This window comes from Chiloscyllium plagiosum, unplaced genomic scaffold, assembly GCF_037043375.1.
Source record: "Chiloscyllium plagiosum isolate Xiang-an unplaced genomic scaffold, Cpla_swu_hap1 HiC_scaffold_36, whole genome shotgun sequence".
In the NCBI taxonomy this organism is placed as follows: Eukaryota; Metazoa; Chordata; class Chondrichthyes; order Orectolobiformes; family Hemiscylliidae; genus Chiloscyllium; species Chiloscyllium plagiosum.
In genome coordinates this window covers 53,195,151-53,267,239 of record NW_028270174.1, presented here as the reverse complement: position 1 = coordinate 53,267,239, position 72,089 = coordinate 53,195,151, and the positions used below count along the sequence as shown (strand labels likewise).

Below are 72,089 nucleotides of genomic sequence, written 5' to 3'. Positions count from 1 at the left end.
CACTCTCAGGAGTTTAGTGGAGAGCGAGGGCTGCACTGTCAGGAGTTTGGTACTGAAGGACGAAGGGGGCCGAAGGATTGTCAGGAGTTTTGTACAGAGGGAGGTCCGCAGTATCAGGAGTTTAGATCTGAGGGAGGGCCGCACTGTCAGGAGTTTAGTACTGAGGGAGGGCCGCACTGTCAGGAGTTTAGTACTGAGCGAGGGCCAAACTGTCAAGAATTTAGTCCTGAGGTAGGGCTGGACTGTCAGGCGTTTAGTTCAGAGGGAGGGCCGCACTCTCAGGAGTTTAGTACAGAGCGAGGGCTGCACTGTCAGGAGTTTAGTACTGAGGGAGGGGCGCACTGTCAGGAGTTTAGTACTGAGAGAAGGCCGCAGTATCAGGAGTTTAGTTCTGAGGGAGGGCCGCACTGTCAGGAGATTAGTACTGAGGGAGGGCCGCACTGTCAGGAGTTTAGTACAGAGGGAGGGCCGCACTGTCAGGAGATTAGTACTGAGGGAGGTTCGCACTGTCTGGAGTTTAGTATAGAGGGAGGGCCGCACTGTCAGGAGCTTAGTACTGAGGGAGGGCCGCACTGTCAGGTGTTTAGTTCTGAGGGAGGGCCGCACTGTCAGGTTTTTAGTACTGAGGGAGGGCCGCACTGTCAGGAGTTTAGTTCTGAGGGAGGGCCGCACTGTCAGGAGATTAGTACAGAGGGAGAACCGCACTGTCTGGAGATTAGTTCTGAGCGAGGGCCACAGTGTCTTGAGATTAGTACTGAGGCAGGGCCGATCTGTCACGAGTTTAGTACTGAGGCAGGGCCGATCTGTCACGAGTTTAGTACTGAGGGAGGGCAGCACTGTCAGGAGTTTATTTCTGAGGGAGGGCAGCACTGTCAGGTTTTTAGTCCTGAGGGAGGGCCGCACTGTCAGGAGTTTAGTTCATTGGGAGGGCCGCACTGTCACGACTTTTGTACTGAGCGAGGGCCGCAGTGTGGTGAGTTTAGTTCTGAGGGAGTGCCGCACTGTCAGGAGTTTAGTACTGAGCGAGGGCCAAACTGTCATGAATTTAGTCGTGAAGTAGGGCCGTACTGTCGGGTGTTTAGTTCTGAGGGAGGTCCGCACTCTCAGGAGTTTAGTACAGAGCGAGGGCTGCACTGTCAGGTGTTTAGTACTGAGGGCGGGCCGCATTGTCAGGAGTTTAGTACTGAGGTATTGCTGCACTGTCACAAGATTATTTCTGAGCGAGGGCCACAATGTCAGGAGATTAGTACTGAGGCAGGGCCGAACTGTCAGGAGTTTAGTTCTGAGGGAGGGCCGCAGTGTCAGGAGTTTAGTCCTGAGGGAGGACCGCACTGTCAGGAGTTTAGTTCGGTGGGAGGGCCGGACTGTCACGACTTTAGTACTGAGCGAGGGCCTCAGTGTCAGGATTTTAGTTCTGAGGGAGGGCCTCATTGTCAGGAGATTAGTACAGAGGGAGAACTGCACTGTCACGAGTTTAGTTCTGAGCGAGGGCTGCAGTTTCACAAGTTTAGTGCTGAGGGAGGTCCGCACTCTCAGGAGTTTAGTACTGAGGGAGGGCCGCACTGTCAGGAGTTTAGTTCTGAGGGAGGGCTGCACTATCAGGTGTTTAGTACTGTGGGAATGCCGCACTGTCTGGAGATTAGTACTGACGGATTGCTGCACTGTCAGTTTGTTTAGTACTGAGGGAGTGCCGCACTGTCACGTGTTTATTACTGAGGGAGGTCGGTGCTGTCAGAAGTTTAGTACTGAGAGAAGACGGCACTGTCAGGTTTTTAGTTCTGAGGAAGGGCCGCATTGTCAGGAGTTTATTTCTGAGGGAGGGTCACAATATCAGGTGTTTTGTACTGAGGGAGGTCGGTGCTGTCAGAAGTTTAGTACTGAGAGAAGACCGCACTGTCAGGTTTTTAGTTCTGAGGAAGGGCCGCATTGTCAGGAGTTTATTTCTGATGGAGGGCCACACTATCAGGTGTTTTGTACTGAGGGAGGGCCGCGCTGTCAGGTGTTTAGTACTGAGCGAGGGCCAAACTGTCAAGAATTTAGTCCTGAGGTGGGGCCGTACTGTCAGGTATTTAGTTCTGAGGGAGGGCCGCACTCTCAGTAGTTTAGTACAGAGGGAGGGCCGCACTGTCAGGAGCTTAGTACTGAGGGAGGCCGCACTGTCAGGAGCTTAGTTCTGAGGGAGGGCCACACTTTCAGGAGTTTAGTTCTGAGGGAGTGCTGCACTGTCAGGAGTTTAGTACAGAGGGAGGGCTGCACTGTCACCTGTTTAGTACTGAGGGAGGGCAAACCTGTCAAGAATTTACTCCTGAGGGAGGGCCGCACTGTAAGGAGATTAGTACTGAGCGAGGGCCAAACTGTCAAGAATTTAGTCCTGAGGTAGGTCCGTACTGGCAGGTGTTTAGTTCTGAGGGAGAGCCGCACTGTCAGGAGTTTAGTTCTGAGGGAGGGCCGCACTGTCAGGAGTTTAGTACTGAGCGAGGGCCAAACTGTCAAGAATTTAGTCCTGAGGTAGGTCCGTACTGGCAGGTGTTTAGTTCTGAGGGAGAGCCGCACTGTCAGGAGTTTAGTTCTGAGGGAGGGCCGCACTGTCAGGAGTTTAGTACTGAGCGAGGGTCAAACTGTCAAGAATTTAGTCCTGAGGTCGGGCCGTACTGTAAGGTGTTTAGTTCTGAGGGAGGGCCGCACTCTCAGGGGTTTAGTACAGAGGGAGGGCCGCACTGTCAGGAGCTTAGTACTGAGGGAGGGCCGCACTGTCAGGAGTTTAGTACAGAGGGAGGGCCGCACTGTCAGGAGCTTAGTACTGAGGGAGGGCCGCACTCTCAGGAGTTTAGTACAGAGGGAGGGCTGCACTGTCAGGAGCTTAGTACTGAGGGAGGCCGCACTGTCAGGAGTTTAGTTCTGAGGGCGGGCCGCACTGTCTGGTGTTTAGTTCTGAGGGAGAGCCACACTTTCAGGAGTTTAGTACTGATGGAGGTCCGCACTGTCAGAAGTTTAGTACTGAGGGAGTGCTGCACTGTCAGGAGTTTAGTACAGAGGGAGGGCTGCACTGTCAGCTGTTTAGTACTGAGGGAGGGCCACTCTGTCAGCTGTTTAGTTCTGAGGGAGGGCAAACCTGTCAAGAATTTAGTACTGAGCGAGGGCCAAACTGTCAAGAATTTAGTCCTGAGGGAGGTCCGCACTGTCAGGAGATTAGTACTGAGGGAGGGCCGCGCTGTCAGGAGTTTAGTACTGAGGGAGGGCCGCACTGTCAGGAGTTTAGTTATGAGGGAGGGCCGCACTCTCAGGAGTTTAGTTCTGAGGGAGGGCTGCACTTTCAGGAGTTTCGTCCTGAGGGAGGGCTGCACTGTCAGGTGTTTAGTTCTGAGGGAGGGCCACACATTCCGAAGATTTCTAATTGGGAGAGCAGCACTGTCAGAAGTGTAGTTCTGAGGGTGGGCCACACTGTCAAGAGTTTAGCACTGAGTTTGGGCCATACTGTCAGGTGTTTAGTTCTGAGGGAGGGCAAATCTATCAAGAATTTAGTACTGAGGGAGGGCTAAACTGTGAAGAATTTAGTCCTGAGGGAGGGCCGCACTGTCAGGAGCTTAGTACTGAGGGAGGGCCGCACTGTCAGGAGTTTAGTACTGAGCGAGGGCCAAACTGTCAAGAATTTAGTCCTGAGTTAGGGCCGTACTGTCAGGTGTTTAGTTCTGAGGGAGGTCCGCACTCTCAGGAGTTTAGTACAGAGCGAGGGCTGCACTGTCAGGAGTTTAGTACTGAGGGAGGGCCGCACTGTCAGGAGTTTAGTTCAGAGGGATGCCCGCACTGTCAGGAGCTTAGTATTGAGGGAGGGCCGCACTGTCTTGAGTTTACTTCTGATGGAGGGCGGGACTGTCAGGTGTTTAGTTCTGAGGGAGCGGCGCAATGTCAGGAGTTTAGTTCTGAGGGAGGGCCTCATTGTCAGGAGTTCAGTACAGAGGGAGAACCGCAGTTTCACGTGTTTAGATCTGAGCGAGGGCCACAGTGTCAGGAGTTTAGTTCTGAGGGATGGCCGCACTGTCAGGAGTTTAGTACAGAGGGAGGGCTGCACTGTCAGGTCTTTTGTAATGAGAGAGGGCCGCACTGTCAGTTGTTAAGTACGGAGGATGTGCCGCACTGTCAGGAGTTTAGTACAGAGGAAGGGCCGAACTGTCACATGTTTAGTTCTGAGGGAGGGCCACACTGTCAGGAGTTTAGTACTGAGGGAAGGCCGCTCTCTCAGGAGTTTAGTACAGAGGGAGGACAACACTGTCAGGACTTAAGTACTGAGGGAAGGCCGGACAGTCAGGAGTTTAGTTCTGAGGAAGGTTCGCAGTGTCAGGAGTTTAGTTCTGAGGGAGATTCAGACTGTCAGCAGTTCAGTACTGAGAGAGGAACACACTGTCAGGAGTTTAGGACTGAGGTAGGGCCGCACTGTCAGGAGTTTTGTACTGAGGGAGGGAGACACTCTCAGGAGTTTAGTACTGAGGAAGGGCCGCACTGTCAGGTGTTTAGTACTGAGGGAGGGCCGCACTGTCAGGTCTTTTGTACTGAGGGAGGGCCGCACTGTCAGGTGATTAGTTCTGAAGGAGGGCCACGCTGTCAGAAGATTCATACTGAGGGAGGGCCGCACTGTCAGAAGTATAGTTCTGAGGGAGGGCCACACCGTCAAGAGTTTAGTACTGAGGGTTGGCTGCACTGTCAGGTGTTTAGTACTGAGAGATTGCCACACTGTCAGCTGTTTAGTTGTGAGCGAGGACCAATCTGTCAATAATTTAGTACTGAGGGAGGTCCACACTGTCAAGAGTTTAGTACTGAGGGATGGCTGCACTGTCAGGAGTTTAGTACTGAGGGAGGGCCACTCTGTCAGCTGTTTAGTTCTGAGGGAGGGCAAATCTGTCAAGAATTTAGTACTGAAGGAGGGCCAAACTGTCAAGAATTTAGTCCTGAGGTCAGGCCGTACTGTCAGGTGTTTAGTTCTGAGGAAGGGCCGCACTGTCAGGTGTTTTGTACAGAGCGAGGGCTGCACTGTCAGGAGTTTAGTACAGAGGGTGGGCCGCACTGTCAGGAGTTTAGTACTGAGGGATGGGCGCACTGTCAGGTGTTTAGTACAGAGGGAGGGCTGCACTGTCAGGTGTTTAGTACTGATGGAGGGCCGCACTGTCAGGAGTTTTGTTCTGAGGGAAGGCCGCACTGTCAGGAGCTTAGTACTGAGGGAGGGAGACACTCTCAGGAGTTTAGTACTGAGGGAAGTCCGCACTGTCAGGTGTTTAGTACTGAGGGAGGGACACACTGTCAGGTGTTTAGTTCTGAGGGAGTGCTGCACTGTCAGAAGTTTAGTACTGAGGGAAGGCCACACTGTCAGGTGTTTAGTTCTGAGGGAGGGCCACACTGTCAGAAGTTTAGTACTGAGGGATGGTCGCTCTGCCAGGAGTTTAGTTCTGAGGGAGTGCCGCACTGTCAGGAGTTTAGTACTGAGGGATGGGCGCACTGTCAGGAGTTTAGTACTGAGGGAGGACTGCACTGTCAGGTCTTTTCTGCTGAGGGAGTGCCGCACTGTCAGGTGTTTATTTCTGAGGGAGGGCCACACTGTCGGAAGATTACAAATGAGAGAGTGCCGCACTGTCAGAAGTGTAGTTCTGAGGGAGGGCCACACTGTCAAGAGTTTAGTACTGAGGGAGGGCCACACTGTCAGCTGTTTAGTTCTGAGCGAGGGCCACACTGTCAAGAATTTATTACTGAGTGAGGGCCACACTGTCAAGAGTTTAGTACTGAGGGATGGCTGCACTTTCAGGTGTTTAGTACTGAGGGAGGGCCGCACTTTCAGGAGTTTAGTACAGACATGGGCTGCACTGTCAGGTCTTTTGTACTAAGGGAGGGCCGTACTGTCAGGTGTTTAGTTCTGAGGGAGGGCCACACAGTCCGAAGATTGCTAATGAGGGACGGCCGCGCTGTCAGAAGTGTAGTTCTGAGGGAGGGCCACACTGTCAAGAATCTATTACTGAGGGAGGGCCACACTGTCAAGAGATTAGTACTGAGGGATGGCTGCACTTTCAGGAGTTTAGTACTGAGGGAGGGCCACACTGTCTTGTGTTTAGTACTGAGGGAGGGCCGCCCTTTCAGGAGTTTAGTACAGACATGGGCTGCACTGTCAGGTCTTTTGTACTAAGGGAGGGCCGTACTGCCAGGTGTTTAGTTCTGAGGGAGGGCCACACAGTCCGAAGATTACTAATGAGGGACGGCCGCACAGTCAGAAGTGTAGTTCTGAGGGAGAGCCACACTGTCAAGAGTTTAGTACTGAGGGATGGCTGCACTGTCAGATGTTTAGTAATGAGGGAGGGCCACACTGTCAGCTCTTTAGTTCTGAGCGAGGGCCAATCTGTCAAGAATTTAGTACTGAGGGAGGGCCACACTGTCAAGAGTTTAGTAATGAGGAATGGCTGCACTGCCAGGAGTTTAGTATTGAGGGAGGGCCACACTGTCAGCTGTTTAGTACTGAGGGAGGGCCAAACTGTCAAGAATTTAGTCCTGAGGTAGGGCCGTGCTGTCAGGTGTTTAGTTCTGATGGTGGGCCGCACTCTCAGGAGTTTAGTGGAGAGCGAGGGCTGCACTGTCAGGAGTTTGGTACTGAAGGACGAAGGGGGCCGAAGGATTGTCAGGAGTTTTGTACAGAGGGAGGTCCGCAGTATCAGGAGTTTAGATCTGAGGGAGGGCCGCACTGTCAGGAGTTTAGTACTGAGCGAGGGCCAAACTGTCAAGAATTTAGTCCTGAGGTAGGTCCGTACTGGCAGGTGTTTAGTTCTGAGGGAGAGCCGCACTGTCAGGAGTTTAGTTCTGAGGGAGGGCCGCACTGTCAGGAGTTTAGTACTGAGCGAGGGTCAAACTGTCCAGAATTTAGTCCTGAGGTCGGGCCGTACTGTAAGGTGTTTAGTTCTGAGGGAGGGCCGCACTCTCAGGAGTTTAGTACAGAGGGAGGGCCGCACTGTCAGGAGCTTAGTACTGAGGGAGGGCCGCACTGTCAGGAGTTTAGTACAGAGGGAGGGCCGCACTGTCAGGAGCTTAGTACTGAGGGAGGGCCGCACTCTCAGGAGTTTAGTACAGAGGGAGGGCCGCACTGTCAGGAGCTTAGTACTGAGGGAGGCCGCACTGTCAGGAGTTTAGTTCTGAGGGCGGGCCGCACTGTCTGGTGTTTAGTTCTGAGGGAGAGCCACACTTTCAGGAGTTTAGTACTGATGGAGGTCCGCACTGTCAGAAGTTTAGTACTGAGGGAGTGCTGCACTGTCAGGAGTTTAGTACAGAGGGAGGGCTGCACTGTCAGCTGTTTAGTACTGAGGGAGGGCCACTCTGTCAGCTGTTTAGTTCTGAGGGAGGGCAAACCTGTCAAGAATTTAGTACTGAGCGAGGGCCAAACTGTCAAGAATTTAGTCCTGAGGGAGGTCCGCACTGTCAGGAGATTAGTACTGAGGGAGGGCCGCACTGTCAGGAGTTTAGTACTGAGGGAGGGCCGCACTGTCAGGAGTTTAGTTATGAGGGAGGGCCGCAATCTCAGGAGTTTAGTTCTGAGGGAGGGCTGCACTTTCAGGAGTTTCGTCCTGAGGGAGGGCTGCACTGTCAGGTGTTTAGTTCTGAGGGAGGGCCACACATTCCGAAGATTTCTAATTGGGAGAGCAGCACTGTCAGAAGTGTAGTTCTGAGGGTGGGCCACACTGTCAAGAGTTTAGCACTGAGTTTGGGCCATACTGTCAGGTGTTTAGTTCTGAGGGAGGGCAAATCTATCAAGAATTTAGTACTGAGGGAGGGCTAAACTGTGAAGAATTTAGTCCTGAGGGAGGGCCGCACTGTCAGGAGCTTAGTACTGAGGGAGGGCCGCACTGTCAGGAGTTTAGTACTGAGCGAGGGCCAAACTGTCAAGACTTTAGTCCTGAGTTAGGGCCGTACTGTCAGGTGTTTAGTTCTGAGGGAGGTCCGCACTCTCAGGAGTTTAGTACAGAGCGAGGGCTGCACTGTCAGGAGTTTAGTACTGAGGGAGGGCCGCACTGTCAGGAGTTTAGTTCAGAGGGAATGCCCGCACTGTCAGGAGCTTAGTATTGAGGGAGGGCCGCACTGTCTTGAGTTTACTTCTGATGGAGGGCGGGACTGTCAGGTGTTTAGTTCTGAGGGAGCGGCGCAATGTCAGGAGTTTAGTTCTGAGGGAGGGCCTCATTGTCAGGAGTTCAGTACAGAGGGAGAACCGCAGTTTCACGTGTCTAGATCTGAGCGAGGGCCACAGTGTCAGGAGTTTAGTTCTGAGGGATGGCCGCACTGTCAGGAGTTTAGTACAGAGGGAGGGCTGCACTGTCAGGTCTTTTGTAATGAGAGAGGGCCGCACTGTCAGTTGTTAAGTACGGAGGATGTGCCGCACTGTCAGGAGTTTAGTACAGAGGAAGGGCCGAACTGTCACATGTTTAGTTCTGAGAGAGGGCCACACTGTCAGGAGTTTAGTACTGAGGGAAGGCCGCTCTCTCAGGAGTTTAGTACAGAGGGAGGACAACACTGTCAGGACTTAAGTACTGAGGGAAGGCCGGACAGTCAGGAGTTTAGTTCTGAGGAAGGTTCGCAGTGTCAGGAGTTTAGTTCTGAGGGAGATTCAGACTGTCAGCAGTTCAGTACTGAGAGAGGAACACACTGTCAGGAGTTTAGGACTGAGGTAGGGCCGCACTGTCAGGAGTTTTGTACTGAGGGAGGGAGACACTCTCAGGAGTTTAGTACTGAGGAAGGGCCGCACTGTCAGGTGTTTAGTACTGAGGGAGGGCCGCACTGTCAGGTCTTTTGTACTGAGGGAGGGCCGCACTGTCAGGTGATTAGTTCTGAAGGAGGGCCACGCTGTCAGAAGATTCATACTGAGGGAGGGCCGCACTGTCAGAAGTATAGTTCTGAGGGAGGGCCACACCGTCAAGAGTTTAGTACTGAGGGTTGGCTGCACTGTCAGGTGTTTAGTACTGAGAGATTGCCACACTGTCAGCTGTTTAGTTGTGAGCGAGGACCAATCTGTCAATAATTTAGTACTGAGGGAGGTCCACACTGTCAAGAGTTTAGTACTGAGGGATGGCTGCACTGTCAGGAGTTTAGTACTGAGGGAGGGCCACTCTGTCAGCTGTTTAGTTCTGAGGGAGGGCAAATCTGTCAAGAATTTAGTACTGAAGGAGGGCCAAACTGTCAAGAATTTAGTCCTGAGGTCAGGCCGTACTGTCAGGTGTTTAGTTCTGAGGAAGGGCCGCACTGTCAGGTGTTTTGTACAGAGCGAGGGCTGCACTGTCAGGAGTTTAGTACAGAGGGTGGGCCGCACTGTCAGGAGTTTAGTACTGAGGGATGGGCGCACTGTCAGGTGTTTAGTACAGAGGGAGGGCTGCACTGTCAGGTGTTTAGTACTGATGGAGGGCCGCACTGTCAGGAGTTTTGTTCTGAGGGAAGGCCGCACTGTCAGGAGCTTAGTACTGAGGGAGGGAGACACTCTCAGGAGTTTAGTACTGAGGGAAGTCCGCACTGTCAGGTGTTTAGTACTGAGGGAGGGACACACTGTCAGGTGTTTAGTTCTGAGGGAGTGCTGCACTGTCAGAAGTTTAGTACTGAGGGAAGGCCACACTGTCAGGTGTTTAGTTCTGAGGGAGGGCCACACTGTCAGAAGTTTAGTACTGAGGGATGGTCGCTCTGCCAGGAGTTTAGTTCTGAGGGAGTGCCGCACTGTCAGGAGTTTAGTACTGAGGGATGGGCGCACTGTCAGGAGTTTAGTACTGAGGGAGGGCTGCACTGTCAGGTCTTTTCTGCTGAGGGAGTGCCGCACTGTCAGGTGTTTATTTCTGAGGGAGGGCCACACTGTCGGAAGATTACAAATGAGAGAGTGCCGCACTGTCAGAAGTGTAGTTCTGAGGGAGGGCCACACTGTCAAGAGTTTAGTACTGAGGGAGGGCCACACTGTCAGCTGTTTAGTTCTGAGCGAGGGCCACACTGTCAAGAATTTATTACTGAGTGAGGGCCACACTGTCAAGAGTTTAGTACTGAGGGATGGCTGCACTTTCAGGTGTTTAGTACTGAGGGAGGGCCGCACTTTCAGGAGTTTAGTACAGACATGGGCTGCACTGTCAGGTCTTTTGTACTAAGGGAGGGCCGTACTGTCAGGTGTTTAGTTCTGAGGGAGGGCCACACAGTCCGAAGATTGCTAATGAGGGACGGCCGCGCTCTCAGAAGTGTAGTTCTGAGGGAGGGCCACACTGTCAAGAATCTATTACTGAGGGAGGGCCACACTGTCAAGAGATTAGTACTGAGGGATGGCTGCACTTTCAGGAGTTTAGTACTGAGGGAGGGCCACACTGTCTTGTGTTTAGTACTGAGGGAGGGCCGCCCTTTCAGGAGTTTAGTACAGACATGGGCTGCACTGTCAGGTCTTTTGTACTAAGGGAGGGCCGTACTGCCAGGTGTTTAGTTCTGAGGGAGGGCCACACAGTCCGAAGATTACTAATGAGGGACGGCCGCACAGTCAGAAGTGTAGTTCTGAGGGAGGGCCACACTGTCAAGAGTTTAGTACTGAGGGATGGCTGCACTGTCAGATGTTTAGTAATGAGGGAGGGCCACACTGTCAGCTCTTTAGTTCTGAGCGAGGGCCAATCTGTCAAGAATTTAGTACTGAGGGAGGGCCACACTGTCAAGAGTTTAGTAATGAGGAATGGCTGCACTGCCAGGAGTTTAGTATTGAGGGAGGGCCACACTGTCAGCTGTTTAGTACTGAGGGAGGGCCAAACTGTCAAGAATTTAGTCCTGAGGTAGGGCCGTGCTGTCAGGTGTTTAGTTCTGAGGGTGGGCCGCACTCTCAGGAGTTTAGTGGAGAGCGAGGGCTGCACTGTCAGGAGTTTGGTACTGAAGGACGAAGGGGGCCGAAGGATTGTCAGGAGTTTTGTACAGAGGGAGGTCCGCAGTATCAGGAGTTTAGATCTGAGGGAGGGCCGCACTGTCAGGAGTTTAGTACTGAGGGAGGGCCGCACTGTCAGGAGTTTAGTACTGAGCGAGGGCCAAACTGTCAAGAATTTAGTCCTGAGGTAGGGCTGGACTGTCAGGCGTTTAGTTCAGAGGGAGGGCCGCACTCTCAGGAGTTTAGTACAGAGCGAGGGCTGCACTGTCAGGAGTTTAGTACTGAGGGAGGGGCGCACTGTCAGGAGTTTAGTACTGAGAGAAGGCCGCAGTATCAGGAGTTTAGTTCTGAGGGAGGGCCGCACTGTCAGGAGCTTAGTACTGAGCGAGGGTCAAACTGTCAAGAATTTAGTCCTGAGGTCGGGCCGTACTGTAAGGTGTTTAGTTCTGAGGGAGGGCCGCACTCTCAGGAGTTTAGTACAGAGGGAGGGCCGCACTGTCAGGAGCTTAGTACTGAGGGAGGGCCGCACTGTCAGGAGTTTAGTACAGAGGGAGGGCCGCACTGTCAGGAGCTTAGTACTGAGGGAGGTTCGCACTGTCTGGAGTTTAGTACAGAGGGAGGGCCGCACTGTCAGGAGCTTAGTACTGAGGGAGGGCCGCACTGTCAGGTGTTTAGTTCTGAGGGAGGGCCGCACTGTCAGGTTTTTAGTACTGAGGGAGGGCCGCACTGTCAGGAGTTTAGTTCTGAGGGAGGGCCGCACTGTCAAGAGATTAGTACAGAGGGAGAACCGCACTGTCTGGAGATTAGTTCTGAGCGAGGGCCACAGTGTCTTGAGATTAGTACTGAGGCAGGGCCGATCTGTCACGAGTTTAGTACTGAGGCAGGGCCGATCTGTCACGAGTTTAGTACTGAGGGAGGGCAGCACTGTCAGGAGTTTATTTCTGAGGGAGGGCAGCACTGTCAGGTTTTTAGTCCTGAGGGAGGGCCGCACTGTCAGGAGTTTAGTTCATTGGGAGGGCCGCACTGTCACGACTTTTGTACTGAGCGAGGGCCGCAGTGTGGTGAGTTTAGTTCTGAGGGAGTGCCGCACTGTCAGGAGTTTAGTACTGAGCGTGGGCCAAACTGTCATGAATTTAGTCGTGAAGTAGGGCCGTACTGTCGGGTGTTTAGTTCTGAGGGAGGTCCGCAGTGTCAGGAGTTTAGTTCTGAGGGAGATTCAGACTGTCAGCAGTTCAGTACTGAGAGAGGAACACACTGTCAGGAGTTTAGGACTGAGGTAGGGCCGCACTGTCAGGAGTTTTGTACTGAGGGAGGGAGACACTCTCAGGAGTTTAGTACTGAGGAAGGGCCGCACTGTCAGGTGTTTAGTACTGAGGGAGGGCCGCACTGTCTTGAGTTTACTTCTGATGGAGGGCGGGACTGTCAGGTGTTTAGTTCTGAGGGAGCGGCGCAATGTCAGGAGTTTAGTTCTGAGGGAGGGCCTCATTGTCAGGAGTTCAGTACAGAGGGAGAACCGCAGTTTCACGTGTTTAGATCTGAGCGAGGGCCACAGTGTCAGGAGTTTAGTTCTGAGGGATGGCCGCACTGTCAGGAGTTTAGTACAGAGGGAGGGCTGCACTGTCAGGTCTTTTGTAATGAGAGAGGGCCGCACTGTCAGTTGTTAAGTACGGAGGATGTGCCGCACTGTCAGGAGTTTAGTACAGAGGAAGGGCCGAACTGTCACATGTTTAGTTCTGAGGGAGGGCCACACTGTCAGGAGTTTAGTACTGAGGGAAGGCCGCTCTCTCAGGAGTTTAGTACAGAGGGAGGACAACACTGTCAGGACTTAAGTACTGAGGGAAGGCCGGACAGTCAGGAGTTTAGTTCTGAGGAAGGTTCGCAGTGTCAGGAGTTTAGTTCTGAGGGAGATTCAGACTGTCAGCAGTTCAGTACTGAGAGAGGAACACACTGTCAGGAGTTTAGGACTGAGGTAGGGCCGCACTGTCAGGAGTTTTGTACTGAGGGAGGGAGACACTCTCAGGAGTTTAGTACTGAGGAAGGGCCGCACTGTCAGGTGTTTAGTACTGAGGGAGGGCCGCACTGTCAGGTCTTTTGTACTGAGGGAGGGCCGCACTGTCAGGTGATTAGTTCTGAAGGAGGGCCACGCTGTCAGAAGATTCATACTGAGGGAGGGCCGCACTGTCAGAAGTATAGTTCTGAGGGAGGGCCACACCGTCAAGAGTTTAGTACTGAGGGTTGGCTGCACTGTCAGGTGTTTAGTACTGAGAGATTGCCACACTGTCAGCTGTTTAGTTGTGAGCGAGGACCAATCTGTCAATAATTTAGTACTGAGGGAGGTCCACACTGTCAAGAGTTTAGTACTGAGGGATGGCTGCACTGTCAGGAGTTTAGTACTGAGGGAGGGCCACTCTGTCAGCTGTTTAGTTCTGAGGGAGGGCAAATCTGTCAAGAATTTAGTACTGAAGGAGGGCCAAACTGTCAAGAATTTAGTCCTGAGGTCAGGCCGTACTGTCAGGTGTTTAGTTCTGAGGAAGGGCCGCACTGTCAGGTGTTTTGTACAGAGCGAGGGCTGCACTGTCAGGAGTTTAGTACAGAGGGTGGGCCGCACTGTCAGGAGTTTAGTACTGAGGGAGGGCCGCACTGTCAGGAGTTTAGTACTGAGCGAGGGCCAAACTGTCAAGAATTTAGTCCTGAGGTAGGGCTGGACTGTCAGGCGTTTAGTTCAGAGGGAGGGCCGCACTCTCAGGAGTTTAGTACAGAGCGAGGGCTGCACTGTCAGGAGTTTAGTACTGAGGGAGGGGCGCACTGTCAGGAGTTTAGTACTGAGAGAAGGCCGCAGTATCAGGAGTTTAGTTCTGAGGGAGGGCCGCACTGTCAGGAGCTTAGTACTGAGCGAGGGTCAAACTGTCAAGAATTTAGTCCTGAGGTCGGGCCGTACTGTAAGGTGTTTAGTTCTGAGGGAGGGCCGCACTCTCAGGAGTTTAGTACAGAGGGAGGGCCGCACTGTCAGGAGCTTAGTACTGAGGGAGGGCCGCACTGTCAGGAGTTTAGTACAGAGGGAGGGCCGCACTGTCAGGAGCTTAGTACAGAGGGAGGGCCGCACTGTCAGGAGCTTAGTACTGAGGGAGGGCCGCACTGTCAGGTGTTTAGTTCTGAGGGAGGGCCGCACTGTCAGGTTTTTAGTACTGAGGGAGGGCCGCACTGTCAGGAGTTTAGTTCTGAGGGAGGGCCGCACTGTCAAGAGATTAGTACAGAGGGAGAACCGCACTGTCTGGAGATTAGTTCTGAGCGAGGGCCACAGTGTCTTGAGATTAGTACTGAGGCAGGGCCGATCTGTCACGAGTTTAGTACTGAGGCAGGGCCGATCTGTCACGAGTTTAGTACTGAGGGAGGGCAGCACTGTCAGGAGTTTATTTCTGAGGGAGGGCAGCACTGTCAGGTTTTTAGTCCTGAGGGAGGGCCGCACTGTCAGGAGTTTAGTTCATTGGGAGGGCCGCACTGTCACGACTTTTGTACTGAGCGAGGGCCGCAGTGTGGTGAGTTTAGTTCTGAGGGAGTGCCGCACTGTCAGGAGTTTAGTACTGAGCGTGGGCCAAACTGTCATGAATTTAGTCGTGAAGTAGGGCCGTACTGTCGGGTGTTTAGTTCTGAGGGAGGTCCGCACTCTCAGGAGTTTAGTACAGAGCGAGGGCTGCACTGTCAGGTGTTTAGTACTGAGGGCGGGCCGCATTGTCAGGAGTTTAGTACTGAGGTATTGCTGCACTGTCACAAGATTATTTCTGAGTGAGGGCCACAATGTCAGGAGATTAGGACTGAGGCAGGGCCGAACTGTCAGGAGTTTAGTTCTGAGGGAGGGCCGCAGTGTCAGGAGTTTAGTCCTGAGGGAGGACCGCACTGTCAGGAGTTTAGTTCGGTGGGAGGGCCGGACTGTCACGACTTTAGTACTGAGCGAGGGCCTCAGTGTCAGGATTTTAGTTCTGAGGGAGGGCCTCATTGTCAGGAGATTAGTACAGAGGGAGAACCGCACTGTCACGAGTTTAGTTCTGAGCGAGGGCTGCAGTTTCACAAGTTTAGTGCTGAGGGAGGTCCGCACTCTCAGGAGTTTAGTACTGAGGGAGGGCCGCACTGTCAGGAGTTTAGTTCTGAGGGAGGGCTGCACTATCAGGTGTTTAGTACTGTGGGAATGCCGCACTGTCTGGAGATTAGTACTGACGGATTGCTGCACTGTCAGTTTGTTTAGTACTGAGGGAGTGCCGCACTGTCACGTGTTTATTACTGAGGGAGGTCGGTGCTGTCAGAAGTTTAGTACTGAGAGAAGACGGCACTGTCAGGTTTTTAGTTCTGAGGAAGGGCCGCATTGTCAGGAGTTTATTTCTGAGGGAGGGTCACAATATCAGGTGTTTTGTACTGAGGGAGGTCGGTGCTGTCAGAAGTTTAGTACTGAGAGAAGACCGCACTGTCAGGTTTTTAGTTCTGAGGAAGGGCCGCATTGTCAGGAGTTTATTTCTGATGGAGGGCCACACTATCAGGTGTTTTGTACTGAGGGAGGGCCGCGCTGTCAGGTGTTTAGTTCTGAGGGAGGGCCGCACTGTCAAGAGTTTTGATCTGAGGGAGTGCCACACTGTCAGGAGTTTAGTTCTGAGGGAGGGCCGCATTGTCAGGAGTTTAGTTCTGAGGGAGTGCCGCACTATCAGGTGTTTTGTACTGACGGAGGGCCACACTGTCAGAAGTTTCGTTCTGAGGGAGGGCCACACTGTCATAAGTTTATTTCTGAGGGAGGGTCGCACTGTCAGGAGTTTGTACTGAGTGAGGCCCGCACTGTCAGGAGTTTAGTTCTGAGGGAAGGCCCCACTGTCAGGAGTTTAATACAGAGGGTGGGCCACACTGTCAGGAGTTCAGTACTGAGGGAGGGCCACACTGTCCGGTGTTTAGTTCTAATGGGGAGCCAAACTGTCAAGTATTTAGCACTGATCGAGGGCCAAACTATCAAGTATTTAGTACTGATCGAGGGCCAAACTGTCAAGAATTTAGTACTTATGAAGGGCCGTACTGTCAGGAGTTTAGTTCTGAGGGAGGGCCGCACTGTCTGAACGCTAGCACTGAAGTAATACTGCACTGTCGGAGGGTCAGTACTGAGGGTGTGCTGCACTCTCAGCAGTTTATTACTGAGGGAGTTCCACACTGTCAGAGGATCAATGGTGACTGAGTTTCATACTGTCAGTGGGTCCGTACTGAGGGAGTGCTGCAATGTCAGTGGGTCAGTACTGAGGGATCACTGCACTGTCAGTGTGTCAGTACTGAGGGAGTGCTGCACTGTCAGTGGGTCAGTACTGAATGAGCATTACTGTTTGAATTAGTCAGTACTGAGAGTGCCAGTACTGTGGGAGTGCCTCACTGTTGGAGAGTTAGTGCTGCTGGAGCGCTGCACTGTCAGAAAGTCAGAACTGAATGTGCATTCCATTGTCAGACGATCAGTATTGATGGAGCGCTCCACTGTCAGAGGTTAGGACTGACATACTGCACCAATGCCAGTGGGTCAGTCCTGAGGGAACGCAGCAATGTCAGACAGTCATTACTGAGGGAGTACTGTGGTCTAAGAGGATTATCTAGAATTACAGAATATAGAACATACAAAAGTACAGCACAGAACAGACCCTTCAGCTTATGATGTTGTGCCAAGGATTAGAACATAGAACATTACAGTGCAATACAGGCCCTTCGGCTCTTGATGTTGCACCTTCCTGTCATACCAATCTGAAGCCCATCTAACCTATTCCATGTACGTCCATGTGCTCGTCCAATGACGACTTAAATGTACTTAAAATTGGCGAATCTACTACCTTTGCAGGCAAAGCATTCCATACCCTTACTACTCTCTGAGTAAAGAAACTACCTCTGACATCTGTCCTATATCTATCACCCCTCAATTTAAAGCTTTGCCCCCTCGTGCTTGCCGTCACCATATTTGGAAAAAGGCTCTCTAACCCTCTGATTATCTTATATGTCTTTATTAAGTCACTTCTCAACTTTCTTCTCTCTAACGAAAAATGCCTCAAGTCCCTCAGCCTTTCCTCGGAAGACCTTCCCTCCATACCAGGCACCATCCTAGTAAATCTCCTCTGCACCCTTTCTAAAGCTTCCACATCTTTCTTCTAATGCGGTGACCAGAACTGTACACAATACTCCAAGTGCGGCCGCACCAGAGTTTTGTACAGCTGCAGCATAACCTCATGGTTCCAGAACTTGATCCCTCTATTAAAGAAGCTAAACCACTGTACGCCTTCTTAACAACCCTGTCAACCTGGGTGGCAACTTTCAAGGATCTGTGTACCTGGACACCGAGATCTCTCTGCTCATCTACACTGCCAATCATCTTACCATTAGCCCAGTACTTTGCGTTTCGGTTACTCCGACCAAAGTAAATCACCTCACACTTGTCCACATTAAACTGCATTTGCCACCTCTCAGCCCAGCTCTGCAGCTTATCTATGCCTCTCTGTAACCGACAACATCCTTCGTCACTATCCACCGATCTTAGTGTTATCTGCAAATTTATTAACCCACCCTTCTCCGCCCTCATCCAGGTCGTTTATAAAAATGATGAACAGCAGTTGACCCAACACCGACCCTTGCCGTACACTACTTGTAACTGTACTCCAGGATGAACATTTCCCATCAACCACCATCCTCTGTCTTCTTTCAGCAAGCCAATTACTGATCCAAACTGCTATATCTCCCACAATCCCATTCCTCTGCATTTTGTACAATAGCCTACTGTGGGGAACCTTATCGAATGCCTTGCTGAAATCTATATCCACCACATCATCCAGTTTACACTCATCTACCTGTTTGGTCACCTTCTCAAAGAACTCAATAAGGTTTGTGAGGCACGACCTATCCTTCACAAAACCGTGCAGACGATTCCTAATCAAATTATTCCTTTTCTTGATGATTTTAAATCCTATCTGTTATAACCTTTTCCAACACTCTACCAACAACTGAAGTAAGGCTCACTGGTCGATAATTACCAGGATTGTCTCTACTCCCCTTCTTGAACACGGGAACTACATTTCCCATCCTGTCGTCTTCTGGCACTATTCCTGTAGACAATGATGATTTAAAGATCAATGCCAAAGGATCGGCAAATCTCCTCCCTGGCTTCCCAGAGAATCTAGAATAAAACCCATCTGGCCTAGAGGACTTACCTATTTTCACAATATGCAGGATTTCTAATGCCTCCTATTTGTGAACCTCAATCTCACCTAATCTAGTAGCCTGTATCTCAGTAATCACTTCGACAACATTGTCGTTTTCCAGAATGAATACTGATGAAAAATATTCACTTAGTGCTTCCTCTATCTCGTCTGATTCCACACACTACTATCCTTGATTAGCCCTAATCTTATTCTCATCATTCTTTTATTCCTTAAATACCTATGGAAAGCCTTAGAGATTACCCTGATTCTATACGCCAACAACTTCTCATGTCTCCACTTGGCTCTTCGGAGCTCTCTCTTTAGGGCATTCCTGACTACCTTGTCACTCTCAAGCACCCTAACTGACCCTTCACATCTCATCCGAACATAAGCCTTCTTCTTCCTCTTGACCAGAGATTCCACTTCCTTCATAAACCATGGCTCCCGCACTCTACAGCTTCCTCCCTGCCTGACAGGTACATACTTATCTAGGACATACAGGAGTTTTTCCTTGAATAAGCTCCACCTTTCTAATGTGCCCATCCCCTGCAGTTTCCTTCCCCATCCTATGCTTCCTAAATCTTACCTAATCGCATCGAAAATGCCTTTGCCCCAGTTATAACTCTTGCCCAGTGGTATACACCTATCCCTTTCTATCACTAAAGTAAACATAATAGAATTGTGATCACTATCACCAAAGTGCCCACCTCCTTCCATGTCTAACACCTGGCCGGGCTCATTACCCAATTCTAAATCTAATGTGGCTTCACCCCTGTTGACCTGTCTACATACTGTGTCAGGAAGCCCTCCTGCACAGACTGGACAAAAACTGACCCATCTATAGTAGTCGTACTATAGTGTTCCCAGTTAATATTTGGTAAGTTGAAGTCCCCCATGACAACTACCCTGTCTCTCTCACTCCTATCAAGAATCATCTTGGCTATCCTTTCCTCTACATCTCAGGGATTATTCGGAGGAATGGGCTATCAATGCTGTCCAAGCAAGTGACACTAACATCACACATAATGAATATTAAAAAAAAATGTCTGCAAGATTAAAACGGCTCCACACTGTCCGAACTGCCATCTTTCCCTCTTCTTATTGAGGAAGACAAAAGAATCTCACCTTAACTTTCCCATGTTCACCTTTCTCACCAAAGCCCAGTATTCACCCCGGCCTTCACTTATACCAACCAGCAGCACTGTCACCACCAACACAGCATCCCCTCTCAAAATCTCTTGTCAGTAAATTTTTATTAACTGGTTACTTCAATTACAATGCAAACTCTACAATCAGACTAAGTACCATTTAGGCGACAACCAATTTCCTAATAGATTTTCTCGATTTGTCTCCTTTTTTGGTTAGAGTGAGGGAGGGAGGTGGAAACACGACAGTAATGTAAGATATATGTAATACACTGAGACAGGAAGAGACCGTAGAGTGAAGCAACACATTCATTGCATTATAAACATAACATAACATTTCAACCCCACCCACACCTGGCGTGACAGAAATAAAATGCAAATCGGTTGGACAGGTTGGGTTTGTTTCAGCTGGAGTTTGGGAGAGTGAGGGGTGACATCACTGAAGTGTCTAAGATCCTGAATGATTTGATAAGGAGGATGTGGTAAGGAAGTTTCCTCTTGTGGGCCATTCCTGAACGAGAGGGAACTGTTTTAAAATTATGTTCACTATTTCAGGACAGATATGAGGAGATTTGTTTCCAATCAGAGAGCAGTGCAACTTTGGAATTCTTTGCCCCAGAAGGTGGGCTCACTGAGTATTTTAAGACACAGGTTGATAGATTCTTGTTAAGGGACTTTAGGGGGAGATGCAACACAATCACAAACAGATCAGGCCTGCTCTTATTGAATGGTGGAGCTGAATGGTCACCTTCTGCTTCTTTCTCACATGATCCCAGGATTGAGGGCTTTGTTTAAAATTCATTCACTGGATGTAGGTGCCACTGGCTATGGGCAAAATTATTACCCAGAGGGCAGGTAAGAACCAACCACATTGCTGTGAGGCAGGAGTCACATGTCGGCCAGATTAGGTCAAGATGGCAGCTTCCTTCCCTAAAGGGCATCAATGACCCAGATGGGTTTTTCCTGACAATCGAGAATAATTTCATCAATAGACTCATAATTCTAGATGAGTCTCTGGATTAACAGTTCAGCAATTGTACCATGAGGCTGTTACCGAACTACAAAGGGAGAGTTTTAAGGGTGTAAACCAAATCCTTGATCAAACAGGTAGAAATTAATGAGAGCCTATAGAATGGAGGAGAGTTGAAGGGAATGGGGGAGAGAATTACCAAGTTTAGGTTCAAGCAAGGCAGCTGAATCTAAAGCCACCAACAGCGGGGAGAATAAAATAAGAAACTGTCATGCAGCTAGAATTGGATAAGTGCAGATACCCCAGGGAGGTGTGGAACTACGCAGGGAGGACAGAGTGAAGGCACAGGTAGGTTTAAAAGCAGTGAACCAAATTTTAAAATGATATTGATCAGGTTAAGACTGAGGTCGATGTCTTATGGGACTTGCTGCAAGGACACAGACGGTAGAATCTGAAGTGATCATGAGTATATGAAGGTAGAATGTAGGAGACAAGCTGGGACTGTATTGGAGTAGTTACGGTGAAAGGGAACAAATGCTGGATGGAGGGTTTCAGCAGCTGATGGACTGACGCTCAGGTGAGCCATCGGAAACTGAGCAAGTGACCACCATCTAATAGAACTGAGAAACCGAGCCATCAGCCTGAAACTGAGTGACCACGTAGCTCTCAGTGACTCCAACACAAGTGAATGGAAACATTGCCCAGAGCCTGTTTCTGTAACATTCAACACAACCAGGAAATGGAAAGTGAATAATGAGCTGAAAACAAGGCCACTGCTCCGTTAGAGTCAAAATCATTTAACATTAAGTTAGAGAACATTACTGATTTTCAGAATATTAGAATCTGCATAAAGCAATCTCCCAGAATCACAGTAAAAGGGGAAAGTAAACAACATTCTTGGCAAAGACAGAATGAACCAACTGCTTGTATAAAAACAGCTCAGAACAAAGGGGCTGAATCCTCCAAAAACTGACAAACACAGGTACCATCAGATTTGTAGACAGAGATTGGAATTCTTTAGAAAAACCCTTCCCTGCTGATGGTGTGTGCTGGAAACCATTTGCACTGTGATCTGCTACTTATTTCCTTTGGAAATAATCTCTGTTTCCACAAAGAAAAGCAGGTGTGTCCCTCATTGGCCGCCTGATTCACAGACAAAGGAAACCTGATCGTGGTCTCTCAGATAAATTAGGCTACTAGCGATATTGCACATAACAAGAGCTTAGAACACAACAGGCTCTAGTGAAACCAACAATGCAATGAAAAAGGTGAATTAGTCTTTATAATCGTGCAGACTCTCATTCAAATAATTCGGTCAACTGCTAAACATTTTTAAACTATTAATACCAATGTATACATATTAATTTCCTTTCCTAATTTCCTCCAAAAATGCATCTGATTATTCTCTTGAAAATATATCTGAAATGGTCAATTCATAATCACTGTTCACTTCAAACTATTCTTAGTGCAGAATATCTTGCAAACTAAAACATGTTTATTATTAATGATGACACTATATATCAAACAGTTTCCAGTTCAACCATCTGTCCAGACCTTGCTTTCGTTCATTACTGCAGGAAAACTACAGTTTCTTTTTGCGATCCTTCCATTACTTTATTCCCTAATAACAATGCATGGTGTAATAGGTAACAAGCATTAAAATAAAGTTGAATCTTCAATGCAAGAAATGCTACAAATAATCACATATCATTCATTGTCATTGATTTCCAGAGTTATTTTCAGTGTATGATCAAGTTAAATTCGCTTAAATAATCACAGTAGAATTTTCACCTCTATAGTTTATGTGAAGTGATTGTCAAATTATTCTTATTTCAAATAAAACCAAATTCACATTTTGTTCTGTTTTATTCCAGGAATGACGGCATGTGTTACACTATTATGGGAAACAGGAACAAGTGAAGGTGGTGCCTCTCTGACGTGAGGCCTTACAGCCAAAGGGCCAGGTGGTAGTGACAGTGGGGGAGGTACCTAGTGCCCTGCTCTCCTCAAAAAGCAGTGAGGATGGTGACAGTGACTGGAATGGTTAGATGGCGAAGCGCCCACGTATGGACAGAGGGACGGCAAGGGGTGGGATGACCCACCACCCTGTAAGGCCCAGAAGGCTGTGTCTATGGCATCTCTGGGCATCAAAGCTCAAACTTGGACAGACAGGAGGGGGCAACAAAGAGAACTGACAGAAACTAAACCTGAATGGTTTACCTGGCTGAATGACAGATGTTGGTGATGAACACCCAGCCTGACAGAGAAATAGCAACAATGGGACTTATTGGGTGAATATGGATGAATTAGTTGAGGTGCACAGTCTCACTGACGTTGATGTACATATCCTCCCTCAGGCCAAGATGCCCTGACGTGTACAGCAGAACCTGTCCCTGCAATGAGAGGATCGGGGTGCGAGCCGGTTCCCCCCGGTGCACAGCCGATCAGTGCCTCCAGGCATTTACAGATATTACAGGGACACACTGGGAAAGGGACAGGCTGAATGGGCTAAAATAACCTTGATGACTCAGGGACCCAAGGGTAATATCGAGGATCATACATAGAGGTAGCCTGAGGTGTGTACGGACCACGGGGGATTACTAAACACCAAACTGTGGTGATGAAATCGGTTTGATATATTTACAATGGGACCACATTTAACTGTAATTATAAACATGGGACACCCAGTGGGAGTGTAACCACATTCTGAATTGGGCCATGACAGCTGAGGTAAACTAAGAAACACAAGGGAATAGCTGCAGTACAGAGAGGGAAACCAGATCCACAATGTTGCAAGGGAAGCAGGAAAGGGCACATAGCCAAGGAACGTAGGCAGACAGAGGGAGATAGATGTTCAAATTATGTGTGGCCTGTTTTCACGTAGTCACATGCATAGCCCAGGAACATTTCTTGATGCGCTGTTTGGGATCAACAGCACATGATGTTAATACAGGAGCATCCACGTCAGTTACGGATATGGATTTACCCCTAATAAACTATAAAAAGAGAGCAGTCGGAGGGGGATCCGAGGAAGCTAGATGAAGCGAACCTGTCCCGATGCAGGTCACGGATATGACAAAATGTATTCAGATATTTGAGTGTGAAACTGAGAAAGGGACCATTCTGGGAGCTGCCATTTTAGAATAATTAGGAACAACTATTGATGTAGAGATACGAACTGTAACATGGGAACAATCTGGCCAGGCCTGGGACAGAATGAAAAGGAGGCGACATGTCCAGAGTAGCTCCATTGCAGGGAGACTGGGACAGTCATTGAATCTGGGGAGTGATAGCTAGGACCCTCTCAGCGATGAGGGTAACTCAAACAGGAATGTGGGTTATTATCTGTAGATCCTGTAAAGATCGAGGACCCTCTCACTCCCCACAAAAACAGGATACCATTAAAGCTAGGGCTGAGGAGGCAGTAATTATGACAGTAACAGATTGAGAGAAGCAGGAAATAGTCAGACCGACTGTATCGCTGGCTAATTCACAGAAGCTGGACGGCTCATTCCACCTCACTATTGATTATACCTCTCTAAGTAAATCCGCCAGTAAAGAGTATCCTACAGTAGCGAACCACACCACTGTATTTAATGGATTGAAATCGCAACAGGATATAGTCTCAGCCCTTGATATTGTGAATGGGGTCTAGTCCATACCTGTGGATCTGGAATGGCAGAATAAGCTGGTGTTTAAACAATACACCTGGATCCAGTTACCTCAGGTATCCCATAATATTCCAGTATATCCCACCGATGTATGGCTGATGGAGTTAGTCACATTGATCTTACCAACACCTCATCCCTCAGTTGGTGAGAAAGAACATATCCAAATATTAAACAGAGTATTGGGTCGGGTCAGGCAGGCTGGACTTAAAAATAAACCAACAAAGAGTGGGAAGGTAGGGAGTGACGTACCTGGACATCATATCAGGGAGTTCAAATCAGGAATGGAAAGGGGACAATCCCAGTGGAACGAAAGACCCTGATTTTGAAACTATCCACCTGCACACCGTGAAGGGGGGTAAGGCAAACTTTGGGATTGTTTAATTATTGGAGGAATTTTGTGGAGAATTATCCAGAAATGGCAGAACCATCATAAGCCCTGACCGAAGCACTGACATTTGCCAGGGGTCATGAACAATGCCTTTGGTATTGTTCATGACCATGTTTTGGCCTGTGCTCGGTGAGGGTACATCACCCTGTCTGGGGTCACATAGAGCATGAAGTACAGGTCAGAGAGTTAGTGAAAGCAGCTAACTTTCCCAGTGAAATAGCAATAATGAAGATTATAGCTCACAGGAAAGTAGAAAAAAACACACCAACGGGGTAGTGAGTATGTGTGTAAGGCAGGTAAAATACTGACTGAAACAGTGCACGCATTTGGGAAGTTGCAGTGGCAGTAGCTGCAGGAGCGAGAAAGGAAAGTTTGAATACATTTCCAGAAATAGTCCCACAACAGGAGAAACAGGAATGGGAAAGGGGTGGAGCAGTAATAGGACAAGTGGTGCTGGAAGAGCACAGCAATTCAGGCAGCATCCAAGGAGCAGTAGTTACTGCTCCTGAACTGCTGTGCTCTTCCAGCAGCACTAATCCAGAATCTGGTTTCCAGCATCTGCAGTCATTGTTTTTACCTAGTAATAGGACAAGACAGAGTCTGGATGATCCAGCAGTGCCACTACACTGTAAAAGACAAATATTATTGAAAATATATCAGGGCCAGGTCCATATTGGGCAGGATAAAATGCAATATCAGATGATCCACTACCGGGGTGGCCTGGAACAGGGAGAGATGCAGCAAATTTTTGTCGAAGGTGTGTAGTCTGTACACAGTGTGAGCCAGGGAAAGTAGTCAAGTTAAAATAGAGGCAGCGGCAGGGACCCAGGGGCCCATGGGAACAAATACTGATCGATTTTACCCACACCCCCATCCCCATCCCAGGGAAGGAAATCCTGCGTGGTCTTAATAAACAGGCTTACTCAGTGGTGGAAGCATTCCCCTGCAGATTCTGACCAAGGGAACGTAATTAAACAGTTATTTTGTTTGTCCTGTTTAATACTGAACAGAAATCCCATCCCCCATACCATCCACAGAGCTCAGGTACAGTAGAAGGAATGAAGCAAACACTGAAAGCTTGTCTGACTAAGGCCCTGACAGAGACAGGCAGGGATGGGTTAGTGTACTCCCCACCTTCCTAATGAAACTGAGGTCCAGTATAAATATATTTAGAAATATGTTTATAAATTTATGAATATATTTGTAAATATATACCTTGCTGATCTCTAAATATATTTATAAATTTTTAAATACCTAACGTATTTCTGCGTTTTTGAATCCTTATTTCAAAGTGTTGTGCTTTTGACCTGTGTTCTGGTTTTGATGTATTTGTAAAACAAATGGTCCCAATTCGGGAAGGATATTAAGCTTAGAAAGAACACAAACACTGTTTTATTTATTCATTCTTGGCATCCTTTGTTGCCTACTCTAGCATTTATTGCCAATCTCCATTCCTGGCACCCTGCCATGCCCCCCCAGGAATTGCAAAACCTGCGCCCACACCACCTCCCTCACCTCCATCCAAGGCACCAAAGGAGCCTTCCACATCCATCAAAGTTTCACCTGCACATCCACCAATATCATTTATTGTATCCGTTGCTCCAGATGTGGTCTCCTCTACATTGAGGAGGTCCTGGGCCTCCTCCACAGCCACTCCCTCACCACCCGATGCCTGGAAGAAGAACGCTTCATTTTCCACCTCGGAACACTTCAACCCCATGGTATCAATGTGGATTTCACCAGTTTCCTCATTTCCCCTTCCCCCACCTCACCCCAGCTCCAACCTTCCAGCTTAGCACTGCCCTCATGACCCGTCCTACCTGCCTATCTTCCTTTTCACCTATCCACTCCACCCTCCTCTCTGACCTATCATCTCCATCTCCACCCCCATTCACCTATTGTACTCTATGCTACTTTCTCCCCACCTCACCCCCCTCTCATTTATCTCTCCACTCTGCAGGCACCCTGCCTCTATTCCTGATGAAGGGCTTTTGCCCGAAATGTCGATTTTCCTGCTGCTCAGGTGCTGCCTGTCCTGCTGTGCTTATCCAGCACCACTCTAATCTAGACTCTGGTTTCCAGCATCTGCAGTTCTTGTTTTTACATAAGTCAGTTCAGCACTTTGTGGTCAAACCAACCCCTCCCCCCATAGCTCACCCAAGTACCTGACAAACTTCAATTTAAATTAAAAATCACATAACACCAGGTTATAGTCCAACAGGTTAATTGGGAAGCAGTAGCTTCCAGTATCTACCTGACAAAGGAGCAGTGCTCTCGGAGCTTGTGCTTCCGAATAAATCTATTGGACTGTAACCTGTTGTTGTGTGATTTTGTACACCCCCATCACCATGACTTCCACATCATTTCCATGAATTAGGAATTCTAGTCACTGGCAGTGAATGTGGGGGTGGGGTGGTGTGGGGGGGGGGGTGGGGGTGGGGTGGGTATGGACTCGAGGACCAAGTTGGTGGGTTCTGGTCCTCCAGCCAATGAGAGTGAATGAGGAGTGGGCCTGGAGGACTGAGCTGGTGGAGCCTGGTCCTCCAGGCTTTGGGAGTGAATGTGTGGTGCGGTGGGAGGACTGAAGTGGTGTGGCAGGTCCTCCATCCAATGGGAGCGAACGAGGATGGAGCTGGTCCTCCGGCCATTGTGAGTGCATGAGGTGTGGTTGGTCCTCCAGCCAAAGGGATTGAATGGGTGGGCGGGGTTTTAATGAAAATACAGGAGCTTTCATGAGGACTTCCTGCTCCAAGCAGCCCCACACATTTCCAGTTTCAATCAGCTTCATTTCACAACATTACTTTGGGCTTTTGTATGTTCTCCCACATTCCTTTGATGGTGTTTCTGATATCTGATAAACAAACTGCATGGGATATTAGCAGGGTTAAGGGGATACACGGTGCCTCAGCAGTTTGCAATGCTACCTCACAGCACCAGGAATCCCGTTTCGATTCCACCCACCATTGTCTGTGTGGAGTTTGCACATTCTCCCCGTGTCTGTGTGGGTTTCCTCCCGCAGTCCAAAGATAGGCAGGTTGGGTGGATTAGTCAGGGGGAAATGCAGGATTATGGGAAGAGGGTAGGGGGCTGTGGGTCTGTTTGGGATGTTGTTCAATGGGTTGGTGCAAACCTTACGGGGTAAAAACAATGACTGCAGATGCTGGAAACCAGATTCTGGATCAGTGGTGCTGGAAGAGCACAGCAATTCAGGCAGCATCCGAGGACAGACAAAATCGACGTTTCGGGCAAAAGCCCTTCATCAGGAACAAAGGCAGAGAGCCTGAAGCATGGAGAGATAAGCTAGAGGAGGGTGGGGGTGGGGATAGAGTAGCATAGAGTACAATAGGTCTTTGGGGGAGGAGATGAAGGTGATAGGTCAGGGAGGAGAGGGTGGAGTGGATAGGTGGAAAAGGAGCTGGGCAGGTCGGACAAGTACGGACAAGTCAAGGGGACAGTGTTGCTGGAGGTTAGAAACTAGGATGAGGTGGGGGAAGGGGAAATGAGGAAGCTGTTGAAATCCACATTGATGCCCTGGGGTTGAAGTGTTCCGAGGCGGAAGATGAGGTGTTCTTCTTCCATGCGTCTGGCGGTGAGGGAGCGGCGGTGAAGGAGGCCCAGCACCTCCATATCATTCGCAGAGTGGGAGGGGGAGTTGAAATGTTGAGCCACGGGGCGGTTTGGTTGATTGGTGCGGGTGTCTCGGAGATGTTCCCTAAAGCGCTCTGCTAGAAGGCGCCCAGTCTCCCCAATGTAGAGGAGACCGCATCGGGAGCAACGGATACAATAAATGATATTAGTGGATGTGCAGGCAAAACTTTGATGGATGTGGAAGGCTCCTTTAGGGCCTTGGATGGAGGTGAGGGAGGAGGTGTGGGCACAGGTTTTACAGTTCCTGCGGTGGCAGGGGGAAGTGCCAGGATGGGAGTGTGGGTCGTGGGGGGGCGTGGACCTGACTAGGTAGTCATGGAGAGAACGGTCTTTGCGGAAAGTGGAAATGGGTGGGGAGGGAAATATATTCCTGGTGGTTGGGTCCGTTTTGAGGTGGCACAAATGTCTTCGGATGATGTGGTTTTTGCAAAGTTTGTTAGGGTGGAAGGTGAGCACCAGGGGGGCTCTGGCCTTGTTACGGTTGGAGGGTTGGGGTGTGAGGGCGGAGGTGCGGGATGTGGATGAGATGCGTTGGAGGGCATCTTTAACCACGTGGGAAGGGAAATTGTGGTCTTTAAAGAAGGAGGCCCATCTGGTGTGTTCTGTGGTGGAACTGGCCCTCTTGGGAGCAGATACGGCAGAGGCAGAGGAATTGGGAATACGGGATGGCATTTTTAGTGGAATTAGGGTGGGAAGAGGTGTAATCCAGGTAGCTGTGGGAGTCGGTGGGTATGTAAAAATTGTCAGTGTCAAGTCGGTCGTCAATAATTTAGATGGAGAGGTGCAGCAAGGGGAGGGAGGTGTCAGAGATGGTCCAGGTGAATTTAAGGTCGGGGTGGAAAGTGTTTGTGAAGGTGATGAATTGCTCAACCTCCTCGCGGGAGCACAAGGTGGCGCCAATTCAGTCATCAATATAGTGGAGGAAAAGGTGGGGAGTGGTGCCAGTGTAACTACGGAAGATGGACTGTTCTACGTGGCCAACAAAGAGACAGGCATAGCTGGGGTCCATACGGGCTTCTATGTCTACCCCTTTGGTCTGGAGGACGTGGGAGGATTCGAAGGAGAAATTGTTAAATGTGAGGACCAGTTCAGCCAAACGAATGAGTATCAGTGGAAGGGTACTGTTAGGGAACGTCTGGAGAGGGAGAAACAGAGGGCTTGGAGGCCTGGTCATGGCGGATGGAGTTGTAGATGGATTGAATATCCATGGTGAAGATGAGGTGTTGGAGGCTGGGGAAACAGAAGTTTTGGAGGAGATGAAGGGCGTGGGTGGTCTCTCGAATATATGTGGGGAGTTCCTGGACTGGGGGGATAGGACAGTGTCAAGGTAGGTGGAGACGGGTTCGGTGGGGTAAGAGCATGCTGAGACAACGGGTCAGCCAGGGTGGTCAGGCTTATGGATCTTGGGAAGGAGGTAGAATCGGTCAGTGCGGGGTTCCCGGACTATGTGGGTGGGAGATCTCCTGAGCTGATAAGGTTCTGTATGTTCTGGGAGATGACGGTTTGGTGATGGGGGGTGGGTCATGGTCGAGGGGGCGGTAGAAGCAGGTGTCTTCGAGTTGGCATCTGTCTTCAGTAGTGTAGAGGTCTGTGTGCCAAACTACCACTGCACCCCCTTTCTCTGCTGGTTTGATGCTGAGGTTTTGATTGGAGCAGAGAGTGTGGAGGGTGAGAGTTGTGAGGGTGAGAGATTGGAGTGGGGGAGGGGGTAGACAGGTTGAGGCAGTTAATGTCTCAGGGGCAGTTGGAAATGAAGAGATCGAGACCAGGTAATAGGCCAGCACGCGGTGTCCAGGTGGATGGAGTGTGTGGGAGGCCGGCAAAGGAGTTCTCGGAAGGTGGGCGGGAATCCTGATTGTAAAAGTGAGCTCGGAGGTGGCTGAAGAAGTTTTCGACATTACGGCGTGTATTAAATTCATTGATGTGTGAGGTGCTATTGTCATGGAGATAATCCTGATAGACAGCCACCATTCAAAGCCATAAACCACAGAGTACTTTTTCCAGTCACACTGACATTTGAAATATTGATCCACAGATGGAATGCACACCTTTCCTTCCACATGAAAAGGTCAATGATATTCAGATGGCACAAGAATTAAGATCAGATGTAAGGTTTTGAGACAGCGGCAGATGAGCAGGTGTTTCTGCTGACTCTATTGGCTGGAAATATGCAGAACATGCTGCCTATTATGGGGGTGCAATGATTGTTAAAAACAATTATATCAGATCTGAGGGAAATAAACTTGCAGAGTGTAGGGGACATATGGGGAATGAGAATATCCGCCAACCTTCCATATCCGCCAACCTCCACTCCCGGCACCTTCCCCTGCAACCGCAAGAAATGCAAAACTTGCGCCCACACCTCCCCCCTTACTTCGCTCCAAGGCCTCAAGGGATCCTTCCATATCCGCCATCACCTGGACCGTCTCAGACTCCTCCCTCCCCTTCCTAGACCTTTCCATCTCTATCTCGGGCGACCAAATCAACACAGACATTTACTATAAACCGACCGACTCCCACACCTACCGAGACCACACCTCCTCCCACCCTGCCTCCTGTAAAATCGCTATCCCATATTCCCAATTCCTTCGTCTCCACTGCATCTGCTCCCAGGAGGATCAATTCCAATACCGAACAACCCAGATGGCCTCCTTCTTCAAGGACCGCAATTTCCCCCCAGACGTGATCGACGATGCCATCCAACGCATGTCTTCCAATTCCCGCTCCTCTGCCCTTGAGCCCCGCCCCTCCAATCGCGACCAAGTCAGAACCCCACTGGTCCTCACCTACCACCCCACCAACCTCCATATACAACGTATCATCTGTTGTCATTTTCGCCACCCCCAAATGGACCCCACCACCAGGGATATAGTTCCCTCCCCTCCCCTATGAGCGTTCCGAAAAGACCACTCCCTCCGCAAATCCCTCGTCAGGTCCACACCCCCCCACCAACCCAACCTCCACTCCCGGCACCTTCCCCTGCAACCGCAAGAAATGCAAAACTTGCGCCCACACCTCCCCCCTTACTTCCCTCCAAGGCCCCAAGGGATCCTTCCATATCCGCCTCTCTTCCTCCCTTCTGCTACAGAGAGCCAGCTTGGATTTGATGGGTCTCTTTCTGTGGTACAATGCATTTTATTTGGATTTGCTTAACTTGCTCTGGTCACTTGCCTTCAGGGGTTAAATTATCATTGAGATAAATCTGCTCAGTGTTCCTACTTAGACCAACACAGGCTGTCTTTCCGCAGCAGGAGATGATGTTTATTACTTTATGCTGGGTTATTGGGGGGGGGGGGTGTCCCCCAGTTAGGGAACAAAGAACTGAACACCTGCTCCAGGGTGGCCTTACCAGGATTGTTAATATCTCAGAACATTTAGACCCACACCAATACATTAAATGCTTTCTGACAGTCTGAGGAAATAAACTATGTTCCTTCCACATACATCAGGACAATGATATCCATATCCTGGTACATGAAATGACTGCACAATGTCTGTTTGGGATTTACAAACCCTTCCCATTTCATAGAGACATGCCTTGGACTGTCCCAATCCTGCTGTGTCAAAGGATTCAGACAAAACCACATCCAGCTCTGACAGTCACTCTGTTTATGAGTGTCAAAAAGTGTGGTGCTGGAAAAGCACAGCAAGTCAGGCAGCATGTGCGGAGCAGGAGAATCGACATTTCGGGCATAAACCCATCATCAGGAATGTGGGGAGGAGGGTCCCACGGTAGCTAAGAAATAATTGAGTTGCAGGGTTTATTGGAACCTAATTATCAAAAGATTTTCAACAGGAAACAGCAGCATTCAGACTGGGCAGTAACACAGTGACACTGTGTGTATAACAGTCTGCCAGCATTTATCTGAAATGGCAAAACACCAGTGCAGCCACACCAGGGAGAGGGGGTGGAAATATGGGAAAATTCAGAAGGGAATTCTTTACCTATCCCACCTGGAAACGGGCCAAACCAGTCAGACTGTGGAGAAGCTGTTCACCTGCACTGTGTTTGGGGGAAGGGATTCACTCAGGCATCCATCCTGATAGCCACAGTTGAAGGATTTTTTTCTATTGTTCACAATAGAATGAACAATGGTTTTGGCAGTTATAATGTTAATAAAGTTATGTATGTAGAGAACTTAGTTTTGGAAATGTTCACTACATTGTTGAACATGTACAGATTCAGACTGGGTAGGGACTTTTATTTTCCTTTATTCATTCGCAGGATGAGGGTATCGCTGGCCCGGCAGCATTTCCTGCCCATCCCCAATTGCTGAGAGGGCAGGTAAGAGTCGACCACATTGCTGTGGGTCTGAAGTCACAATGTAGGCCAGACCAGGTAAGAATGGCAGCTTCCTTCCTGAAAGGGCATTACTGAACCAAATGGGTTTTTCTGACAATCGATTAATGGTCATCATTAGACACTTAAGTTCCAGAGCTTATTTTTATTGAATTCAAATTCTCCAAGTGCTGCAGCAGGCTTTGAACCCAGGTCTCCAGAACGTTATCTGTGGCCTTGGATTAACTGTCTAGCGACAATACCACTAGGCCAGTACTTCCCCACATCGCTGTCCATCTGCACAGAGTGAACAGTGATTTTCTGGTTAATCACACATAAGTTTGCTCAATGATTGCAGGAGTTGGATGTATTCTGGGGTTTGTTTCTGATGATGATTGGAAACACCATCAGTCTTGTTATCTTTCGAGGATAAAAACAGTTTCAGTTAGCTTTCTGTTAAATTCATGGCAATCAAGTCGATCCCATAACTCTCAGGCAGATTAGTTACTTTAGAAGAACTCTCCATCTCCCCAACCTCCTCCATCCTCACCCCCAACAGTACAATAATCTCACAGAGTCTCTTTGTGACTATGAATGAGACAATCTGATCAGCTGCTTCTTTCCCTACTCCTATGTCAAGTAGCTCTTAAACTCCCCTTGCTGCAGTTGTGATCCTGCATCATTGTACAGTGTTGCTTGTATTTCCTGTCTTGGCCTATCAGTGTTCATGATACTGCATGGAGCTTCTTGTAAAGGGCTGATAGTGTAAGAGTTGAGCTCTTTCCTTCCAACAACAACAGTCGAGTTGCACTCCAACAAAGCTTACAGAATCATGGCCCAGCATGTTCCCAACTTAACTCTTACCATCACACCACAGGATCAGCCCTCATTCAACTGAGAGAGTTCAGGAGGGCATGCCAGTAACAACAGCATGAATACCTAAAAATGAGGTGTTAACCTGATGAAGTTACCAAAGAAGACTACTTATGTTCCAAACAGCATAAGCAGCAAGTGATAGACAGAGAAAAGCAATCCGGGAAACAGCAGAACAGATCTAAGATCTGCAGTCCAGACACATCCAGTTGTGAATGAAGTCAGAGTACAGCTGGAGTTCTGAGGACAGTTCTTTTCAAGATATTAACCAACAAGAATGTCAGACACATGGTGGGGAATCCCAGTCTCATGGAGTGCACATCCTGTTCCATGTGGGAAAACCAGGACAATTCTTGTGTCAGCAACAACCACAAGAACACGGAGGTCAGCAACACTAGTGTGACCACGGCCAATATACTGCACTCAGTTCTGTTCCCCACATTCCAGGGTGATGTGTTCTCCCCAGACAGGACTGATCAGAGTGTTTCTCCAATTGGAGAATTTCTGCTCTGAGAAAGGCTGGATAGGGTGGGGATGATTTCCAAGGAGGATGAGCTGAGCTTTTATTGAAGTGATAAGATGCTGAGGAATCCAGATCGAGTGGATAGGAAGGAGCTATCCATTAACAGATGGATAGATCATAAGACCATAAGGCATAGGAGTGGAAGTAAGGCCATTCTGCCCATTGAGTCCACTCCACCATTCAATCATGGCTGATGGGCATTTCAACTCCACTTACCCGCATTCTCCTCGTAGCCCTTAATTCCTTGTGATATCAAGAATTTATCAATCTCTGCCTTTAAGACATTTAGCATCCCGACCTCCAATGCACTCCACAATGAATTCCACAGGCCCACCACTCTCTGGCTGAAGAAATGTCTCCGCATTTCTGTTCTGTATTTACCCCCTCTAATTCTAAGGCTGTGTCCACGGGTCCTAGTCTCTTCGCCTAACGGAAACAGTTTCCTAGCGTCCACCCTTTCCAAGCCATGTATTATCTTGTAAGTTTCTATTAGATCTCCCCTTAATCTTCTAAATTCCAATGAATACAATCCCAGGATCCTCAGCCATTCCTCGTATATTAGACCTACCATTCCAGGGACCATCCGTGTGAATCTCCGCTGGACACGCTCCAGTGCCAGTATGTCCTTCCTGAGGTGTGGGGACCAAAACTGGACACAGTACTCCAAATGGGGCCTAACCAGAGCTTTATAAAGACTCAATAGCACATCGGTGCTTTCATATTGCAACCCTATTGAGATAAATGACAACATTGCATTCGCTTTCTTAATCATGGACTCAACCTGCATGTTTACCTTTAGAGAATCCTCGACTAACACTCCCAGATCCCATTGTACTTTGGCTTTATGAATTTATGAATTTTCTCACCGTTTAGAAAGAAGTCCATGCTTGTATTCTTTTTTTTAAAAGTGAAAGACCTCGCATTTGCTCATATTGAATTCCATCAGCCATTTCCTGGACCACTCTCCCAAACTGTCTAGATCGTTCTGGAGCCTCCCCACTTCCTCAGTACTACCTGCCTGTCCACCCACCTTCGTATCATCGGCAAACTTCGTTAGAATGCCCCAGTCACTTCATTCAGATCATTAATATATAACGTGAACAGCTGCGGCCCCAACACTGAACCCTGCGGGACACCGCTTGTCACTGGCTGCCATTCCAAAGAAGAACCTTTTATCCCAACTCTCTACCTTCTGCCAGACAGCCAATCCTCAATCCATACCAGTAGCTCACCTTGAACACCATGGCCCCTCACCTTACTCAGCAGCCTCCCGTATGGCACCTTATCAAAGGTCTTTTGGAAGTCTAGATAGTCCACATCCACTGGGTTACCCTGGTCTAATCTACTTGTCACCTCTTCAAAGAATTCTAACAGGTTTGTCAGGCACAACCTCCCCTTACTAAATCCATGTTGACTTGTTCTAATCCGACCCTGCTCTTCCAAGAATTTAGAAACCTCATCCTTAATGATGGATTCTAGAATTTTACCAACAACCGAGGTTAGGCTAATTAGCCTATAAATTTCCATCTTTTGTCTTGATCCTTTCTTGAACAAGGAGGTTACAACAGCGATCTTCCAATCATCTGGGACTTTCCCTTACTCCAGTGACGTTTGAAAGATCTCAACCAACACCTCTGCTATTTCCTCAGCCACTTCCCTCAGAACTCTAGGGTGTTGCCCATCAGGGCCAGGAGAACTATCAGTTTTAAGACCTTTTAGCTTTTCTAGCACTTTCACTTTTGTAATGGTAACCATACACAACTCAGCCCCCTGACTCCCTTTAATATTTGGGATATTACTCATGTCTCCCATTGTGAAGACTGACGCAAAGTGCTTATTAAGTTCTCCAGCTATTTCCTTGTGGGCGGCACGGTGGCACAGTGGTTAGCACTGCTGCCTCACAGCGCCAGAGACCCGGGTTCAATTCCCGACTCAGGCGACTGACTGTGTGGAGTTTGCACATTCTCCCCGTGTCTGCGTGGGTTTCCTCCGGGTGCTCCGGTTTCCTCCCACAGTCACAAAGATGTGCGGGTTAGGTGAATTGGCCATGCTAAATTGCCCATAGTGTTAGGTTAAAGGGGGTAAATGTAGGGGTATGGGTGGGTTGCGCTTCGGCGGGTCGGTGTGGACTTGTTGGGCCGAAGGGCCTGTTTCCACACTGTAAGTAATCTAATCTAATCTAATCTTATCTCCCATCACTAGGCTTCCAGCATCAGTTTGAAGTGGCCCAATGTCTACTCTTGCCTGTCGTTTGTTTCTTATGTATTGAAAGAAACTATTACTATCACTTCTAATATTACTGGCTAGCGTACCTTCATATTTCATCATCTCCTTCCTTATTTCTCTCTTTGTTATCCTGTGTTTGTTTTTGTAGCCTACCCAATCTTCTGATTTCCCAGTGCTCTTGGCAACTTTATAGAATCTCTCTTTTTCTTTGATACATTTCCTGACTTCCTTTGTCAGCCATGGCTGTTTAATCCCTCCCTGGATAATCTTTCTTTACTTGGAGATGAACCTCTGTACAGTGTCCTCAATTTTACCCACAAGCTCCTGCCATTTTAACTCTACTGTCTTCCCCACTAGGCTCTGCTTCCAGTCTATTTTCGTCAGTTCCTCTTTCATGCCCACATAATTACCTTTATTTAGCTGTCACACCATTACATCTGATTTTGCCTTCTCTCTTTCAAACTGCAGACTGAAATCTACCACATTATGATCGCTGCTTCCTAAGTGTTCCCTTACTTTAAGATTTTTTTATAAAGTCTGGTTCATTACATAGCACTAGGTCCCGAATAGCCTGCTCCCTTGTGGGGTCCATGACAAGCTGTTCCAAAAAGCCATCGTGTAAGCATTCCATGAATTCCCTTTCTTTGGATCCACTGGCAACATTATTTACCCAGTCCACCTGCATATTGAAGTTCCCCATGATCACCGTGACCTTGCCTTTCTGACATGCCTTCTCTATTTCCCGGTACATGTTGCGCCCCTGGTCCTGACCACTGTTAGGAGGTCTGTACATAACTCCTACTATGGTTTTTTTGCCTTTGTGGTTCCTCAATTCCACCCACACAGACTCCACATCATCCGACCCTATGTCATTCAGTGCCATAAATTTAATTTTGTTTTTAACTAACAAGGCAACCCTGCCCCCTCTGCCCACCTCCCTGTCTTTTCGATAAGTTGTAAATCCTTGGATGTTTAACTGCCAGTCCTGAACCCCCTGCAACCACGTCTCTGTGATGCCTACCACATCATAATCATTCACGGTGATCTGTGCCGTTAGTTCATTTACTTTGTTACGAATGCTGCAAGCATTCAGGTAAAGTGCCTTAATGCTAACTTTCTTATCATGAGATATTGCAAGTCATAGATGTCCTAAGTTATCCCTCCTTTTTGCTGTATTCCTAGTCTGCCTCAAGCTTAAATCCACCTGCACACACGCTATCCTGCTGCTTATCTTTCCATTTATCTCCATACTCCCTGTCGCTTTCACTTTCCCTACCACCCTAACTCATAAATTTAAAGTCCTACTGACCACCCTATTTAACCTCTTCGCTAGAACATTGGTACCAGATCGGTTCAGGTGGAGACCATTCCAATGGTACAGATTATGACGGAGGATGTGCTGACCATATTGAAAAATCATGAGGATAGATAAGTCTCCTCGGCCAGAAAGGATATAACTAAGATTGTTATGGGAAACGAGGGAAGGGATTACTGTGTTTTAGCGAAAATCTTTGCAGCCTCACTGTCCGCTGGAGTCATCCCAGATGATTGGAGAGTGGCAAACATTATTCCCTTATTCAAGAAAGGCAATCAAGATAATCCTAGGAATCATCGATGAGTCAGTCTTACATCAGTTGTGGGCAAATTATTGGAGAGGATTCAGAGAGACAGGATTTATGATTATTTGGAAAAGCATAGATTGATTAGAGATAGTCAGCATGGCTTTGTGAGTGGCAGGTTATGCCTCACAAACCTTACAGAATTATTTGAGGTTGTGACAAACACATTGGTGATGACAGAGCAGTGGATGTGGTGTATATGGATTTTAGCAATGTGTTTGATAAGGTTCCCATGGTAGGCTTAATCAGAAAGTAATGAGGCATGGGATACAGGGTTATCCTGATATAATTCAATGTTGAGACATTTGTGTCAGAGACTGCAAGGGGGAAGTGAGAGAGAAAGATTTTTTTAAAAAGCAGAAAGGAACTGGTGAGCCGAGGAGCTCCAATTAGTTTCTCACCCTGCCAACATCATATTGGGTGAGCTTGGACGAAGACTAGTCGAGCAAAGGCCTGACACAGTTACACGGACAGAATCATAGCTTACAATGTCCTAGACATCATCGTCACTATCCCTGTATGTCCTGTCCCACCGGCAGGACATGGATGTAATTGAAATGCTGGAACATGCAGGGTTATGGACTAAGGTCTGCAGAATGGGATCATTGTGATTTATTTGACATTTCTCCAGAATATTAAACTCCAGTCTAATTTGAAAATTTATTAACATCATCAGACTTGAACTCCAAATATCAGAAAAAAAAATCAGAGACTTACAGCGCAGGTCGAGGTCACTTGGCCCACCCTGTATATGTTGCTTGTAATATAACTACCAAGTCATTACAATGTCCTGTACTCACCGATGAGAGCAACTATTTCAGACTGTGTACTCTGCCCTCTATGTTGTTATAATCTATTTTTCCAATGTATTTCTTTGATAGCTGCTCACCTTGTTTCCTGGTTTCTTTCCCAGCCCTAAATCCATTCCCTGTGGCCTTGAGGGACTACCATTTCTGCTATTTAATCTCTCCTGCCTTCCCCCGTGTGACAGACTGTCTTTTTGTCCTTGCCTCACCCCCACCTTGCTCACATCCTGTTACATTTCTGATGGTTCCCAAGCCTCTGTGACTTCACTGCGCCCCCTGGGTCAGTGGCACGAATTTTGAATTCTCTTCCTCCAGAAATAATTGGAAATCTTTCTTGCTGCAGTTTCCCCCAGATTTTATTTTGAAAAGCAGAGCATTTGTGTCAGAGTCACGTATTTGTGTGCCTTCATCCACAATTCTGAGCATTTGGGTGTAATCTGTGACCTGCCCACAGATGTGCAGTTTCATTGGATTGACCATGTTAATATGGCCTGTAGTGTGCAGGTTCGGCGGGTTGGGTTAGCCATGATAAATGTGGGGTTATGGGGGTAGGGTGGGAGAGCAGGTTATTGCAGACTCGAAGGGCCAAATAGCCTCCTTCTGCACCTATGGGATTCTGTGATTCTAACTAGTTGTGATTGTCGTCACGTTTTCCTCATGCCATGGTCATTCAGCTCAGGTACATATGCTGCTTTGGTGTTTCTGTGGGTGCTCACTCACTCCTTTCCTTCTGTTTTATAACAATTTCACACTGTATTTGAGGGTGAGAATGAATTTGTAAATACGAATACTCCAACCGAAACCCGGGCAGGTCAGGACCTGTTTCTGCTGCTGATGTCGCTCACAGGGAACGGGAAAATAAAGCTTCGGTCATACATCTTACAAGGACACAGAGGTTACAATCAGCAGGAATGGCTAAACAGCTTAAACCTCTTTTCTCAAGAGGAAGCTGAGACACAACCTGGTACAAGCAGGAAGCTTTATGTCGGGTTTTTAGAGAGTTCAGGTTGAAATAATTGGGTTGGAAGCATGTTTCATTGCCCCAGGACATCAAAGGTGCTATCTAAATGTGCATATTTATTTCTGTCTCTCTGTTAACAATCGGATGGACAGGTCAATGTCTGAGTGTTTTCCCAAACCCCTGATTGAAGCTGCCTCCTCCCACAAACTCAGGTGCCTCACCACTCACTGGGTCATGGAGAAACTCTGCTGTTACAATGAGAACTGTCTTTGCTGTCACCACTCCTCATGCTTCCGCCTAATCCCCACTGCCCTTCATGAAATCCCAGCTGCCTCTAGTCCACCCACATGGGCATGTTGAAGAGCCTGACAGGAGATTGGATTGAAACCGAGAGTTCAATAGCCAGAATGAAAGAGGAAGAAGGAAATAAATGGGGATTTTGAATCCCAGGGGATACAGACTCCAGGATTAGTTCTTGTGGGCATTCCTGCAGTAACATGAGACAGCATTCCATGATGAGAGTTAAATCCGGGTGGCAGGAGAGGGAGCCACTGAACATGAGCAGGTTTAGTTCAAACACAGGAGGTTTGTTCAGTCAGTAACAGTGTGTTAGACATGGATGTGAAGTGAGCATTGAGGGGAAATGTTACCACAAACTGCAGATGGACAACTTTCATTGCAACAGGAAGAGACCATTCAGCCCTTCAACCCTGCTCTGCCATTCAATAGATCATGGCTGATTTGTGGCCTAACTTGCAATTTTCAAAACTCTCCAAACTCATCAATAAACTCCTCTGCAACAGACAAGATCAATATTCAAAAACTTAAACATCTGAAAATGTGGGAAATCAGGAACAAAAACAGAAATTGCTGGAAAAAGTCAGCAGATCTGGCAGCATCTGTGGAGAGTGAACCTTTGGGTCCAGTGACCGGTCAGGTGACCAGCTGCAGCTGACCATTCTGCCTTTTCTGTAACACTCTCTGGAACTGGTTCTGGTGCGATGGGAATGAGACGGTCAATAATTGAGAAAATAGGAGGACGTGCTCAATGAGAATAAAACACACTTTTGTCTTTCACTTTTAATTCAACTATTATTGTACAATATTATTATTATTATTCAACTACTGCAAAAATTATTCATCATCATTTCAGAAATAAGATAATAGGCCAGAAATCAACTCTTCATGTCATTGGGTCTGGGAAACTGTGTTAATTCTCACCTGGTCCAGCTTCCGTGTGAATCCAGACCCTGAATCATGTGGTTGACTCTGAACGATCTCTTGGGCAGTTAGAATGGATGACAAATCCTGCCCCAGCAAGTGATGCCATGATCCCATGAACAAACAAAACAAATCCAATCTCTGTGGATCGTTGTGAACTCGCCGGTGTTATTGGAAGAGGACGACTGGGAAGGTTTATGGGGTAAAGGGAGAAGATTGGCATTCGGTGAGGTGATCCTTTGGAGAGCTGATGAGCCAATCAGCCTCTCTTTGGACAGTAACAATTCAGTGAATATTTCATTCTGAGCCATCTAAGGAAATATCAGGGCAGGGTTTGTAAAGAGGTCAGATTGAATGAGTGTCTCAGTGAACACAAGTGAGACACAGGTACAGAGGGGTTTTGGGATGGATTAAATTAAATTTTATACATTTGCATAGTCATCAACTTTACAGCAGTTAAAAATGGGAGTGATCAAGAGAGTGGAATTAGAGCAGCAAATAAACCTTAAACATTTATGCAGCTAAAGGGAATGCTGGGTAACGATACCGTAGTTAGTGCTTCTTTTATTCCAGGCACACCAGCCAGGGAGCACATCCTTCCTGTATCTATCCTCTCGAGCTCTTGAAGATTTTTGTTCATTTGAAGTGTTTCATGTTTAAATACTCCAGAGAAGACAGCTTCAAGCTCCTCAATCTTTCCTGCCGGGGCAATGCTGCTGTTAGTACTCAATTGACTGGTGCATGTTACTGGCTGCTTCATGGACTGGAACTGACAATTGAGACTGAAAGGTTACTGTATAAAATATCTTCAATGGTATTGCCAGACGTGAGTGGCTTTAGGGAAATGACCTTGACTTACGGGCATTGAGTGTCAGAGCACCTCCTTTTGTGGGGCATCCTGTTTAAATTCAATCTATTGATAACTATTAGAACTGACTTGCACTGGCTCAAAGTGGTCAGAGCATTATGGCTGTCATCGAAGCTGGTAACAAACTTCCCATGGGTTAAAAATCGTAAATGATAGAGTAGGTACGAGGTCTGATGACACTGTTGGAGTATTGATGTTGTTGTTAATCACATTAACTCGGCTGGAGTTGACTGAATTTATATTGTCTCTTTCTGAATCTCAGGATGGCTCTCTGGGCAATAAGTCTCCAATAAACAGCAATGTGACAATGCACAGGGATCATCTGTTTTGATTTAAATTGGAGTCCAGCCTTGGTCAACAGCCAGTGTGGAGTTTGCACATTCCCCTATGATTGTGTGGGCCCCCTCCAGGTGCTCTGGTTTCCTCCCACAGTTCAAATATTTGTGGGTTAGGTGGGTCATTTGTGCGAAATTGTCCACAGTGTCCAGGATTGTGCAGACTCGGTGGATCAGCCATGGGAAATGCAGTGTTACAGGGATGGAGTGCTCCAGATGGGATGCTCTTTGGATGGTTGGTGGGGTTTGATGGGCCAATTCTCTCATGCCACACTGTTGGGATTCTATTCTATGATTGAGGATAAAGGCTATTCTATGATTGAGGATAAAGCAGGGTTTCCTTGGAGGATGAGCATGTGGTATGTATCAATGCTCTCGATGCCTTTAGATAGAGGTGGGCATCGCAGGGGATAGAGTGCTTTATCTCCACTGCTGCCCCCTCACACCAACTCTACTTTGATTTGGTCCCTTCCCACTCTGTCTTTTGTAATGATTTGCTCTGCCCGTAATGGACTTTGTTTGTAAATATTCAATTGGTTACATGGGTGATTTACTGGTAGTGATTATATATTAACAAAACCCAAAATGGCGTAATGATGAACGTGGGAAGGTTGCTCAGCTGTTTGAGATAACACTTCTGGATAGGAGAAATGGGGGGAAAAAGTACACTTCACAGGTCACAGAAGGAGAACTGAAAAGCAGTTAAACCAAACCAAAGGTTCAGACAGGGAGGGAATATTTCCCTGGAGGTTGAGTAACTGGAAAGTGATGGTGTCTGGGAATAGACAGGATTTTGTTTTACAGGGCGTTTGAATTTTTAAAAAACTGTTATATTCAGATAGTTTCATTTCTTTTCTTTTAGTTTTATTTATTGTGGAATAAATAGCTACAATACTTTAAAACCAAATTCACAAACCTTGTGTTAAAGACAAATGTTAAATAAAATCCATCAAACCATCCCTCACTGAAAACTGATGTAGAGGTGCAATCTCCTGGAGAATCCCTGCCCACTTCTTCCTACCCGGGCTCCATGGCGATATACATACCTGGGAGATAGCAGGAGGAGGAGACCATTCGGCCTTTCAATCCTGCTCCACCATTCAAAGGGTAACAGCTGACCATCCAGCTCAGTCTCCTGTTCCTGCTGTGTTCCAATCCCCTTTCATGACTTTGTCTCAAAGAACTATATCTAAGTCCTGCTTTGGTTTCACTGCCTTTTGTTCCAGTGGCGTTGTTGTGTTACTGTGTGGGTGTAGGCAGGGGTAATGTGATGGTGCTGCCTCCTGGAGGATGCACTTAGCGTCGCTCTTCATCCTGCAGTAACATCAACTGGATTTCAGCAACTCGAGATCGAAACCGTTTCCAGGATATGGGCATCACTGGCTCAGCCAGCATTTATTCCCCATCTCTCATTACCCTTGAGAAGATGGTAGTGAGCTGCTGTCTTGTACCATTCACAGTCCATTTGGCGCAGATAAACCGACAATGCCGTGAGGAGAGTGTTGCAGGATTTTGGCCGAGTGATTCTCTATCTTTGGTTCTTCAAATTCTGGTTAACTTTATCACAATCTGCACATGATGTTGAGATTTCAGTCTGCAAATCTTCACCATCTGGCACCCTGTATAAAGGAATATGTACAGGTTAGAAATTCAGAACAGACAATTCTCGTTTCTCTGGAATATCTTTTTCCCCTTTCTTCCCCCAAAACTGTAACCCTGCAGCCCACCTACACTCTCCCACCATTCTGACTCTGCTACCCCCTAATGTACATCTTCCCCATTCTCACGGGAGTGCCTGATAAACAGATCCATACCACCACTTCCCGTTCCTGGTTCGACTCTGCACCCTTTCTGGGTTCACTTCCTTTCCCTTCAGTTGCTGCAAGTCAATAATGTAACAGCAGAATGAGACAAAAGGAAACAGAGAGGGAGGTGGCAGATCCTGGACAGAAGAGGAACCTTCAGTCTGGGAGAATGGGTCAGATCCTTCCTTGTTTCCCATTAGTCAATTCCCAGTGTTATGACAAGTTGCGAATGGAACTTGGTCCCATCTGGGCATAGTGACACTTTGACCCCCCCAACAGATCAATACTACAAGCAGATGCGTCCCTTCTCCAGCCAATCACAGTGTGAAATGCTTTCCGCTAGTTACCCCAAAGAACATGCTCCAAAACCCTCCCACATTCTGTACATGTACAGTGCTGGGTTTCCCCACACACGTGTGGTTCCTGCCTCAGGGATTGTGGGAGTTGTAGTCCCCATGAAGCCCCTGGAGACCTGTCCCTGGAAAATGAAAGAAAGTGTGGGCTGGAGGGTATTGTGTATAGGATATCTATTCAGACACACAGGACATGTGGGCTGTCACTGGGATTTACTGAGACATCCGCTTAGACACCCCGATTTCTGATGTAAGGAATATACATTCAGCCAATTTCAGGGTGGGGAGGTTAATAATGGTCAGCAGATTTTAAGCAGAGGTTGCTCAGTGGCTAGCACTGCTGCCTCACAGCGTCAGGGACCAAGGTTTGATTCCAGCGTTAGGCAACTGTGTGGAGTTTACACATTCTCCCCATGTCTGCATGGTTTTGTTCGGTGCTCCAGTTTCCTCCCACAGTCCAAAGATGTGCAGGTTAGGTGTCTTGGTTATGCCAAATTGCCCACAGGGTCCATGCATGAGCCAGTTAGGTAATTAGCAACAGGAAACGCAGGGTTACAGGGAATGGGAGGGTCTGAATGGGATGCTCATTTTAGGGTTGGTGCGGAATCGATGGATGAATACCCTGTTTTTGCACTATAGAGACTTTATTCTATTCTCATGAAGAAGAATGTATCTATCTCAATGTGTTCTGAATCTGTGGAATTTCCTACTCAAAATGCAGTGGATGCCAGGACAATGAGCAAATTTAATGAAGAGATACAGATGTTTAATTTGCAATGAGTTGAAGGGTGAGAGACAGCAGGTGGGAAAATCCAGCTGAGACCGAGGTGAGCTGAGTCATCATGGTATTAAATGGTGGATCTGGTTCGAAGGGCTGCATTGCCTCTCCTGCGCCCAGTGCTTATCTTCTTACGGTAATAACTGGAAAGCTTAATCCAAAAATCACCAACTTCACCAAAGGAGATTTCTGGAAAATGCAGGATAGTCAGGTGGATTAGCGTCCCAAACTCAGATAGTGAGGAAGCGTGCAGGAGATAATGATTTTGCTTTTTTAAACTGAGGGGAGACAGTGATTTATGGTTTTAGAATGTGTAGGACATTCACAGTGTCCAGAATACTCTGTTGTGAATATCTATCTTATAGATGTGGGTGGCACAGTGGTTAGCACTGCTGCCTCACAGCGCCAGAGACCCGGGTTCAATTCCCGACTGAGGCGACTGACTGGAGTTTGCACGTTCTCCCCGTGTCTGCGTGGGTTTGCTCCGGTTTCCTCCCACAGTCCAAAGATGTGCACGTCAGGTGAATTGGCCATGCTAAATTGCCCGTATTGTTAGGTAAAGGGGTAAATGTACGGGAATGGGTGGGTTACGCTTCGGCGGGCCAGTGTGGACTTGTTGGGCCGAAGGGCCTGTTTCCACACTGTAAATAATCTAATCTAATCTAAATTTTATTACAAAGCCAAGATCTCTGACAATGAAGCCCAAAACACCCAGGAAACATTGCCTCCCATCCAATCTGATAAAAAGACTTGTGATAAGTCTGGTTGAATTTAGAACACAGATGGAAAGCGGGAAGATTAAATCCAATCCCAACATACTATGCTTAAACAAAGGAGACTACAATAGGATGAGGCAGGAGTTGGCTAATACAGACTGGAAGCAAAGACTTTACTGTGGGACAGTTGACAGACAGTGGAGAAATATCAAAGCAATTTTTCAAATTTCTCAGCAAAAGTATACATCAGTGAAAAGGAAGGACTGTAGGAAAAGGAGCAAAATGCCATGGGTGGCTAAGGAAATAAAGTAGTCTATCAAATTGAAATAGAAGGCATACAAATTGGCAAAGACCAAGGAGAAATTCGGAGATTGGAAAAACTTCAAAGATCAACAGAAAGCATGATGGAATTGGGGATAAAACGTGATGAGTAGCTATCCCCAGGAACAGAATAGCAGTTTACCCTGCTAGAGGGAAACCTATTGTTTGGGGAACATATGGCCTCTGTAATTGTTGAAGCACTTAACTGTTACCATAGGGACAATCCTGATCAAGTTAAAAATCACAGCACACCCCAAAAGCTTGTATTGCCAAATAAATCTGTTGGTCTATAACCTGGTGATGTGTTGTTTTTAATTTTGTCCACCCCACCCCAACCCCGGCTCCTCCACATCAGAATCCCGATAGAAAGCCCCCCTGAAACTGAAGAGTCTATCAGATACTTGAGGGATCCACGGGGGCGTGGGGGGAGGAGTGTGTGGTTTAACCACAAAGTGCTGAACTGAACTAGACTTTTGAACTGCCGTTGCCATGGAGATAATATTGAGAGACAGTCTGTATTCAAAGTCACAAAGCACAAAAGGTAGAAGAATGGGAGCATACACCAGACAGGCAGGGAGTTACCCGATGCTGCCTGAAGGCGTTTTGCATGTACACTATCCAGGTAACTGCCATGTCTCATCAATAAAGACTCAAAGAAGACCTCTCAGAGTTCTGTGCCTAGTTATGCCTCTCCAGCAGGGTTGAAGAATATGATTACACAGCAGTCAGTCTTCACAGTGGAGGATACGAAGAACATGCCAGTAATTGATAAGGAAACTGAGGAAGGTGAGGACCAAGAAACAATCATTATCACGAAAGTGTTAGAGCTGGGCAAGTTAATGGAACTAAATGTACACAAGTCTCATTGCCGTGATGGAATACGTCCCAGGATACCAACAGACTTAGTGGGAGAAATCGCAAATATACTTAGAGTTGTCGAATCCTACAGCAGAGACAGGCGCTTTGGCCCAAACTGGCCCATGCTGATCAGAATGCCCATCCACACTAACCCCATTTCCCTGCACTTGGTCCATCTGCTTCTGACCCTTTGCTATCCATGTATTTGTCCAAATGCCTTTTACATGTTGTTAATGTACGCACCTCAACCACTTTCACTGGCAGCTCATTCCATACACATACCACCCTCTGTGTAAAACAGTTGCCCCTCAGCTTCCCTTTTATTCTTTCTCCTCTAATCATAAACTGATGCCCTCCAGTCCTTAGTTCCCTTAGAAAAAGACTGAGTGCATTCACCTTACCCATGCCTCTGTAAAATATTCCCCCTCGGTTTCCTTTGCTCTAAACAAAAAGGTCCTCGCTTGTCCAACCTCTCCCTGTAACTCAGACCCCTGAGACCTGGCATTATCCTTGTAAATTTCTTCTGCACCTTTCCAGTTTAATAAGTCAAACCTATACTGCACTCATCACATTTCCAGTGTTTCCCCACGGCACTGGAACTGACGTGACAACGCCAATGGATTACAATCCATGATCGATAATTCACTCCATTACAACAATCCCATTTTCATAGCTTTTTCCACGATGCACGAATCCTTTTGTCTTTCTGGTTTCATGGTAAATTGCCTCATACAAAACCAATCTGGGGCTTAACTGTTCCTGGGAAATGTGCCATGATTTTTTAGACTTTCAAAAACCAATGAAATCTCTCCCCACAGTCCCCACGCTAACATGGACTTCGCTGTCTCAGTACATTTTTCCAGACACACTGACATTTGAAATATTCGTCCACGGACAGAATGGCCTTTTCATCTGGATGGAAAGGTGTGCAATGATATTGAGATAGGCACGGATCCAGTAACATGAGGTTCAATTTGAATTTCTCAACTACAAATCCCCCCTTTCAGTACTCTACAACAAAGAAAACAGAAAGTGCTGGAGCTCCTCAGCAGGCCTGGCAGCATCGGAAATGGTGACAGATGCAGGAAACATTGTAGCCTTGAAGAAGTGTTTAGATGATCACACCTCTGCTATTCCCTCCCCACCCCTTTCAGCATTCCACAGAGACCATACCCTCTGTGACTTCCACGTTCGATCCACAGTCCCCACCAACCCATCCTCCACTCCAGGTACCTTCGCTTGCCACTGCAAGAGGTTGAAAACCTGTGCCCACACCTTCCCCTCACCTCCATCCAAGGTACCACAGGATCCTCCCACATCCAGCATAGATTTCCCTGCCCACCCAAACACCTCACCTATTGTGTCCTTTGCTTTCAGGACGCCAAATTGTGAAATATTTCAGGGAACATTTCTGGGACACATGCACCAACGAACCCCACCGCCCTGTGGCTGACCACTTCAGCTACCCCCCACCCCCCACCCCCGCTGCCAAAGACATGCAAGTCCTCCACCCCCAAATCCGAGCCACCCGACACCTGGAGGAAGAACACCTTGGGAACTTTCAACCACACGGCATCAAGGTTTCCTCATCTCCCCTCCCCCAACTTATCTCAGATTCAACCCTCCAACTCGGCACAACCCTCTTAAACAGTCCCATCTGTCCACTTCCTTTCCAATTGTCCATTCCACTCTCTCACCACTACCCTCCATCCACAACCACCTATTGCCTCCCTAGCTCCCTTCCCCCAACCCCAAACACCCCTCCCTATTTATCTCTCAGCCGTATTCCACCACCCACATTTATGATGAAGTGCTAACATGCCCAATACGTCAATTGCCCTGCTCCTTGGATGCTGCCTGACCTGTTGCGCTTTTCCTGCGCCACACTTTAACACAAGCTGGAAGAACAACACCTCATCTCCCACTCGGGGACCCTGCAACCTTCTGGCTTCAACATCAAATTCAATAACTTTAGGTCCTGAATTCTCTCACGTCCTAGTGTCTTTGCCTCCTACCCCACATACCAGGCCTTGTTATTACATAGAACATAGAACATAGAAGAATACAGCGCAGTACAGGCCCTTGGGCCCTCGATGTTGCGCCGATCCAAGCCCACCTAAACTACACTAACCCACTATCCTCCATATACCTATCCAATGCCCTCTTAAATGCCCATAAAGAGGGAGAGTCCACCACTGTTACTGGCAGGGCATTCCATGAACTAACGACTCGCTGAGTGAAGAACCTACCCCTAACATCAGTCCTATATCTACCCCCCCTTAATTTAAAGCTATGCCCCCTTGTAATACCCGACTCAATACGCGGGAAAAGGTTCATACTGTCGACCCTATCTAACCCCCTAATCATCTTGTACACCTCAATCAAGTCACCCCTAAACCTTCTTTTCTCTAGTGAAAACAGCCCCAAGTGCCTCAGTCTTTCCTCATACGATTTTCCTTTCATACCAGGCAACATCCTGGTAAACCTCCTCTGCACCCGTTCCAATGCCTCCACATCCTTCCTATAGTATGGCGACCAAAACTGCACACAATATTCCAGATGCGGCCGTACCAGAGTCTTATACAACTGCATCATGACCTCAGGACTCCGGAACTCAATTCCTCTACCAATAAAAGCCAGTACGCCATATGCCTTCCTCACCGCACTATTTACCTGGGTGGCAACTTTCAGAGATTACGTAGCCTTCCATTACACATTACCTATGGTTAGCCACTAACAGTCCCCATATACAGATATTCACCCTCCCCGAGTCAGATCGTTATCCACTCCTTTGTCCAACTGATCTTATCTCTCTCTTTGGACTCTATCACCATCTATCATTTACTCCTTAACCCCTACCTTCTGCATAAAAACCGACATTTCTTTCTCAGTAACATCAGTTCCTGAGGAAGCGTCGCTGGATCGAAAATGCGAACCGATTTCTCTTCACAGATGCTGCCAGATCAGCTGAGCTTTTCTAGTACCTTCTGGTTGTTGTGTGTGATTTACAGCATCCGCAGTTCTTTTGGTTCTAATTTACTCAGAGTATCTTTCAGTCTGCTAGACCTGAATTAGTGTTTATCAACCTTCCCAGTCCACACTAACTCCATCTCTCTCCCAATATCTGCTGTCTCTCCCACTCCTTCACATTCAGTCCCCCCTCACAGTGACACTGCGCCTGCAAAGCTGATGGTCATGTGTTGGCCTGCTGGACCCACCCCTCATTCACTTCCATTGGCTGGAGGACCACGCCAACTCTCCTATTGGTCCGAAGCTGTGTCAATCAGCCAGGCCCCATTGTGACCTGAGTGGTGGGATCCTCCCAGGTGCATCAAAGGCTGAGGGGTGACCTCAGAGGTTTATAAAATCATGTGGGGCATGGGTAGGATAAATAGACAAGGTCGTTTCCCTGGGGTGGGGGAGTCCAGAATGAGAGGGCATAGATTTAAGATGAGAGGGGAAGAATTTAAAATGGATTTGAGGGGCATTTCTTTTCCCACTGAGGTTGGTGCGTGTATGGAATCTTCTGTTAGGAAGTGAAGGATGTTGGTACAATTATACCATTTGGCATCTGGATGGATATATGAATAGGAAGGGTGTAGAGTGATATGTGCCAAGTGTTGGCAAATGGGTCTAGATTAGGTTGGGATATCTGGTCAGCATGGACCAGTTTAACCAAAGGGATTATTTTCATGCTGTACATCTCTACGGCTCTGCCCTGTGATGAGCTTCATCATTCACAGTGAATTGGTCAGTATCACAGAGCACAGGGGCTGGGGGTTATTCAGCCCATTGGGGCTGTACTCTCTCCCTCTGGAGATGGTACATGTCTATCCCAACTCACCTCCCATTTGTACATAGCCCCCCAAATCCTTACTTAAAAAAAGTTAAATTTCAAATTTGTTTTGACAATAACTACTGAATCTGCATTCAGCTGTCTTTCAAACTGTTCCAGATGCTTAGAACTTAGTGAGTAAAATAATCTTCACATTTTTCCTCTGCGTTATTTGCCAGTTACCTGAAAATATTTACTAAAAATTGTGATGTTAAAAATTTCTCACTCTGTCTCTCTGTAAATGAAATACCCTGGAAACAAATCAACTCCTGGTCGAAATCACTGCTTAACCTTCTCAGCTCCAAGGAGCATTGTCTGACCTTCTGCTAACTCTCCATAAAAGAGAAACCTACGTTAATTTTAATTTATTAAAGTCATAGAGAAGTACAGCACAGAAACAGACCTTTCAGTCCAACTTGTCCATGCCGACCAGATATGCTAAATTAATCTCGTCCCATATGCCAGCACTTGGCCCATAGCCTTCTAAACCTTTCCCAATCACATATCCAATGAGATGCCTTTTAAATGTTGTAACTGTACCAGCCTCCACACTTTCTCTGGCAGCTCATTCCATACACGTACCACGTTCAGCTTGAAACTTTGCACCTAATAATCCTTTTCAATCTTTTCCCTCACGCCTGTGTTTTCTAGTTTTGGACTCACCGAAATAGGAATAAGACCCTGGCTGTTTATCCTATCCATGCCCCTAACGATTTTATCAACCTCTATGGTCACCTCTCAGCATCCGATTCTCCAGTGAAAACAGCCTCAGTCTATTCAGCCTCTCCCTATAGCTCAATCCTCAACCCTGGCAACATCTTAGCATCTTTTCTGAATCCTTTCAAGATTCACAATATCATTCCAATAGCAGGGAGACCAGGACTGAAAGCAGAATTCCAGAAGTGGCTGAATGAATGTCCTGTACAGCCGCAAAATATCGTCACAACTCCTGTACTCAATGAACAGACCAATAAAGGCAAGTACACCAAACACTTTATCCACTACCCTGCCTATCTACGATTCCACTTTCAAGGAACTATGAAACTGCACTCCAAGTTGTCTTTGTTCAACAACACTCCCCAGGACATTCCCATTAAGTGCATAAGTCCCACCCTAATTTGCTTTTCCAAAATGCAGAACCTCACATATATCTAAATTAAACTTCATCTGCCACTCCTCAGCCCATTTGATCGGAGTCTCATTGTACTCTCAGGTAACTTTGCTGTCCATTGCACCTCCAATTTTGGTCTCTATTGTAAACCTACTCATCATAGCTCCTATATTCACATAGAAATCATTTACATAAATGGCAAAAAGCAGTGGTCACAGCACCCAGCCTGACAGCACATTGCTCATCACAGGCTTCCAGTCCAAAAAGCACCCTTCACTATGACACTGACTGCTCAGCAGGGTTAGAGCTCATGCATACAGGGAGAACTAACCATTTGGGTACAGAACTGGCTCAAAGGCAGAAGACAGAGGGTGGTGATGGAGGGTTGCTTTTCAGACTGGAGGCGTGTGACTAGTGGAGTGTTACAATGATCACTGCTGGATCCACGACCTTTCATTTATATCATGACTTGGATGTGAACATAGGAGGTATAGTTAGTGAGATGACACCAAAACTGGAGATGTAGTGGACAGTGAAAATGATTACCTCAGAGTAAAATGGGATCTTGATCAGATGGGTGAATGGGCTGAGGAGTGGCATTTTGGGAAAGCAAATCTTAGCAGGACTTATACACTTAATGGTAAGGTTCTGAGGAGTGATACTGAACAACGAGACCTTGGAGTGCAGGTAGATAGGATAGTGAAGGCGGCATTTGGTATGCTTTCCTTTATCGGACAAAGTATTGAGTACAGGAGTTATGAGATCATGTTGCAACTGTATAGGACATTGGGTAGGCCACTTTTGGAACGCTGCGTACAAATCTGGTCTCCCTCCTATTGGAAGGATGTTGTGAAACTTGAAAGGGTTCAGAAAAGATTTACAAGAACGTTGCCAGGGTTGGAGGATTTGAGCTAGGCTGGGGGTTGAATAGAGGTTGAATAGACTGGGGCTGTTTTCCCTGCAGCGTCGGAGGCTGAGAGGTGATCTTATCTATGTATATAAAAACATGAGGTGTATGGATAGGATAAATAGACAAAGTCTTTTCCCTGGCGTGGAGGATACCAGCACTAGAGGGCATAGGTTTACGGTATGAGGGGAAAGACTTTAAAGAAACGTGAGAGGCAAAGTTTTCATACAGAGGGTGGTACGTGTATGGAATGAGCTGCCAGAGGAAGTGGCGGAGGCCATTACGATTGCAACATTTAAAAGGCATCTTCATGTGTATATGAATAGGAAGGATATGGGCCGGGTGCTGACAGGTGGGACTAGATTGCATTGGGATATCTGATCAGCATATACTGGTTGGACCGACGGGTCTCTGTTTCTGTGCTGTCCATCTATGACTCTTTGACCTTCCAGCAAATTCCGTATCCAAACAGCTAGTTCCGCTAGAATTCTATGGCGTTGAACCTGCTAACCAGTGTGTTATGTGAAACCTTGTGTCTTTCTCAAGTCCAAGTTAATGATTTCAATGCACAAAGCCATGCTGACTCTCCCTAATCATTTCTTGCTTTTCCAATGACATGTAAATCCTGTTCCTGAGAATCCCTTCCAACAACTTCTCTGCCACTGACTTCAGGCTCACCGGTCTATAGTTCCCTGGTTTTTCCTTACCACCTTTCTCAAATAATGGCACCAGTCTTCCAGCACCTCACCTGTGGCGATCGATGATACAAATATCGCAGTGAGGGGCCCAGCAAAAGCTTCCCTAATTACCCACAAAGTTCTGGGATACACCTGATCAGATTCCAGGGATTTATCCACCTTTATGCATTTTAACACATCCAGTACCTCCTCCTCTGTAATATTTACACTTGCCAAGTTATCACTATTTATTTCTCCAACTTCTCTAACTTCCATATCCCCTTTCAGTAAAAACTGACATGAAATACATACAGAATCTCCCTCACCTCCTGCTGTTCCATAGCCAGTCTTGTTGATCTTGGAGGGTCGCTATTCTCTGCCTAGTTATTCTTTTGTCTTCAGTGTATTTGTAGAATCTCTTTGGATTCTCCTTAAACCTATTTCCCAAAGCTATCTCATGTCCCCTTTTTTGCCTCCTGCTTTCCCGCGAGTATACTCCTACTGCCCTTATTGTCCTCTAGGGATTCACAAAAACACAGTGGTCTGTACCTGCCATATCCTTTCTTCATTTTCTTGACCAGAGCCTCAATTTCGCAGCATTCTCGACGCCTCCCAGCCTTGGCCTTAACAGGAACATACTGTCTGTGTACTCTCATTGTCGCAGGCCTATGGAGGCAATGGCAGATGAGGACAGAGAAACAATCATTTATCAGTAAAGAGGTAGTGTTGGGAAAGCTAACAACTCATCCTTATCTCTATAATTCCTCTCTAGCCTCAGAACTATCGCTATCTCTGCATCAAAAACATCTCAATCTCTGCAACATCCACCAATCTCTAATCTCCTCCAGTCTCAGTACCCTATCATGTCCACCCTCACAAATCTCTGTGATGTGCCTTTCTTTAATTCCAGCCTTCAGGATAACCCATTTTTATTTCAGATTCCTGAATCCAGAGCTCCACAATGTCCCGCTTAACCTCTGTCACATTTTCCTCCAAAAAACATTAATCAATCACGTATCATCTATTCTAATATCACCTTCTCTGACCTGGTTTCTATTGTGGCTTGAAATATTCCTATATTACGCGTCTGTGGTCTACATGACAGAAAATGGTTTTGTGGTCCATTGGGTTTATGCTGTAAAGAAATCTCCCAGCTAACTATTTTAATCTCATTTTCCAGTACAGAGCCCATAGACCTGTCAGCCTTGGCCTTGCAAGTGTGTTCCTAAATAGATTTTAAATGCCATCGGGATTTCTGTCTCTCACTCTCTTCCAGACAGTGAGGTTTAGTGCAACTGTTGCATAATGCTATCACCCACAGGGTTCAGAGCAGCTGGGTCTGTGCGAACCATAGATCGTGACCACATTGTGAAGAATGGCAGTGTCCCTGAGAGGGGGCACAGGAGATTAACCAGGATGGTTCAAGGAATGGCGGATTTTAGTTGCAGAATTTGTGGGGCATTTTTAACATTAATTACTCATGTGACATGTGTGTTGCTAATACACATCAAGAAAACCATCCACAATTACTGGACTCTCCTTTTCAACCTCTCCCCTTGCCTGCGCTGTGGTAATATTCGGGTTAACCACTACCAGATATCTCTCTCTAATGAGAGAGCAGTCATATGGTCGGGTAGGACAATGCTGACTTGATCTTTCACAGTGATGCCACTGTGCCTCGGGGTGGGGAGAGGGAATACTGAAGGTGGTGGATGGGAAACCACTCAGGTACAGTGCTTTATCCTGGAGGATGCTCACTTTCTTTAATATTGTTGGGGGCGGGGTGCACTGATGCAGGCAAGTGGAGAATGTTCCACCACAACCCTGATGTGTACCTTATAGAGAGCAAACAGATATTGGGGAATCAGCAGTTTGGAAAAACTGAGATTGTTCTCCTTGTAGCAAAGGAAATTTGGGGAGCTGTGACAAAGCGGTTTTCAAAAGTTACACGTTATAATACTAAACCTTACACCCATCAGTTCATTATACAAAAATTACAGGACACATGTTGAAGATTTGGGAAGATCTATTAAGAGGATGGTTTGATTCAAAGGAGAACTTTTATTCAGCAAATGGTATTGATCTGGAACACAATACTCTCACACAATATGAATATCCAGGTCCTGATGAATGGAGTAATTCTGTCAGAGTGTGGCGTTACAATGACTGAGATTACCATCTGAATATCTGCCTGTAATACAAGTTTAAAAAATCCGTCACTGTCAGTTCAAGTTTGAAACTCATACAATCCCCTCCTGGCCTAGGATGACTGTACACATTACCCCTGGTGGAGGTTAGCAGGCACAACAAGGGCAAATCTATGTGGGTTTCTATGAGTTTCCACCTTGGACTTCATGTGACTGAACATGGGACAGAATGTCCCAAGATTCATGAGATATGGAGAGCAGGATTTGCTTCCCTTTCTTTCCTTCTGTTCTGCTGCTGTGCCTCCTCAATAAGACTTGGGGTGTGAAAGGCTCATGCAGCTTGATGGGCAAGATGTCTCCATTCTGACCAATGGGCAGCAAGCTCCTCCCAGTCATGAAACAGAGTATCCCTGAAATATAGCAACTGCGCATGCTTCCCACTGCTCAGTGCTCACAGTACATGTTTCGAATAATGAGGGGGGAAATCTCCTAGAAAAGGCATAACAGCAAAGTTCCAAAGGGATTATAAACAGTCTACAGAGAGATATTCACAGGAAACATGGGCAACAAGTTGGCAAATAGAGTATAACTTGGAATAAATGTAGAAAGCTGCACCACAAAGGGACTGGGGGAAAATGAGCAGGAAACACAGAAAGCTAGCAGACAGTTACAACATGGAATCAGGAAAGGGAATGGAATGCTGTCCCTTATTTCAAAGAGTTTGCAATATAAGAGTTTGGAGTATATACCTTAGGGCAACTAAACAAATGGCGAGTGAGACCACAACTGGAGTAACGTGAACAGATTTGGTCACTTTAGTTAATGAAATAGAGCAGTTTATTGGAAGCATTTCAGAGAAGATCCATTGGCATGATCCCTGTTTTGAAGGGATTATCCTGTAAGCAAAGGCTGAATAAGTTGGGAATCTACTCACTGGACTTTGGAAGAATGAGAGGTGATCTCTTTGAAACATACAGGATTCTGTCGAGGTTTGACAGGGTAAATATGGAGAGGATGAGTCCCATTACGGGTGAGTCTTGAACCAGATTCTGGGTCAGTCGCGGAATCAAGGGTTCTGTTTCAGATTTGTCAAGTTAAAGGCAAAACCGACAGAGGTTAGGGTTTCAGTAGCAATGGAGCTGGGGTGAGAAGGAGACAAGCAACGTTTTAGAGATTGGAATTCCTGGTGTTTGTGATTGTGTAGATGTCTGATCAGAAGGTCACCTTGGGGTCAGATATGAAAGCAATATTGTGAAGAATGTAATTCTGCCTCAGACACTTCCCAGTGAGAGGGAGGGACACAGCAGTAAGGGAAATGAATTTGGAATAGCAACTGACGGCAATGGGTTTAACAATTACAGTGTTTCATTGGAGTGAATTGCAGCTAATCGAAGCGTGGTAAGCAGTTTGATAACTGAGTAATAGTGGAGTAATGGAGACGGATGATGGGGAGGGAGAGCTGGACATTGTCAGTGTATGTGTGGAACCTAACACAGTGCTTTTGGGCGACGTTACCTCCTGGCAGTATGTAGGTGAGAAACAGGACGGACCAAGGATAGATCCTGGAGGGACACCAAATACAATGAATTCAGAAAGGAAAGGGAGAGTGGAGATGGAGCAGGATTTTCCAATGATGGTGAGGTCAAATATTAGGTTTTAGCAAAATAGGAGAGAAGGATATAACGAGAAAAGACAGACAGACAGTTCATGGAACAATGTCTGTGAATTGCAAGGGGGGGGGGGGGGGGGAGGGCGGTGACAAGCAGGAGGATGAGACAGAGATTTGGAATGTCCATGACTTAGCTACACTAGGGTAAATGTTCAAGATTACCTCTAATAAGGCTTGACAAAAGACTCTAGGAAATGCAAGTTTAGGACTAAAATGAGGAGCACCCTTGTGAGGCAGTTTGGCTCGGTGGGTTAGTGGAGAGGGAATGAAGAAGCAGAGGCAGCTGATCGGATTGTCTCAATGTTATTCACAGAGAAACTCCATGTGCTCCTCACTCTTGTTGTTGGAGGGGAGGATGGAGGATTCAGGATAATGGACATTTATTTATTTCCAAAACAATAAACACAACCTGGGATAGTGATTCTAAAAATAAGTGAACAAACCTGTCATATTTATCATTTATCAAGAATATTAAAATATATAACTGAAGTTCAGGTTTGAATCCCAAATTGGTTGAGGGTGGCTCTGAAGTCAAGAAAAAAATAACTGGAATGAAGAATCTACTGTTTGCCATGGAACCATGGGGGATGTTTTTCTGCCATTGACAATGGCCTTGAGGGAAAGGAACCCGACAGTGGCCCACCAAGTCACTCATTGTATTAATCACTGCACAGTCTCAACAAAGGAATGAAACTGGATGGACCACATTACATCTACCAATGCACTAGCAAATACAACCACACAATCAGCCCTCTTGACCCTGCAACTTCCGCCTCACTGTGGGCCAACAGCAGCAGAACTGTACTCCAGCCCAATCTGAAATCTCATGGCCTGATATCCCCCACTCAACCATTAACATCAAGCCAGGGGAATCAACCCTGGTTCAATGGTGAATGCAGGAGGGCATGCCAGGAGCAGTACCAGGCATACCTAAAAATGAGGTGCCAACCTGGTGCAGCTACCAAACCTGCATGCCAAACAGCACAAGCAACACCAAATAGAACTAAGTGATCCCATAACCAATAGATTAGATCTGAGTTCTGCAGTTCTGCCACACCTAGTCAATAGTAGTGATGGACAATTAAACAACTCACTGGAGGAAGTATCACAGATATCCCCACCCTTACCGATGGAGGGGTCTCACACATTCATGCAACAGATAAGAGGACAGCATTAGCAGCGAGTTTCAGCCAGCAGTGCCAAGTGGATGAGCCTTCTCCATTGGTCCCTGACATCACAGATATGAATCGATTTGGTTGAAAACTCATTTCAAATCAGATCAAGAAATGGATAAGCAGTGTAAATGTATGGGCCCTGCCAATATTCTGGCAATAATACTGTTGGCTGTGCTGCAGAACCTGCTGCCCACCAAGGCAGGTACTGCTCCAGCACTGGCACCTACTGACTTTGTGGAACATTGCTCAGGGATGTTCCAACACAAAAACACAGGGCAGATCCAACCCAACCAATTCCCCTCTATCAGTCCACACTCGCTCAGCAGTGAAGTAATGGAAGGTGTCATCAACAGTGCTGTCAAACACCTGCTCAGCAATAACCTGCTCAGCGATGCCCAGTTTGGGTTCTGCCAGGGCCACTCAGTTCCTGAGCTTGTTACAGACTTGATTCACAAACTGACAAACAGCTGACTGAGGGGAGGATGACAGGCCAGACCCCCTCCAAGACCACTATTTCGACTTCAGTGATATCACGTGACCTCACCACAGTCTCAGCTCATTTGCTGAAACTCTCATTCATTCCTTTTGTTAATTCTAGATTTCATTATCTAAACCCACTCCTGGCCAGCATCCCACATTCACCCTCCTGATAATCTCAAGAGTTTTGAAAACTCTACTGCCGAAGTGCTCACTTGTACCAAAACTTGCTGATCAATCAAAAGATTTATAAGCAACAACAATTTACTTTCGCACCTTTGAATTAATTCCTGGCTGTAAGCATTCCTATCTCCCTGCACCACACACCTTTTCAATATCTCAATAACTCATTTTAGTTCAGACTCTCAATGATGTGTTTATTTTTGAGTTCAACTGTGTGACTGTTTCTATAAACTCCAAGGGAACATGGTCTGGAATCCCCACTCTAACCCTGTAAGATCTACTTTCTTCCTTTAAGGCATTCTTGAAAAACTGCTTATTTGGCGATGGTTTTGGTCACTGGACACAATATTCTCCATCTGTAGCCTTATGTCAAAAGTTCTCAATAATATTTTTGTGAAATTAAAACCATGATTATTTGTACAGATATCTTCTACTCTTGGATATCGCTGAGTGAATACTCTGTAATGTCTCTTACCCAACCACGTTGTGGGAGAACCTTCACCACACAAACTGCAGCAGTACGAGGAAGTCAAACATCACCCTCTCCACAGGCAATAAGGCTTTGGTATTGATCACTGCTTTCTGTGGAAGGAGAAATACACAGTTGATGTTTCAGGGAGTGCAATATGAATTACAGGGAATGAAAATTGTGCAGAATTTGACTGTCAGAAATTGAAGGAAAATGCACTCGCTTATTGGAAAAAAGAATTCTTGACTGTCAAAGGTATTGTGGAAAAAATAACCTGATAATGGAACAGCATATGGTCAGGAGCCGGGCAGCAGTGGACAATTCATTTACATTCGTGAAGAAGGGCTTATGCCCGAAATGTTGATTCTCCTGCTCCTCGGATGCTGCCTGGCCTGCTGTGTTTTTCCAGCTCTACATTTTTCAATTCATTTACAAAACAGCTGTGAAAGTAATAGTAAAATACTATACAGAGCAAAAATACACCCATGAGAGACTGAGGAAGCTAGATAATGAACAAGTGGATATCAGAGAACGCAGAGGTGAACCAGAGCAGAGTTCACTTTTATGATCCCACAGTCAAAGATGTCTAGCACAGAAACAGACTTCTTCGGTCCAACCTATGCCAACCAGATATCCTAACCTAATCTATCTAAATTAAATCCTATCTGCCACTCCTCAGCCCATTGGTCCATCTGATCAATATCCCACTGTACTCTGAGATAACTTTCTTCATTGTCCACAATACCTCCAATTTTGGTGTCACCTGCAAACGTACTAACTATACGGCCTCTGTTCACATCCAAATCATTTAAATGAATGACGAAACAAATCCAGAAAAAACTACATTTCTCTGGGTTTGAATGTGCTCTGTGTAAATCCTGCCCTCTGACTCTTTTTACCAGGGAAGACTGCACATACATCCCTCTGAACTTTGCCCCCAACAAAGCTGGCGGCCGCGCACGTGTACAGTGAATCATTGCCCCGAATAAAGATGGCGGCGCTCACTCGGGCAGATTACTCAACGAGGCATATTCCCGTTTGCTGCAAAAACGGGACTGTAAGTTTCAAATTTGTATTTTCCGATGCGTACCAAATGATTGTAAAACCTCTCAGACCATACCAACATCATTTCCCTCCCGCTTCCTGCTGTTTATGTCTTTCCTTACCGACAGCCCTCCTCACACACACACTCCGAACACCTGCGCCCACCGCGAGTATGATCACGTGGTATAGTCTAGTCCCGCCCTCATTCATTGATTGGTCGGAGGACCAACTGCCCCGCCAGGTCCTCCAGCTCCTCCCCTGCCTTTCCATTGGTCCGCCGCTGACATCAATCACTTCTTCGGTCCAACCTGTCGATGCCAACCAGATATCCTAACCTAATCTATCTAAATTAAATCCTATCTGCCACTCCTCAGCCCATTGGCCCATCTGATCAATATCCCACTGTATTCTGATATAACCTTCTTCATTGTCCACAATATCAACTGTTGGCTGGAGCTTGCGCACTGCTTCGTGGCTTTTGTTGCTGTTTCTCAGTTACAAGAGTGAGGGACAAAGTTAAAAATCACACAACCACCTGATGAAGGACCAGCAAAGTAGTGCTTCCAGATAAACCTGTTGGACTATAACCTGGTGTTCTGTGAATTTTAATTTTGTCCATCCTAATCCAACACCGGCACCTCCAAGTCACGAGTGATGGAGGCATGCATAACATAAGAACAAAATATCTTGGAAAAGGAGAAGGCCGGCCTGCCCTTCGAGCCTGCTCTACCATTCAATAAGATCATGGCTGATCATTTCGTGGACACAGAACCATTTACCCACGTTCTCACCGTATTCCTTAATTAATTATTTCTTTTTTAAAAAAGCTAACTTAGCTTTAAAAACGTTCATTGAACGAGCATCAACTACTTCCCTGGGCAATGCACTCCATCGAGGTCAAGACGTTCCTTCTCAATTCACTCCTAAATTTGCTGCCTCTAACCTTGTGGTTCTGCCCTCTTGTCCTGGCTTCACCTGTCAGTGGAAACATCCTCTCTACTTCTATTTTACTCATTCCATTCATTATTTTATATCTTTCCATTCTTCTGAATTCCAATGAATATAATCCCAATCTACTCAGTCTCTGTTAAGCCAAACCCCTCACCTCCGGAATCAACATAGTTAACCTCCTCTGCACTCCCCTCTAGTGCCAGTACATCCTTGAGCACGTAAGGAGATAAAAACTGCATGCAGTACCCCAGGTGTGGCCTCACCAGCACCCACCACAGCTAGAACATAACCTCTTGTTTTAAACACAATCCCTTCAGTCATGTAGGACAAAATTCCATTTGCCTTCTGAATTGATTGTTATACCTGGTGACCAACCCTCCTGCAGAAGGATGTTCATGTGCCTCTGCATAGCAAATCATGTAACTTTTTAAAAATTCAAGTAATAATATTTTTATTATTGTTTCTCCAACCAAAGAGTATGACTTTACATTTGTGAACATAATATTCCACTTGCCAAACCATTGCCCACTCACTCAATGTATCTATGTTCCTCTGCAAAGTTTCCCAGTCCTCCGCACACTTTGTCCTGCTACTCATCTTAGTCTCATATGCAAACTTTGACACCCTACATGTGGTCCCCAACTCCAAATCATCTGTATCAATTCTAAATAATTGCAGTCCCAACATTGATCCTAGAGGCACACTACTAGTTACTGATTGCCAGCCAGAATAAGGCTTATTTATCCCCACACTTTGCTTCCTGTTAGTCAACCAATCTTCTATCCATGCTAATACTCTATCCCATGCACCCTTATATAATGCAACAGCCACTTGCGTGGCACCTTGATGAAGGCCTTTTGGAAATCCAGGTACACCACATCCACTGGGTCCCCGTTGTCCACCTTGCTCGAAATGTCTTCATAGAGTTCCAAACGATTTGTCAAGCATGACCTACCCTTCATGAATCCATGCTCTGTCTGCCCAATGGGACAATTTCTATTGAGATTCCCTGCTATTTCTTCCTTGATAATAGACCCAAGCATTTTTCCAACTACAGAGAATAAAGTAACTGGTGTAGAATTCCCTATCTTTTGTCCACCGCCTTTTCTTACAGTCCTTCCTTTTCACTGGAATATGCCTTTGCTGAACACTTCAAAAATGTATTTGAAAATCTGCAGTGAGGTAAGATCACTCACAATGCACAGAGCAATGAGAGAGCTCCAAACATCGCTAACAGGACATGACATAGATACAGTGCTGGAGGGGGAGCACAGTAAAGTACAGAAACACCCCAGACTCAATCACCACCTCTACTTTAATTTACATTGCACTGAGACAGCATGGGGATTGCATAGTTATCAATCCAGGCCTGTGCTGTCTTAGTGAACATCAGGACAACAGAGGGGCAAGCAGGCCTCCGACGAGAGATTGGGAATGCTGCCTGGGATCTTTCTGTTCTGTGTTCTCCCTCCATCACTGTGCTAAGACTCACTACTCTGCAACTCTGTGTCTATGGCATGGCTTGTGCACCAGTGCCTTCAGTAATTTTTAACTCCTATAATAGTTCCTGTCCCTGTAACTACCTCCCGTCCTGACAGTCCCTACACATATTTGAAATGTACTGCATTCCAGACTACCATCCTTATCGCTGTAACTTGCTTCAGTGTCTACAACATGCTTTATTTCGGTACTGTAATCCTCTTTAACTGGATACAGAGTGATAGAGCATGGAAACAGAACCTGTGGAACAACTCATCAATGCTCTCCATGTTTCCTATAATGAATGAGTCTCATTTGCCTGTGTTTGGCCCTTAGCTCTTCAAACCTTCTCCCCTCCATGTACCTGCCCAAATGTCTTTTCCATGTTGTAATTGTTTTTGTTTATCCCATGTTCCCCTGGAAGTCTGTGCACCATCCTCTGTGGATAATGTTGCCCCTCAGCTCCTTCTTTAAATCTTTGCTCTCTCACTTCCCGTTTGTACTCTCGAGTTTTGGACTCCCTTAACCTTGGCAATTCACCATTCTTAGGCCCAATCCTTGTGGCACTCCACTGGTCACAGACCTCCAGTTTGCTAAGCAAACCTCCACCACCACCCTCTGTCTTCTACCTTTGAGCCAGTTCTGTATCCAAATATCTAGTTCTCCCTGTATTCCGTGAGATCGAATCTTGCTAATCAGTCTCCCATGGGGAAACTTGTCGAATGCCTTACTGAAGTCCATATAGATCACATCTACCGCTCAGCCCTCTTCAATCCTCATTGATACTTCTTCAAAAAACTCAATCAAGTTTGTGAGACATGATCTCCCACACACATATCTCTATCTCTAATCAGTCCTTGCTTTTTCAAATACATGTACATCCTGTCCCTCAGGATTCTCTCCAATAACGTGCCCACCACCGACATCAGGCTCACTGCTCTATAATTCCCTGGCTTGTCCTTACCACTCTTCTTAAACAGTGGCACCACGTTAGCCGACCTCTAGTCTTCCGGCACCTCACCTGTGACTATCGATTATACTGGGCCTCAACAAAAGGCCCAGTAATCGTTTCTCTAGCTTCCCACAGAGTTCGAGGGTACACCTGATCAGGTCCTGGGAATTTATCCACCTTTATGCATTTCAAGACATCCAGTACTTGCTCCTCTGTAATATGGACATTTTGCAAGGTGTCACCATCTATTTCCCTACATTCTATATCTTCCATATCCTTTTCCACAGTAAAAACTGATGCAAAATATTCGTTTAGTATCTCTGTCTTTTAAACATTGTAATTGTAACTACGTCCGCCCTTGCTCAGGAAGTTCATTCCACAATCAGAACACCCTCTGTGTAACAATTTGCCCTCATGTCTTTTTTTTTGAACATCTCTGTCTTCTAACCTTAAAAATGTGGTCCCTCCTCTTGAGACACCCCCATCCTACGGAAAAGGCAACTACCATTAAATCGATCTATATCTCATTTTTTAAAATAAACTTTTATAAAATCACATCTCAAACTCCAGGCTCCAGTGAAAAAAGACTCAGCCTATCCAGCCATTTTTCAGAACTCAAGCCTTCCATATCCAACAATGTCCTGGTAAATCTCTGCTGAACCCCCTGCAGCTTAATAATATCCTCCCTATAACTGGGCGATCAGAACTCGATGGAATAGTGCAGAAGAGGCCTCATAAATGTCTGCACAATCTCAACATGACGTCCCAAATCCTGGACTCAATGGACTGAGCAATAGTCAGGCATGCCAAGCAGTGCCTTATCCATCCTGTGATGCAAACTTCAAGATTTATGTACCTGAACCCGGAGGTCCCTCTGCTCTAAAACACTAACCGAGGCCCGACCATTAATTGTATAAGCTCTACCCTTGTTTGTTTTACCAAGTGCACTACCTCGCATTTATTCAGATTGAATACCATCTACAGTTTTTCAGCCCATTCACCCATTTCATCAAGATCCCTTTGTGATCTCAAAAACCCTCCTTCACTGCCCACTATGCCACCCTCCAGCCTTTCCAGCACATCACACATGGCTGTCAATGGTACAAATATCTTTGATCGCGACTCCACAATTTCTTCCCTAGCATCGCACAATGTCCTGTGATACACTTAATCAGGTCCTGGGTCTTTCCATACCTTTGTGTCTTAAAACCTCCAGCACCACCTCTTCTATAACATGCACTCTTTTTAAGTCATAGAGATGGGCAGCATGGAAACAGACCCTTAGGTCCAACTCATCTATGCTAACCAGAAGATCGAAATAAATCCATCCCATTTCCCAGCATTTGGCCCATGTACCTTTAAACCCTTATTATTCATATACCCATCCAGATACCTTTTAAATGTTGTCATAGTATCAGTATCTGTTACATTCTCTCTCAGCTCATTTCATACATACATCACCATGTGCATAAAAAAGATGTCCCTTCAGTGCCGTTTAAACCTTTCCCCTTCAACCTTAAACCTATGCTCTCTAGGTTTGGACTCTCGAACCCCTGGGAAAAGACCTTGACTGTTTACCCGATCCATACCCCTCATGTTTATATAAACCTCTGTCAGGTCACCACTCAGTCTCCGATGCTCCAGGGAAAATAACCCCAGCTTATTCAGCAACAATCCTGGCAACATCTCGTTAATCTTTTCTGAACACTTTCAACTTTCACAACATCCTTCCTATAGCGGGGATACTGGAATTGCAGAGAACTCCAAATATGGTCTAACGTATTACTCTTGTTCCCTGAGTTCCCCAGTCTTTGTCTACAATAAGTTCTGGAGTAATAAATGTGTTTAAGGTCTTAGCCATATCTTGCGGTTACACACACCAATGGTCTCATTGATCTTTAAGGGACACTATTTTGTCTCGAGTTACTTTTTTACTCTTAATATATTTATACAATCACTTTTGGATTCTCCTTATCCTTCTCTGCCGAGGCTATTTCATGTACCCTTTCTGCATTCCTGATTTTTACCCAAAGTGTATTCCTACAGCACCTGTGATCCTCAGGGATTCCCTTGATCCAGCTGGCTATACTTGACATGTGCCCCCTTTTCCTTGACCAGACCCTCAATAGACAGCCAAAGTTTCCTAATGCTGTCAGCATTGACCTGCACACAAACAGGAACATGCTGGTGGTGATCGCTCAATTTATCTCACTTTTAAAATATTCTCACTTGCCAGACTTCCCTTTCCCTGCAAATAGACTCCCCAATCACCTTTTGAGAGTTCCTGGCTAATATCAACATTAGTCTGGCCCCATTTTATAACTTGAACCTGTGGACCAGCCCTGTCCTTTTCCATCGCTATTTTCAAACTAATAGACTTGAGTCACTTTGGCAAAATGCTTTCCCACTCACACCTCAGTCCCTTTCCCTAACATAGTCTCTGTTTGTTCCGCCAGATGATACAAACCCCTTTATCTCTGTAATCTGCTCAGCTCCCTAAAACAGTTCCTGTCTGTGTAATCCAGCCCTGTCCTACAAACATCCTTACCCCTGTAAACTTCTCTATCGCTCCCAACATTCCTAACTCCATGAACCCATCAGCCCTACAGTTCTCCACATTTCTGTAACCTCCTGTGGGTCTATGGTCCTCCTTTCCTGTGAAATCACCTCCAGTCCCCACATCCCTCCAAATCTGGGTCCTCTGCTCCAGATCAGACCATTGCTGTCTCTGTAAACACCTCCACTCCTGACAACTCTTCCCATTTGTGTAACCTCGTTCAGACCCCATACTCTCCAGCTTCCTGAATCCTCTTCCTGCATTGCAACCAAAACCATGTTTATGTAACAACCACCAGTGCTTACACCCTCCCCGACTCAATAACCACTTGCAGTCCTAACAAAGGACCTCTCAATTCCCTACAATCCTCCCTCCCTCCCTCCTCAAATGCCTTCATCACCATGAAACCTCACAATTACTGAAGCCTCCTTTTGGCATTGCAATCCTCCTAATGTCTGCAAAACCCTCCTGTCCTGATATCCCTCCCTCTCTCTGTAATCCCCACCACCCTCCAGTGCCCTTCTGGGCAACATGGCAGAGGAGGGAAGATATGTAGAGTCCAGGTCATGTTACGGAGGTAGAATTCTGGAAATTGCAAATTTGGTCTAATGTCTGTGGTGTGCAGATTATTGGCGAGGACTGTAAAGAAAAGATTTATGACTACTTGGAAAGCCATAGTTAAATTAGAGACAGCATGGGTTTGTGAGGGGCAGGTCATGCCTAACAAACCTTCTTGAATTCTTTGAGGATATGACAGATTATGGTGATGGATCATTCAGAAAAGAAGGATGATTGGGATACAGGGAAATCTGTCTGTCTGGTGCAGGATCGGATGGCCCAGAGAAGACAGAGTATGGCGACAGATGGACAGTATTGAGCCTGGAGCTCAGTGACCAGTGGTGTTCTGTAACAGTCGGCTTTGGGACTCTGCTCTCTGTGATTTTTATAAATGACTTGGATGTGGATGTTGGAGAGTGGGTTAGTAAGTTTGCTGAAGAAGGGCCTGTGCCCGAAACGTCGAATCTCCTGTTCCCTGGATGCTGCCTGACCTGCTGTGCTGTTCCAGCAATAAAGTTTTAACTTTGATCTCCAGCATCTGCAGACCTCACTTTCTCCTCGTTAGTAAGTTTGCCAATAACATAAAGGTTGGTGGAGTGGTGGGTAATGTGGAGGGCTGTTGTAGGTTGCAATGGGACATTGACAGGACGCAGAGCTGGGCTGGAAGTGGCAGAAGGAGTCCAATCTGGAAAAGTGTGAAGTGATTCATTCTGGAAGGTCGAATTTGAATACAGAATACAGGGTGAAAGGCAGAATACTTGACAGTGTGGAGGAACAGAGAGACCATGGGGTCCATGTCCATGGATCCCTCAAAAGCGCCACGCACGTTGGTAGGGTTGTTAAAAAAGATATGTTGTGGTGGCTTTCCTTAGCAAGGGGATTGATTTTAAGAGCCGTGAGATTTTACGGCATCTTTATAGCATCCTGGTGAGACCACACTTAGAATATTGTGTTCAGTTCTGGTCCCCTGTTTACAGGAAGGATGTGCAAGTTTTAGAGAGCGTACATAGGAGATTTACCAGGATGCTGCCTGGAATGGAGGGCAGTTCTTACGAAGAAAGGCTGAGGGAGCTAAGGCTTTTCTCATTGGAGTGAAGAAGGGGGCGGGGTGACTTTTCCTCCAATGGCATAAATGGCTATTACAAGGGGGTGTCATTTTAAAGTGAATGGAGGATGGATAAGAGGATAGAGAATGGTATGTGGTTGGATGGACTGCCAATGATGGTAGTAAAATTAGACACATTCGGGACATTTAATAGACTCTTGGATAGATACATGGATAATAGTAAAATAAAGGGTATGTAGGTTAGTTTGATCTTACAGTTGGATAATAGGTTGGCATGAAATCATGGCCGAAGGGTCTTGGGCTGAACTGTTCTGCGTTCTGTGTTCTGTCTGGTAAACTGGTTAATAAGCTCAGATCAGTGTAAAAGGATATGGCATTCAGGAGGAGCTAGTGAATTGGTTACAAAATTTGCTTGATGTTTATAGACAGAGTGTGGTGGGAGACATGTTGTTTTTATGAATGGAGACATGTGACAAGCGGTGTAGTGGGTCCCCTGGTGTTTGTCATTTGGATAAATGGTTTGGATGGGAATATTGGTTTCCTGGTAAGTAATTGTTTTTGGGTGACACTGAAATTGGTGGTAAAGTGGACAGTGCAGAAGGTTATCTATGATACAACCGGATGAACAGTACGGCTGGGATAGTGGGCTGAAGAATAGCAGATGGAGTTTAATTAAATAAAGGTGAGGTGTTCCATTTTGGTGAAACAAGCCAGGGTGGGGCTTGTACAGTTAATGCTCGGGCCCTGGGTTGTGTTTTCAGTCAGAGATCCAATGACCCAGGTACACAGTTCTTTGAATGTGGTGTCACAGGTAGACAGGCTGGTGAAGCAGGCGTTTGGGATGGTTACCTTCATTCTGGGGAGCATTAAGAGTAAGAGTTGGAATGTCATGTTGTGGCTGTAAAAGACATTGGTGGGGTCACCATTAAAACATTGTTGATCAGTAGGAAGAACTCATCTAGTTCACTAACCTCCTTTAGGGAAGGACATCAAATATTCTATGAGAGAAAGTGAGGGCTGCAGATGCTGGAGATCAGAGCTGAAAATGTGTTGCTGGAAAAGCGCAGCAGGTCAGGCAGCATCGAACGAACAGGAAAATAGACGTTTCTATTGTACCCGAAACGTCGATTCTCCTGTTCCTTGGATGCTGCCTGACCTGCTGCGCTTTTCCAGCAACACATTTTCAGCATCAAATATTCTAACCTGGTCTGGCCGACATTTGACTCCAGACCCACAGCAATATAGCTGACTCTGAGCTACCCTCTCAGTAATTTGCAGAGGGGTCAAAGAACGTTGTTCCAGGCAGTGACACCAACATCCCATGAATGAATATATAAAAATACATATATCTCTCCGTACCTCTGCAAACCCCTCCAGCTGCAGCAATCCGTCCTGGCCTTGTAACACCCTGACCACTCTCTGTAACACTCTCACCACCTCAGCACCTTCACCTTTCCCTGTTCCTATCGTGTCAATGAACCCTGACCGTGGTTCCCCTTCCCACAGCCCTCCTCCTGCGAGCAGACCCATTGCAATCCATTAACATTTACTCCTAAAACATTCTCTCACTTCAGGATTTTAAGTGTTTTTTGGTGATCTTCTCAGCCTCATAATCTAGTGTGATTCCTTTTGTCCTGAGTGAGGGATCAGTGGGAATTTCTTGCTGAGGTTTTTACTGTTTCAATTGAATATCCTTCTGTTGAGTGTTTTATACTGTCCCTTCAAATGTTTTCCACTGTTCATTTACAGGCACATATTTCAGTCTGTTTAGCCTATTTACCTTGGCCAGTTCTCCTCTCAAACTCATGTCATTGGCTATTTTTGTTTCTAGTTACAGCTTGTCCTTTCTGTGATTCACTTTAAAACTTTATATTTATTTAAACTGCACTTTATCACAATTTCCCGAAGGATCTGTCCAGGTGACATTACTCATTCACTAAGTTTCATTACACAGTCGCTCTGCGATAGTTATGTCCCTTAACAGTTGCACAATGTGTTTTTCAAAGAAACACTGAAAAAAAAATTAACCAAACTCCTCTTCCAATATCAATGTTGACCATGTGATTGTCCCAGATTATACAAATATTGAAGTTTTCCAAAATTATCACAATGCCTTTGTTAAAAAATTCCAATTGGTTCCTGTTTAATGCAGTGATGAGCAATGAAATGCTGTTCGTGAGATAAAACTGTTCTGCTGCTGGCGTCCTTGGCAAGTAGTAGCCAGAATTTACATTCAGACTGACTCTACTTCATGATCTGATGCCAAATGCTTTCTCTGTATTGCCTTTGTTATTCATTATTGTTAGCGTTGCCCATTTTGCCTGAGTTTGCACAAGATTACGAACCACTGAATATTTTTGTTCACCCTGTATCCACGTCTCCCTGGTGTAAAAATCTCTTTCATCTGTGTCACAAATCCATCGACCTTATTGCAACAACCTTGTCCATTCAAAAAAAAACATAATATACTCTCTTCCACAATTTTCTGTCATAAATCTATTTGCTGATGTACAGTTTTAGTTGAACTCTGTCCCATCCTGTTCCTTTCTGCTTGTCTTCAGCCACATTCCCGTGCTGTTCCATTGCTTCACCTTTTCCCTTTGGATTCGGAAAGGTCCTTTCACCTGCATCCTCTCTGTCAGTTTAATGCCCTGTCCAAAAACCTACCGACATGATTGGCCAAGACACTGGTGCCAGCACAGTTCCAGGGGGACCATCCTAATAGATTTTTAAATCAGATATGGGATGTGTGTGACTCTGGCTGACCAGCCTTTCTTGCCCAGCCCTAGCTGCCCTTGAACTGAGTAGCTTGCTCGGCCATTTCAGAGGGTAATTGAGAGGCAAACACTTTGCTGTGGGGATGTCGTGCAGACCACGTCAGGATGGGCAGATGTCCTTCTCGAAAGGACAAGTGTTTGGATTTGTTGTACATCAGTAATGGTTTCATACTTACTTGTGGATTGTTAATTATTATTTTTAAAATTATTGATTTCAAATGACTCCTTTTCAGATGGCGGGATTCAATCCTGCCTCCCCTGAACATTAGTTGAGGTTTTGGATACATTCTCTCGCAATAATACCACTAGGCCATTACTTCACCTGCTCACTGGGTGCTCATCCCTGAGCACTGATACCAGGGCATCATGAAGCGAGACCCATTCTTCCGACACAATTGTGTGATCCTGACATCTTCCAGCAATCTGGGACTATTACTTAATATCGCTCCATTTTCCAGATCTCTGTGGAACTCAGTGCCATTCTCCATGTGTAACCCTCACTGCATCTGTTTAACTTCCCATTCTATCTATTTCTCTGTCTCCTGTAGGTACTCAGGAAAATCCTGACTCGATAGCCTTCCCAGCTGCTGGGTGGATTGTCCATCACCACATTGAACGCAGTTGGTCTGCCAGAGAGAGACAAAAGGAATGGAGATCTGGAGCTTTCAATAAATCCTGGAGTGAAGTAATGTCACCCACAGTGCACAGAGCAAAGAACAATGAGAGGGCTCCAAACGGATCCCTCCAGCCCAGCACCGCCTTCCTGACCTGCAGTCTTCTTCTTGACCTCTCCGCCTCCATCCTACTCCGACCTATCACCCTCACCTTGACCTCTTTCCACCTATCACATTTCCAACGCCCCTCCTCCAAGTCCCTCCTCCCTACCTTTTATCTTCTCCTGCTGAACACTCTCTGCTCATTCCTGAAGAAGGGCCTGTGCCCGAAACGTCGAATCTCCTGTTCCCTGGATGCTGCCTGACCTGCTGTGCTGTTCCAGCAATAAAGTTTCAACTCCAAACATCTGTTAACACAACATGACATGGATACAGTGCTGGAGGGGTGCACAGTACACACACACACACCCCAGGCTTAATCACCACCCCAATGTAAGTTCTGTTATATTAAAACTCACAACTCTGCATCAGTGTATCTATGGCATGTCTTGTGGTCCAGTGTCTTCAATAATTTTTAATTCCTATAACAGATCCTATCGCTGTAACCTCCTCCCTTCCCGATAGTCACTCCACATATTTGAAATGTACTGCATTCCAGATTACCATCCCTATCCCTGTAACTTGGTTCAGTGTCTACAACATACCTTATCTCAGTAGTCTCCTCCTCCAATAAGGTAAAAACAAGGACTGCAGATGCTGGAAACCAGAGTCTAGATTAGAGTGGTGCTGGAAAAGCACGGCAGGTCAGGCAGCATCTGAGGAGCAGAAAAATCGATGTTTCGGGCAAAAGCCCTTCATCAGAAACAGAGGCCGGGATCCTGCAGAGTGGGGAGATAAATCAGAGGGAGATGGGGATGAGGAGAAAGTAGCATAGAGTACAATAGGTGAATGGGGTGGGGAAGAAGGTGATAGGTCAGAGTGGAGGATGGGGGAAGGTAGCAA

The 72,089-nt window shown here is 46.6% G+C and overlaps 1 long non-coding RNA gene across 1 annotated transcript; it reads right to left on the bottom strand.

The window, feature by feature from the left end:
- Window positions 1-42,394: 42,394 nt before the first annotated feature.
- On the bottom strand, window positions 42,395-59,203 carry LOC148139956 (uncharacterized). Its single transcript, XR_015753248.1, has 3 exons — window positions 59,096-59,203; window positions 53,519-53,635; window positions 42,395-43,227 (listed from the first exon to the last, which is right to left on the bottom strand). It is a non-coding gene; the product is annotated as an uncharacterized LOC148139956 (long non-coding RNA).
- Window positions 59,204-72,089: the final 12,886 nt, after the last annotated feature.